General features: G+C 43.1%; 4 protein-coding genes across 5 annotated transcripts; 3 read left to right on the top strand and 1 right to left on the bottom strand.

The window, feature by feature from the left end:
• The first annotated feature begins 12,194 nt into the window (after window positions 1-12,194).
• Window positions 12,195-14,940, top strand: LOC308115405 (glutamine synthetase-like). Its single transcript, XM_080472878.1, has 7 exons — window positions 12,195-12,500; window positions 12,875-13,062; window positions 13,149-13,310; window positions 13,393-13,539; window positions 13,632-13,759; window positions 13,903-14,102; window positions 14,185-14,940. Exons 2-7 carry the CDS (start codon window positions 12,897-12,899, stop codon window positions 14,501-14,503), a joined length of 1,122 nt encoding a protein of 373 aa, XP_080329004.1. The 5' UTR covers window positions 12,195-12,500; window positions 12,875-12,896; the 3' UTR covers window positions 14,504-14,940.
• A 12,753-nt stretch (window positions 14,941-27,693) lies between these two features.
• Window positions 27,694-29,635, top strand: znf648 (zinc finger protein 648). 2 transcript variants are annotated; one of them, XM_080474097.1, is made up of 2 exons: window positions 27,694-27,754; window positions 28,049-29,635. In XM_080474097.1, exon 2 carries the CDS (start codon window positions 28,121-28,123, stop codon window positions 29,603-29,605), a length of 1,485 nt encoding a protein of 494 aa, XP_080330223.1. In that variant the 5' UTR covers window positions 27,694-27,754; window positions 28,049-28,120; the 3' UTR covers window positions 29,606-29,635. The 2 variants fall into 2 exon arrangements, with proteins under 2 accessions (XP_080330223.1, XP_080330222.1); XM_080474096.1 differs by having other exon boundaries at window positions 27,694-27,926.
• Window positions 29,636-32,585: 2,950 nt separating this feature from the next.
• Window positions 32,586-47,866, bottom strand: sec16b (SEC16 homolog B, endoplasmic reticulum export factor; the record flags this gene model as incomplete). Its single annotated transcript, XM_080473060.1, has 24 exons — window positions 32,586-35,072; window positions 35,162-35,211; window positions 35,595-35,712; window positions 36,586-36,666; window positions 36,752-36,847; window positions 38,356-38,384; window positions 38,454-38,611; window positions 38,694-38,853; window positions 38,937-39,021; window positions 39,358-39,468; window positions 39,553-39,690; window positions 39,782-39,887; window positions 40,211-40,322; window positions 40,404-40,521; window positions 40,610-40,691; window positions 42,182-42,279; window positions 42,523-42,750; window positions 42,846-42,984; window positions 44,988-45,049; window positions 45,446-45,591; window positions 45,695-45,888; window positions 47,279-47,378; window positions 47,456-47,532; window positions 47,622-47,866. 23 exons carry the CDS (start codon window positions 47,864-47,866, stop codon window positions 35,195-35,197), a joined length of 2,700 nt encoding a protein of 899 aa, XP_080329186.1. The 3' UTR covers window positions 32,586-35,072; window positions 35,162-35,194.
• A 2,083-nt stretch (window positions 47,867-49,949) lies between these two features.
• Window positions 49,950-51,681, top strand: gadd45ab (growth arrest and DNA-damage-inducible, alpha, b). Its single transcript, XM_080472703.1, has 4 exons — window positions 49,950-50,095; window positions 50,357-50,458; window positions 50,617-50,827; window positions 50,915-51,681. The coding sequence occupies exons 1-4, from the start codon at window positions 50,055-50,057 to the stop codon at window positions 51,026-51,028; spliced, it is 468 nt and encodes a 155-aa protein (XP_080328829.1). The 5' UTR covers window positions 49,950-50,054; the 3' UTR covers window positions 51,029-51,681.
• Window positions 51,682-71,684: the final 20,003 nt, after the last annotated feature.

Here is a 71,684-nt window from a genome sequence, read left to right as displayed (position 1 = left end):
GGTCTACTTTCCCTGTCAATTAGGAGGCGAGCTGCGAGATGACTACAAAGGCACCAACGAGCCGCCAGTGTGGAACACCAGTCCAACTTGCCCAGCGGTTTTCTTTGATATCAAAGTCAGGTTTTACTGCGGAGCTTTTCAAAAAAAGCTGCATCGAGGCCCAGAGGAGGCCAAAATAAACACTTATCAAATATCTTCCTCAGCATTCGAAATGGCAGCGTTATTTTTGAGTAACCTTCCCCAGACGTTTTCACCCCCATTAAAACAAACAAAAAATAACTTTGTCTGCACACAACACACAAATATGAACATGCTGACCTTTGTGAACTTAACAACAGAGCCTCCAAAGAGCACGAAGTGAACGCCACACGTACGTTACAGAACATCTGTTTCATTTGGGAATGTGTTTGGAAAACGTGATAAAAGAAAAGCTAAATTAAACATATGCATGCCGTATGAATGGAGTATGAGATATTTAATGTAAAGGGCTTTGAATAGACAGGGTCTCTGGAGAAACTGTAGTAATCCAACATTTCCTACAAAACTCAATGATTCTGAAACAAAAACATTTTCCAAATCAATTTTCCAACATTTCTGGTTATCAGCAAATGAAACTGGACCAAGATTATCAAAGTTCTCTAGTTTCATTCAATAAACTAGGTACTGCTTTAGACTGGTTTTAAATTAACACTGTATTTTGGAGATTAGTTTGAGAATGTGTTCGGACCTAGTTTTAGACTGTTGAGACTGCTTTTAAACTTGGTTTGTATTTCGACCTGGTTTAGACTGTGTTTAGATTAGTTTGAGATTTTGTTTGGACGTGGTTTTAATTTGTATTTAGACCTACTTTTGGACTGTATTTAGACTGGTTTTAAGCTGTTTTCAGACTAGTTTCAGAATATGTATAGACCTTTTTTTTTAAGCAATCTACAATATAAAATCAGTCCAGTATTTAGAATGGGTTTAGACTGTGCTTAGAACTTGTTTTAGACCCGGTTTTAGATCATATTCAGACCTGGATTAAAACTGTATTTAGACCTGGTTTCAGATTGTATTTAGACCTGGATCTAAAGTGTATTTAAACTTGGGTTTAGATTGTATTTAGACCTAGTTTCAGATTGTTTTAAAACAAGTTTCAAACTGTATTTAGAAATTGTTTTCCATTGTAATTAGACCTGGTTTTAGATTTTATTTAGACCTGGTTTTAGATGGTATTTAGACCTGGTTTTAGATGCTATTTAGACCTGGTTTTAGATGATATTTAGACCTGGTTTTCGATTGTATCTCGGTCTGGTTTCAGACTGTGTTTATAGTCGAATAAGGTTGCCAGGTTGTAAGTTTTCAAACCCTTCCGACCCTGTCTGCGGTATTTTCTTGTTTTGAGAAGGTGATGCATGAGGAGATCATCTGAGGAAGGTCAGTCGGGATAGGAAAATATTTGTAGTGGATTTGCCTTTGATTAAAGCTTGGAACAGGAACTGTTTCTATCCTCGGTCCACCACAGTGATGAACTTTTGATGGACACATAAAGCCATCAGACAGATATTCATCGAGTCGTATATTATGTCTAAACTGTAAACAATCAACCTCCTCCGTCCACTACCATATGATTTACAACACAGCACGGATTGTATTATATATTCATTGTTGAACAACAGTTGTTAGGATCTGACACACTCATTTCCAAAAGAGTCGTTTTTGTTCATTCATCTGCAGCTGCGAAGCATATTTAAAATAAGGACACGTAAACCTCTATATGGGGATATGCTACAAAAACTGTATTTCATGCTGCTTCGTTTAAATGTTTTGATATTTGCTTGTTTGTTTGTTTGTTTGTTTTAGTAGATTAAAGCCCCATTTACACAATGTTTTCGTTTCAGAAAAGTTATGCACTTTGGAAAAGATGTCCGTTTACACCAGGGCGGTCAAAACTACAAACTGCAGGCCAACTGCAGTCTGCCATCCATTTTTATTTGGCAAGCAGCAAATTTCGATAAATTAAGGAAATGAAATATGAAATAAATGAAATATGGCCCAAACATGAAACTTGCACTGTTTCAGGCAGCGAGCCGTCCAGTCGTCACTTGGAAAGTTGATTTTTGAAAAAGGCGACTGGAAAAACGGCACACGGCTTGCTCAAAGCCTTAAATGCGTCTTAAATGTGTGTATAGTCGAACATGTTCAGATGAACATGTGCAGCAGAACTATTTACCACGGCCGTGGTGCGCACGGCCAGAAGCAGCGTTTCTTCAGTCTGCATCGAGAGTCCAGCGTTTTCAGAAAGTTGAATTTTCATTTGTTTTCTAAGAAGTTGTGTTTTCTGACCATGATCGTCATGTAAACAGACACAAAACACAATGAAAGTTCATCGTTTTCACTAAGAAAAGTCGTGTTAACGGGGTTTTTTTCAGCTCTTTTTATCTTAGATATTCCGGCTATTTAGGTGTTTTAATTCTTTTAAATGATTTGACTGTTTTGTTTTGCTTTGTATTGCAATTTTTTTTGTAGTTGTTTTTTTTTTTTTTTTTTACCTTTTCTAAGAGTTTAAGTTGATTTTTTAGAAGTTTTGTACCATTGATTGTTAAACACGGATTATTTGGGCGTAATGAAGCACGTTGCACTCAAATGCTCCTGACCTGAGGTCAGCCTTTGACACAGTCGATCGTACCTCCCGGGGGAAAAGCCTCCAGACTCTTGGCGCTCCACCCAAAACAACATCCCTCTTCCAGCAGACGTAGGCGGCTTCAGAAAGCTGTGTCCCGGTCGATTGGAAGGACTCCTTCACAGGGGTGAGTGTGGCAGCCCCTGACCTTTTCAACTGTGTCTTCGACGACCTGATGAGTGTGTGGAAAATTCCCCGGAGTGAAGTTTGGCGACTACAATCTAGCCGACTTAGAGTTTGGAGACGACGCTGTCCTTACATGTACCTCACTGTCTCGCCTCACGCCAGCCACTGATTCCTTCTCAGAAGAGACGAACAAGCTTGGCCTCCAGGTTTTTTTTTTTTTAAATATCTTGGATCCATTATGAGCAGAAATGAAAACCTTAATACAAACACTGACCCTGGAACAAGCCCACCAGCTGGACCAGGACAGATCCCCTTGGAGAAGACAACGTGCGAGAGGATTTAGTAGTGAGTAAACACATTGAATAGAAATGCATCAATACCCGTATCAGGTACCGATACTTCACGCTGTACTCGTTAAAGCTGAGTATTACTCAACGTAAAATGTCTGCAGTGTCACATGCAGGTAGACAAGAGAGCACAAGGGATGTCCACAGTTTGGAGATTCTTTAATATTAATGACAAACATAAGACTGTAAATGATGTTCTGCCAAAATATGAAGAGGAGGAGAAAGATAACTGGTACAACAGCAGCAACTTCATCACCAGAGACATTTAGACCAGCAGAATTTAGCCCGACGTCGCTCATTAGTTTAACTGCTCAGCACGTAACTCTGAGTCATGCTACATGCTACATGCTAAAGAGTTTCTGAGCTCACACACCAGCGATATTACATGCTAAACATGATTAAAGTATGACCGGTACACACCTGAACAGCGAGCCGGAGCGCGTAGCGGCACACAGCGAGCTCCGTCTCCGGTACTCATAGCGCAGCGTGTGGACAGCCGCTACGCTTTGCTGAGGCTGTTAGCGTAGCATCGACGCAGACGCTCTGCGGAGGTAGTTCATGGCAACACATAGCCTCTGCATGTCTTTTGCTTATGGAGGATGAAATAGCCTTTAAAGGATTAAATGAAGTGCTTGTATCGGAATTTGGTATTGGCTAAAAGTTCATACTCATATTTGTCTTTTGAAAAAGTGGCGTCAGTACATCCCTAATGGTAAGCAATCTCAGACAAACTCTGAATTTGTGCTTTTAGTTAAAGAGACATATTTACTTATAAAACAGAATTTTCGATCCATACAGAGGATGCACACTTGGGATGTATTAAAATCAGAAAACATAAATGAGGGTTATTTAGGTATCTGCAGGTTGGGGCCAAGTGTGAATTGGAAATCCAAAAATAGTCAGTCACCTTACTGAAAGTTCATCTTTTAGAAGATAAATGGACCTTTATGAAGATTTTAGTGAGTGTGTCTCTATTTTCACTTGTTTGTATTTGTCTGCATACAACATTAAATATTTTTATTTGTTACCCATTACAATTGTTCAGAACATACAGGTTTGTTTTAAGGACTATTTTCAATCGTCTTCTTCCGTTTTTTGTTTTCCACTTTATATGGATTCGTTACAAATCATATATGATATATATAGACGTCAGATATTTCATGTGATACTTTAGGTTAGGCGCAGCAGAGATAATGGAATTTTGATTCAGACATATAATAAGATTTAGAGGCATTAAACAAACAAACAAACAAACAAACAAAAGGTAAATACAGTCAGTGAATTTAAATTGTTTCATTGAGTCTGTTCAGTAAATTATGGTCCAGAAGTGAAAATTCATGGCGCAACATTTCTACTTGCACATTATCTGGTTAAGTGTATTTTTAATTGTCTATTTATGGCAAAGTCGGTGCCCCTGAAACTCATCCTGCCCTGGACAGATGGTCTTAATGTTATGGCTGATCACATTTGAAAGATGAAGGCCATAAAGTGCACATGTAACAAAACAGTGTTTAATAATAAAAAGCAAGCATTAAAACCCATGTACTTTTTAACGAGGGGGCGAAGCTGTAAACCACTCACAGAACAACTGGAGGATGAGCAGATGATGATGATGATGATGATGAGGATGATGATGATGAGGATGAGGATGATGTGTGGATAGGACTGCCATGAAAACACGGCCCCGGGCCGCTTTTAAATTCAAGCCGTGCAGTCCTTCATCTTTAATAAAAGCGAGGTATCAGATCGGCTCATCTCTCCCAGAACAATAACAGGAGTAAACATTGGAGATCCTCCACTCTGCGTTACAGCTCCAATTTCAGCGCACTTTATCCTCCCACAATCCAATTCTCTGCGTAAATGAGTCTCCAAATAGATAGCAAGGCCCGCAGCTTTCTCCTTTTTTCCAGTCATTTATTTATTCATTTAAAATTTTTCTTTTTTACATCCAACATACAACGGTGACAGGTTTGTGGAGAACACCCTCCAATCCCGGTTTTAATTGCTTTTCAACAGCGGTAACAAAGGAGTAATTTAGACCGCATACAATAGCATTCTCAGCTGGCCTGCCCCAGTTCTTCTGGAGAGAAACTTTTAATTCAAAGTGCCGTGTAGATTAATTTTCTGATATGTTAAACATTGTTCCGCATACTAATTGACACGGGTTTTTATTGTGCAAAGCGAGTCCTTTCACGGAGGCGTAATTAAAAGGGCTGTGGAGGCTTTTATGGCGTGCGTTAGAACAGAAATGAGCCAATTATCATTTCTGTTTGAGGGGTGAAATGACCATCACTGCGCCTGGCACTCTTTTATGTGTCCCACTTAATGGGTTTTAACCGCCACCGCCCCCACCCACCCAAATATTTAGTATTCCGAACCCAAAAAAATAAAGACCGAGTGGAGGGGAAATCACTGCCGCATAATTCACTGTGAACATTGAAAGTCTGTATGAGAGAGAGTTTCCCGCCCATATTATTATCATTCATTTAGAGGGTTTGTTTAACCATTTTCACACTGGGACTGATGACCTTGACAACATTTTAAAAATGAAATGAAATTGACCACAGGGGCCAAACATAAATGGCGTCATTGTGGATTTCAGTCTTTCAGTACAATCTTACACAACACGGAGACGCGAGCTGATACGTCACTGATGCAGCATCAAAACCATCCTGTACAGGTGAATTTATAAACGCATGCCTGCTGATGACTAAAGACACCCCAGTGATTGAATAGTTCTTATTACTTTTAAAGTTGGACCGAGAAGGTTATGTTTTCCTCCGCCCGTATTTATTCAGTTATTTATTTATTTATTGGTTTGTAAGTATGTATGTATTTTACCAACTTCTGGCAAAAACTACTCACCTTAATTCCATGAAATTTTCAGGGATGATTTGTCATCATCCAAGGACCAATCGATTGGATTTCGGGACATTAGCGCCTAATTGTTTCTGAACAAACCCCGACAAAGAATGGTGAAAAAATGTCCCATACTAAGCAGATGGGAGAAGCACCTCAAGGAGAAGGTCAAAGGAGATCAGCGTCTGTTGCCATGGAGACGCTCCCTGCTCAGTGTTTCACAGTGATGTTTCTACCTGACCTACTTAGTTAGCGTCCATATGAGCTAACGGCTATCATGCTAGCGATGCTAACTGGCGTTGGTGGCGTTGGTGAAGGTTTTCGCTCTACCGAGTGTAGCTCTAGTTTATTACCTTATTACCTGTTATTATGTCATAGGTAGATTATCATACCTATTACCCTTTGTTATTATTTTTGATTTCAACTAGTTTGTTCTTTTAAAGAACACGCTGCATTTAATATAAACTTCGGCAGCACGGTGGAGCAGTGGTTCAATTCCCAGCCCGGGCCTCTCGGTGTGGAGGTTGCATGTTCTCCCCGTGCTCATGTGGGATTCCTCTGGGTAACTCCAGATTCCTCCTAAAAACATGCCTGTGAGGTTAACCCCTTAATGCCGACTGTCACAAGTTCACATCAGTTTGCATTCAGAGTGCAGCCGAGATGGAGTGTGTGTCCCTCCAATGCTGGTCTGTGCAAATTCAATACGAACCCAGGAACCTTTTGAAAGCACTGGTTTCTCATATGATCGGTCGTTGCGGGATCTACATGCAAATCATGGACCCTCACCCTGACCGTGTCCCTAAACTAAACCATAACTCGTAATATATATATATTATTCTAGAAAGTTATAGGTAAATTCAGGCATCAAAGGGTTAAATGGTGATTTAAATTGCCCCTGGGTGTAAACTGGCGCGTGTTTAGTTGCCCCTCTCTCGCTCTCTTATTCCTGTGATAGAGACTGGCAACCCGTCCAGGTGTATCCTGCCCTGGTCCATAGGAAACTGGGATCACCTCCAGAGACCAGCAACCCTGAACAGGTTTCTCATCATGTATCTGTTCATCTCTACATTACAACAAAGGAAAACAATAGGAAATATATACGATGTATACGATTATACAATTTTACTGGATCCAACAACAAATCAGGCTGGATCCATGGATAAAAACTAGTTTGAAACCCTTGTTTGGAAAAAAAAAACTAAGACAGTAAAAAGAAATGATGTTTTGTTGCTGTTGTTGTTGTTTTTTTTATACCATAAAATCGAAAAGAAAAAACCCCGGATGGTTTCACTTCCGCTGGTCTTCAATAAGAGCTGCATGCACAAGGTAGATTGAGGGTGTCATCTAGTGGTCAGAGCCAGTATTGCAGGGATTTTCTTTCCTTAGTTGTCATTGACACTGACGACCTGATCAAGAGGCAGCGAGGAGACACAAAGAAAACACACAAACAAAATATCAACATACAGAGAATAATTCAGTGACACACAACCTTAAACCACAGAAAGCGGAATTTACACTGTTTACAGTGATACATATCAAGAAACAAATCAATAGAAGCTACGAACAAGTGCAGTGATCCTTCATTAGTTATATGGTGTTTGTGGAATGTAGAAAGTTTGAAGGTCTGTTGCAGAAGATTTACTGCAGAAATCAGAAACGAATATCGACCTATAGGAAATAAAGGCTTTTTGTATGAATCTACTAGAATGGAGGTCTAAAATCATTTTGAGCAAATTAGGAAAAAATGTTTTTGCCAATTTTCCACCAAATCAAATTTAACTGGAGCTTCAAAACATGTTTAAGCTCTCAAATGAGGCCAATATGGCTTTTAAAGTTTCATGTGTGGTTTTAATATATAAACTGTATCTTGCATTGCAGTTATGAAGTTTCAATAAACCATTTAGGATGCTGAACATTCCATTACATGTTCAGCTGTTTGAACAGTTTCACTCTTCTGTTTCTGCAATTTTTATACAAGTTTGACATTTTAGCATTCTTAACTATTTGGACTGTTTAAAAGCAGTTTAGCACATTTTCCCACCCCATTTTTCCCATTTTAGTTATTTTGCCTCTGTTCAAGTCGTTTACAGATGAGTTCTTTTGACTTTGAGGACTCTAGATTAATATTTATTGTATTGATGATATTTATTATGTGGCTTGTGTGCACTTTGTCCTATGCTATGGTTTTTAAGTTCTTATGTCTGTGCTTACATGTCTACTCAGCGTGGGCGGTTCTAAATTACTCCTCGGGGATAAATAAAGTATTTTGAATGTTGAATCCTGAAAATTGCTGTGATAGTGTCAGTTTTCTGCGTCTGCGCCGTGTATCTCACCTCACGTCTCCAGTTATCCTGTCGTCTTCTCTCGCTGCACCAATCTGTGTTAAGAGTTTCACCCGTGTCCTTCCCTCCCCAGTGTATTTAAACCCCTCTGTTGTCTGGGTCACTTTGCCTCGTCTTAGTTTATGAACTCTAGTTAAAGGTCTTTTGGGTTTTTTGATTTTTTCTTTGTTCTTTTTGTATCTCTGCTCTCTTTTGAATTTCTATTGGCCTTGATTTAGTCAGGAGAACCACGTTGAGATGAACAATCTCGTTTACAATGTGTCCTGGCAGCAAACCCTGTGCAATTCTGTAGATAAACTCAGTTTTTATGGAACTTTATGAGTCTGCTTTTGGGGTCCACCTGCACTCCGTGACAGATATGTAAAACATTAAAAGAGGATAAGATGTTGATTTGGGTATAATCTTGAGAAAGCTCCGTGGAGCTGCTCCGGAGGAGTTAATGAGCCACAGGTTGAAGACCCCTGGACTAAGACCACGGCTGTGGTTTGTGTTGAGAATACTGAGAAGGGTCTGCCTGTCTGGTTTATCAGGGAATACAGGCAGCAGATGGCAGTGTTGAAAATAATACAATAAAGATACACCAAGTGAGTCGGTAAACCATTTAAAGCTGTTGAAGATCAACAAAAATTGACCTCAAAGCAAAGATGGAGTCAATGCTGCTGTTGGTTTGTGGTGTTTTGGTTATTTTCCGAAAGCAATACAGAATCTCAAATACACTCCCTCGTCCGAAACTTCTCATATGATCTCAATGTATCGTTAAATCTAGTAAATGATCGGTTGACTGCACAAAACAAAAAAATCTTTTCTGCTTTCACTTTTGGGAATAACAAAGAGCTGAGAGGCATGCAAGAGCATCCGATCCATGACGGTGTGTAGAGTTCAGCCACAAGCCAGAGCGACTGAAGCAAAGGCCCAGAAAGGGAACATCGCTCAGATGTTCTTAAGCCACCACTTTCATTCTGGTTCACCAAATGAATCCCAGAAGGTAAAGTCCAGTTTACATATAATCCCCATTTCCACTGCACAAAATGTGCTGGGACGGAACAGGATGGTTCGGTACGGTTTGGGCTTTCGGGAGTTTCCACCACCAGACTTTGCGGATGGTACCGAAATAAAAGCTCCAAAGGTTGATGCTTTTTCGTCGCCCCTTCCGTCGGGGTACCCAGCACAACTGAACTGGTCTGAGTTTGAGGAGCCGCCTGCTGATTGGTCAGCGATTTATGACATGCCCGCGATATTTGACTATGTCGGCTGCATGAATCCTCTGTTGTTGTTAACATATTCAGCTTTGCACTGGTTCTGCAGAACATGGTGGAGGCACCATCATGTCCTAGGCTGCCGTGCTGCCTGTGGCGATGGCGACAATGAAACCTGCAGACAGTTGAGATAGAAATGTCTCCAGCGGTGCCAGAAAACTGTGTTTGAGGAGAACTTCTAAAGCAAAAAAATGTGAAGTTAGTCTTGATTTAAATCCAAAGAACTATTCACTATGGCCGCTTTGCACATGTGCAGAGTCAGCATTTCCACAAATTTGCATTCTCCCAGTTTCCAATGAGATGGAGGGTTTTCAAAAAGTTCCACATTGGGACTGGTTTTCTAAAAAGTTGTGTTTTCCGTATCTTCGAGCACTGTTGTCGTGCAAATGGACCCAAAATCGCAGCGAAAGATTTGCATTTTCACTTGAAAACGTTGTGTAACAGGTCCTTTAGTCTGTTTTTTTATTGCACAATCACCAAAAAGCTCTATGGAGGGTTAAATTGTAAACGTCAATGTTTACATATGAGGGAGTATAGTCCTCAGAGATTACAATGTTGGAACTTTGATAATTTTAGAGCAAAAAGACTGGAGTGTAAATGAGTTTCAGAAAGGCCTGTAATGACAGTAACTACAGGAAACTGCTCCTCAAACTTCATCCAAAGTAAAATAATACTTTAAATCGACTTGCTAAAATGTTTAGAGCTTTGGGTTAAAGTCCAGGCTTGGAGTGAGCGGGACCTTTCTAACATCCTGTTGTGGTAGTAAGGCCATTGAGGGTAAAGAAATCAAACATTAACGAGCCACTTAGCAAAAAGTTCAATAGTGTCTCTCTTTTCTTCATTAAATGAAAACCGACTGCTGCTTAACTTAAACACAGGAACCTGTTTTCCATGGTAAGAATAAACCATGAAAACCTTTTATTTAGCAAGGTGGACAAAAAAAAAAGCAGAAATACTGGCGACTGTTTATGTGTCACGGAGAGAATCTCACATTTTAACGACGGTTTTCGGGGTTTGCGTACAGCTGGGCACGTGAGGGCAAGCAGAATACAAACGGTAAATAATGTGCTGCAAGGTAAATATTTAACGTCAGAGACAGGAAACAGACTCGAGAAGATCGACTACTAGAAGTTAAACCAAGAGGACCACCGACTGCCCACTTTTTGTCTCCCGGGGGTCACGAACCAGAGCCGGGACCCAAGAGCCGACTGTCACAGGGGGAATCAAAAGTGAGCTTTATTTTGAAAGTTTTACTGGTACAACTGAAGCTGTCCGGGTTGTGAGCCGAGAGTCCAAAACACAAAAGTAGACACACGAGGGCGACGCTGAGCACACGATGATAATCCAGCACAGACACATGGGGAGAGGGAAATAATGTGGGATAGAGGAAGACCTGAAGGAAAAACACATTTGATGGTCAGACAGCGAGGCGACCCCAACGCCACCGGGACGGAACGGGGAGAGTCGTCACCGTCGTGGACGTAGTCATCACTGAAAGAGAGACTGAATGGACGGGGACTACTGGAGCTGGGGACACTGTGTTTTGGTTAACTCCATCACTTCCATGCTTATATCAGTCCCTGTTATGCCATGTACATATTACTTATTTCCTTCTTATTAATGGGACCACTTTATCACGAACAATGAAGTGTTGGCTGGTGCCTATCCCACAGGCATTGAGACCTTTTATTATCAGGAACCGTTTACGTTGGCTGGGCCATGTTGCAGGCGTGCCATCCGGGCCACCAGTAAAGTCTTTCCTATACAGTGAATTGACGGAGGGCTCCAGAAAAGTTGGTTGCCCTCTTTTTGTGACATAAAAACACCATCGGGGACACATTCAAGCATGGGGGTAGTGTTGTATGTTGTGGAAATACAGGACAGCATGGTGAGACTTAACAGCACGTGTCTGTCGGAAAATAGACGGGGACGAGAGACGTCATGCAAGAAGGGGAAATAGAGAATGACAATGAACTTTGACATAGTTTCAGTCATCTTGCAATCATATATATGTCTTATTTAAATTCTAACCTGTTGTATTTGCTATTTTAACTTTCAATTCTGTTTTTATTCTGTGTGGTGCAAAGAGTTTCCCTCTGGGATTCTTTTTAATTCTATTCAAAAAAGATGCACTGTACACACACACACACACACACACACGACTTTAACTAAGGCGACTTCCAGTACTTTGTCGTTATCTTTGCATTAGTCCAGGTCTACCAGTACATAGACTGACTGTTTTCAGAGATAATAGTTGTGTGTCGCCTCAGTTTTAGGACGCAGGGGAATATCTGTTTATCTCTGACGCCGATCGTCAACGCGCGAGAACAATTTGTTCTGTATACCTGCCAGCCAGCAGAGGGCGCTGGCTTGTTTACAACTTCCTTCTTCCCGGACGTGCGCTCAAAGAGAGTCTTTATATTGTTTTCTTTTACCCTTATACGTTTGTCCAAACCCTTTTAAGTTTGTATTATCATTCATTTATTTATTTTACCTTAATGCTGAGAAATGGCGTGTGTGTTGGTCGTCCTGATGTTGTTAAAGGCTCTCACTATGTCTCGGTTCTTTAAACACACACACACACACACACACACACACACACACACACACACACACACACACACACACACACACACACACACACACACACACACACACACACACACACACACACACACACACACACACACACACACACACACACACACACACAGAGACGGAGTCTGCTGCATCTCCGCATCACGCCTCCGTCGGACCAATGAGCGCCTCCGCTGCTCCTCCGCTGCGCTATAAATCCAAGGTAGACGCGCGCAGGGCAGCAGGAATGAACAACAATAGACACCGACACAGCGAGCTCGCGTTCACGGACTCTGTTCATCGTTTGAGATTCTTCTACACTTAACATCAGGTAAGACGCTCCGCGCGTGTCTCCTCCCATCCACAGCTTCTTGGTGTATGACGATAGATGCTTCTGTGCCTCCAAAGAAATGCGCCCCCCCCCCCCCCCCCCCCATCCCCACTCCCCCTCTTCTCACCCCATCAACCCCCCACCCGCACGTTGTTTATTGTCTTGTAGTTATGGGATAATTTTTCTCCAGGGTTTTTTTTTTTTAATTTATTTTGATGAGAGTTAGGAAGAATTAAGAGCAGCACTGACTTTGTTGGTGTCTTTTCTGATGTTGCATAACGAGTCATGATGTGAGATTTTCCCCGGCAGTACTAGTTTGCCCTGTTTGTCTCTCCTGACTTCAGTGGAATAATCTGACGTCCTCTCCACTGTAGGTGACGGGTCAGGGGGAAAAAAATGGCCACCTCAGCCAGTTCAAAGCTGAACAAAGCTGTGAAGCAGCAGTACATGAGTCTCCCACAGGGAGACAAGGTCCAGGCCATGTACATTTGGATCGACGGGTCCGGAGAAGGAGTGCGGTGCAAGACCAGAACACTGGATAGCGAACCCAAAACGGTTGAGGGTAAGCTCTTTAGGTATTTAAGCCTTAAGGTACGGGTGTTGGGTTTCGATGAACTTTGTTTGACGTCAGCCGTTTTGATCTACCAGAGCTCCCCGAGTGGAACTTCGACGGCTCCAGTACGTACCAGTCCGAGGGTTCCAACAGCGACATGTTCCTGATCCCCGTGGCCATGTTCAGGGACCCGTTCAGGAAAGACCCCAACAAGCTGGTGCTCTGCGAGGTGCTCAAGTATAACCGGAAGCCAGCAGGTGAGCAGCAGCACGGCGCGCCGCCACGCTGCCGAGCTCGTCTTAGGTTTCGTCTCATCCCCTTGATTTGCCGCTCCGCCAGAAACCAACCGACGCTACACCTGTAAGCAGATGATGGGCATGGTGGAGAACAACCACCCCTGGTTTGGCATGGAGCAGGAGTACACCCTGCTGGGAACAGATGGACACCCCTTCGGTTGGCCCGCTAACGGTTTCCCGGGTCCACAAGGTGCATCTCGAGCTTCACGTGTTGCTCATTTGAAATATAGGAGTTATCCTACAAGCTCGGTGTCCATGCTCACCGCCCCTCTGTCCACTCAGGGCCTTATTACTGTGGCGTGGGAGCAGATAACGCATATGGACGAGACGTCGTAGAAGCACACTACCGAGCCTGTCTGTACGCCGGGGTTCAGATCTGTGGAACCAACGCTGAAGTCATGCCAGCACAGGTACATTTCCAGGACGAACACACCGTAATAACACCTCAGTGACGTGTAAGACTAAGAATAACTATCGTGACAAAACCCAACATAAACAGAATCGTGTGTCGATACAGCAAGACATTCATTGTGGTCATTCTGTCGTGTTTCAGTGGGAGTTCCAGGTCGGGCCGTGCGAAGGAATCAGCATGGGGGACCATCTGTGGATCGCTCGCTTCATCCTGCACAGAATCTGTGAGGACTTTGGCGTTCTTGTTTCCTTCGACCCCAAACCAATCTCAGGGAACTGGAATGGCGCTGGCTGCCATACCAACTTCAGCACAAAGGAGACGCGAGAGGACGGAGGGCTCAAGTACGGATGAGTTCAACTTGTTCAATCCTGAAAGAGAAAAAACCACCAAGAGATTAAGTTTTGACCTGACGTTTGTCTGCAGGGTCATCGAGGACTCCATCGACAGGCTGGCCAGGAGACACAGGTATCACATCCGGGCCTACGATCCCAAAGGAGGGCTGGACAACGCCAGGCGCCTCACCGGGCACCACGAAACCTCCAGCATCGACCTGTTCTCAGCCGGCGTGGCGAACCGCGGGGCCAGCATCCGCATCCCGCGCATGGTGGCTCAAGACAAGAAGGGCTACTTCGAGGACCGCCGTCCGTCCGCCAACTGCGACCCGTACATCGTCACGGAGGCTCTGGTTCGCACGTGCGTGCTGAAAGAAGAGGGCGACGAGCCCACCGACTACAGCACATGAACAGTCCTGGGGCGTTGGTAGCGGTGCTACACTCGTCGTGGGACCACACTCCTTCACTTTTACACTTAAAAATGAAGACAATGATTCCACATTCAGTCCTCCACAGTGACTGATACAACCACTGCCCTTTGTGTTTTTGGTCATGGGGTCACAGTAAGCTGATGATTTGTTTAAATAAATACAAACATTTAAACATTTTACAGAAGGCTGTTTTTGCCACAGCTCTTCTTACTCTCATCCAAAGGATCCCCGAAGGCATCTGAATGTAGTCTGTCCGTCTGTCACAAATCATTTTCCACCATGATTGTGATTAGGTCAAATCTTTAAGGAAGCTAATAGACATTTTCTTTTGTTTTTTAATGATACATGTCTTTTATGTCTTTTTCAAATGTAATAATCCAACTTTAATAAACTTCTAACATTTTTACATCCATGTCAGTGTTATGTTTAGTCCATGTGTTTACACTCTGATGGGTTCTTGGCTCATGGATAATGTGCCACAATGATCAACAAACAACAATCGTAAACAAACTGAATGCTACGTGACAACAGGGCTGCACGTGAGCGACGGTTTAAAAAACTTAACGGATGTGCATTTCGGCACCGGTCAGGCTAAAAATAGATTGCGTAACTGTATGGTGTGTTGTTTTAACGTAAGCTGTGAAAATGTGTGTGTGTGTCGGCTCTCAGGCCAGTGAGGTGGAGGGAGGACGGGAGGACGAACTGTACAAAGTCGTGTAAATCCAGCTTCGTTGCAAATACCAAACTGGCTACTCGGCTTGTTTAAACTGGCTACAGTGTGGCTGCGGTTGCACAACGAGACTGAGCCTCTATAATAATTATAATAAAAATAAAACAGTTGCATTATTTCAGCTGAACTGCTTCACTGTGAAGCCTGTGGTTTCACACAATTCCCCAAATGTATTACGAGTCTCTCTTCAAACACCCGACGCAACAAACTTGATTCGAAACAGGTCGTCGACTAAAATAACACACAAGGATGAGTCAGTCGCCGTATACAGAGCCATTGTTTTATCGTTTTCTTGCAGAGGAGTTCAGTGTTTCCTCAATAAATAAATAAATAAATAAAGCATGTAAACATGCAGTTTATTTATCTTTAGTGCGGCCCCTGAGCTTCCCATGCAGCTGTCGCTCACTAGGTTGATAAGTTCATTTTGAGCACAAACATGCTTCTTTCTGTTGTTTACGACGCTGAAGGTTTCCTGGAAGCAGATTTACTTTCCTGTCACAGGAACAGATCCATTTGAAAAGTCAACCTCTGAATAATTTCTCTTTATTTGTGATAAACGTGTAAACACAAGTTGTGCTCACAACAATGTGAAAATGTTAGATGTGTTTTATTTCTTCGATTATCAAATACTTCACAAGTTTCCAAATGGAGGCAAAATACAGGCGTCGTCTGAAAATCTAATCCTCACATGATTTTGGTTTGAAATATAAAAGTGAATACAGAAATAGAACTATTTATTTGCTTCAGGGTCCTACATGATCATAGATAGATAATTACAAATAGATTAAACCAAGCAGTGTATCTAATGTAAACATTATACTGTATATTAATTGTTTACCTTTATTGACATAGCTGAGCACACTCAATAAGACAAGTTATTGACTCTCTTTTACTTTTTTTTCCCTTTAATTGATTAACATCATGTCATAGATACTGCACCAAACTTAAAGTATTACATAAATAATTTCTCCTGGATAAATATCTAATATTGAACAAAAGAAGAAAAAAAGGATATTTATTGTCTGAATTATAATTTGTGACAAGCTGAGATAAGTGAGAAAACAGCTTAAATTCTGAAAATAATCATGAAGACAAAACTTAAAGCTGCTTCACCTTGTTTCTTCTGACTCTGGGTCGCTGAGTGAACCTCTTCCTGAGGACCTCAGCCATCCAGATGTTTCATTTTCTAATAAATGTGAGATTTATTCAGGCCAGAAAGCCCGCAAAGCTTTACAGGCCAGAAGTTGGAATTTAAAGTCAATCCTGTGACACACAGGCAGCCAGTGCAGAGATTTTGAAGCTCAGGTGTATTAAGCTCCACCCTCTTCGTGATGTGGACGACTGGATGAGCTGCAACTGTCTGACTGATTTTCTACTAAGACCTGTGAACACACCGTCACAATAACCCAGCCTGCTGAAAGTAAATATACGAACAAGCTTCTTGGAATCTTGTTGGGTCAGAAATCATTTTCTTCTTGCAGTTGGTAGTAAGCTTATTGTCTTGATGTGATTGTTGAATTTCAGGTCTGAGTCGATAATTACGCCCAAATTTCTGCCTTTTCTTTGCTGGCGTTAACTGGAAAAACACGGAATATCTTGTAATTAGGTCAGTTTTGCCCACATATGTGTGTTTGTGAACTTTATTGTTATCCTGCGGGCAACAATAATCCATATCAGTACAGTCACTCGTCACTCGGCTATGTATTAAATTAATCTCCATACAAATTAAATATAGACAAAAAAAAGTAATTCTATCCTTCTCAGTGGCCTGTCTTGTGTTCAGGTTCATAAAAGCTTCATAAATACAAAGTAGGGTGTGTAATAACATATCTGTTATTTGTAGAATAAAACAGGAAGATCTACAAAGACCTTATATCATCAAAATAATAATATCAACTTCAAGCCGGAAGTACAAAAATGTGACGGTATCTCTCCTGGGTCTGAGTCTCATTCCGACAGCACTGCACTCAGTTTGACTCCAAGTAGTTTTTTCTTTGTTGTTCTCAAAAACACGTCCACCGTTCAAAACGTTTGGAAACCCTTCGGTGCAAAAGTTTAGGTAACAGATGGTAAATGTTGGAAATCCAGTTCAACTTTACAATGCATATTTATTGTTTTGAAACTACGTTTCCGCTTTATTTTCCTCTCAAGTGTTATTTGATGTCGCTCATCTGTCTGCAGAGGGTCTGAAGTGCCTCTCTCTCATCCATATGAATCTAAAACTTGAGGTTAAACGGAATAAAAACGGAAAAAAAAAAAGAAGAAAAAGCATAACGCCTTGAGCCGTGTTTCCATGGCAGCCCTTGCGGTCTGAGCTCCAGCAATCTGGCATGTGTGGAAGAAGACGGAGGCGGGGGTGGGGCTCCTCACCGAGCGGTTACATAAGTGTGGGCAGGTCAACAGTGTAGCGCGCAGCACAAAGCGCATTGTTCGACAAACCACCGCTGCCTTCGCAAAAAGTCAGACTGGTACAGCCGGGCACGCTACATATAGACACGCTCATCTTGGGTTTTTCACTAAACAGCCGGTAAATGTCGACTTAATCAGATAGCTGGAGTCCCAACAGCAAATGAAACGCCGTCCTCGGCTGCATTAAGGCTAATCTCGTCACATGAGTGCAGTCGCTTCTGGTTCTGAGGCCCTTTAAGCGCGGCCATCGCTGCTATCACTGGAGATAACAAACCTCCTGTGACTGCTGCCGCCCCCCCCCCCCCCCCCCCTCAACCATCTTGCCCCCTAACCGGGCTTTCTCCCCTCCCGCGGTTTGACGACACGCAGTGAAAACTGTCACCCAGTGTTCGGAAACTCGTGCAGCTGTGAAAGCAGACCACGCACCGGGAGACGGAGCGGTCAGCAAGCCGTCAGACCACCGACGACTGCATTTAGGACAAACAACCTGCACGATGAGAACCCGTCCCGATAAAATGTGACTTCAAGCAAAAGTTGCTATCTGGCCTGACCACAGGCTGCCGGATAATTGGACACAACGTGCTTATTCCTCCCAAAACGCAGCACAAAACAGTCAGTGATGGCGGGACAGGAGAGGCTTTGTGTGAAGTTTGGCTGCACGTGCACCGCAGCTGACACGCTGATAAGAACCATGAGAGACTTGGAAAGTTAGTGACATGCCTGAGAATAAGGTCATTGGAAAATTAGAAGCGGGAGCATAATCTTCAGTGCTTGATGAAAATGTGTCGCTTTATTTAGCTCGGCATAAAAAAAAAAAACCCATCAGCTTCTTGTGGATGAATCATAAAATCAACATTTAACAAGTTAATTAAAACACGAAAGGACGAGTACAAGTACGAGGGCTAACTCTTGGCTACTTGTGACGAGTACCTAACGAGTGGCTCACTCTACTGGTGATCAAGTTGCTGGTGTCGTACAAACTATCTTTTCCCTCTTGATATTTCGGCAGAACATAATTTAGGGCCTGTTCACGTTCCCCTGTTTGATCCGGACCAGAGTCTCTTCGGGGAAGAACCGTTTCGTTTGGGCGACGTGAACACGACCACCCACTCTGTACCGGATCTAACAAGAGATCTCTGGTCTCCTTGAACACTTTTGTCTGAGTTCACTTGCAAAGGGGTGAGAGGACGTGACCCAGACCGCAATGCATTCTGGGTCGTAAAATATCAACACGAACCACGTGAATCAGAGGAAGCAGACGCAGAAAGAAAAAGTTGGAAAATACCTGGCGGCCAGACGTGGAGCAGTGAGGAAGAAGAAGAGAGGAAGACTCTCATTGATATCTGGTCTGAAGACTAAATATGGTGGCTGCCCATTAGCCACGAGCTAATTAGCCTAGCCACCACGGGCTAAAGCAGCGGAACTTCTGGACCAATCAATGGGCCCCTCACAGTCTGTCGGAGATTTGTCATTCTCATTATTACTAAAGAATCTGCAAAAATCCACCGACATTGCTGATGCTCTCTTGAGTACCTGCGGGCAACGTTGTGTTACGAGTACGAGTACTGCGTAGTATTGGACCCGATCCCCTATACTGGCATCTGTGTCAACGCAGTCCAAGTTCCTCTCATACAAAACTGCTGAGAAGCCTCTGTAGTGAAGTATAAACGGCCCATCAGTTTTATGTGCGACTGTATTTTAACATATGGAAACAATGAGATTACCCGGCTGAGGTTGAGGATTTACTTCCAGGTTCTTCTACATGAAAAAGTGACGTTTTGTGCTTTTTGGATTGGTAATGTGATGCTCACTGGTATTACTATAAGATGCTGTCATATATAATTTTGGGTACTTCCTGAGTCCAGCATGAGTAAAACCGCCCTAATGAGGAAAAGAGAGACACTATTTAACTTGTTGTCCAGTGGCCAGTTAATTTTTTATTTTTTTACCCCCCATGTCCTTAATGCCACAACCAGGATCTGAGAAAGGTCCCCCTCACTCCAGGTCTGGACTTCAACCCAAAGCTCTAGATATTTTACCACAAGAAAGCAAGTTGATAAACATCCTTCACACGATATGCAGCAACTGTGTTATTTTACTTTAAATGTAATTTAAATAGTAGTGTCCTGTAATTACTTTTAAAGTCTGCCATCAACTGTCATTACAGTCGGTTCTGAATCTCGTTTAGGCTCCACTCACTTTGAACTAAAATGATTAAAGTTACAACATTGTAATCTCTGACAGCTATGCTCCTCCTGATGTAAACATGGACATTTACTTCAATGAAAAATTTGTAATTAGTTCCCTTGAAAACAACGATGCATTACAGGCCGCTACACCCTGTGTGATCCTCGGCCGTCCCGGACATGGTCCATCACTATGAGATCGGCTCGTATGTATGTATGTATGTATGTATGTATGTATGTATGTATGTATGTATGTATGTATGTATGTATGTATGTATGTATGTATGTATGTATGTATGTATGTATGTATGTATGTATGTATGTATGTATCTATCTACACTATTATTATTGATTATTAATTATTGATATTATTATTGTTGCTGTGATTATTTTGTTGATAATTTATATAATTTTTTTATATTTACGTTTTTCTTTTCTCATATTACTAGTACGAGCATTATTGTTTCATTGCTTTTTAATTTTAAAAAAATGTTTGAAGTGAAGATATACCATACCAAAGTTCAGAACACACACACACACACACACACACACACACACACACACACACACACACACACACACACACACACACACACACACACACACACACACACACACACACACACACACACACACACACACACACACACACACACACACACACACACGCGCGTTTCAGATGTTGTTTGGTTGTTATTCCGTACTGAAGTGATGGAGTGTTATAGTGCATCATGTCACAGGAAGCCGAGCTGCAAAGACTCACCTGTTTCTTCAGGTTTGGTTCTGGAACAGGAACAAAGACTTTTCTTCCTGCTTTGGTGAGCTCATTGTTATTAAGCTGCTCATTACTGACGGGAACAAAATGTCCTGGCTCCCTTTTTTATTCGGTCTGTTTCTTCCAGGTGGTGGATATACCTGTTTCTGCAAGGATATAAAAAAAAAAAAAAAAAACATGTACAATAAAGAAAGAAAGAAAGACTTGACTTGATAAACACCTTCATTCAAAACACACAAACATGAATATCAAATGCCATGTTTATCCATCCTCACATTGAACAATAATATAAACAGTGTGACACCAGAATCAGGTCCCACACTGTGATTGGCTATAAGATCAACACACGCTCACATACAGCGTTAGAAATTCATGATGAGACAAGGGAGAGAAGGACCTGCTTGATTTCCTCACCGAAATAAAACCATTCAAAGTTTCTCGTGAGTTAATCAAAATTGTGTTTCACCCTCAGACCCTCCCTGCAGGGGATCAGTAAGAAGGTCTCCTGAAACCCGATTCTTCCTGCTTCTCCTAATGACAAGCTTTGTGCATGCGAAGGTAAAAGTCCAGGAAGAAAGAAACAACGAAAGTTTCTATGACGATTTTCAAGCAAGCAGTAAACTTTGATGTTTCTGCTGTTTACACAGCAGCAATACACAGAATGGTACTGCATATATATATATATATATATATATATATATACATCATCCAGTCTTCATCCAATCTTATTTTATGTTCACTTGTTTTGATTCTAAAAGTGTTTCCAAGTGTTTCCAGGCATCAATAATGTTTTTCTGGTAAAAACTTTGGAGCAGAAACTGTTTATATAATAAAGTACCATGGTGATTACTACTATGAACCTGATAATGCAGTTACAATTACTGTTGAATCGAATGGAATAGAACAGAATCTGTAAAACTTTCTTCACTTTCGCAGGGGTCCGTTTACTGTACCCACCGCGTTTTTATACCGGCTCCCAAGGTGGAACGTCTTTCACGCTCACGATTTCCCCTCCTGCAGAAAGTGCCAGAGGCTACGTAGCGCTGCTACTGCGGATGCACATATACCCCCCCACCCCTCTCTGCTCATGCGCAAGTAAACAAACATGGCGGCCCCCGTAGTGGTAGGACTTTTTTGGTATTCTAGTTTTATCGTCCATATCGGTAGTTTTACAGTTGAGACTGTATTGTTCTCTGCACACGTCTGCGTGGTTTCATTACAAAAACAACCAATAGCGCCCTCCCGTGGCCAGGCATACTAACTACATCGTTGTCTTTGTGTCCGCTGCAGCCGTGTAAACGCAACACTTTTTAATGGGTTAGGTGTTAATGGGTTAGGTGTTAATGGGTTAGGTGTTCATGGGTTAGGTGTTCATGGGTTAGGTGTTAATGGGTTAGGTGTTCATGGGTTAGGTGTTGGCACGTGAAACGTTGTCGTGTGGCCATGTCCACAAGAGCCAAAAACGCATTTTTTTCTGCCGTCGTTCATCCCCACAGCATCAAGAGAAATTACTCAACATCTACTTTTTTTGTTTAGGATTTATTAATGTCAATCTCCAAAAGTAAGACAACTAAATGTTTTTTTTTTTTTTATGTAATAGAAACCTGGTGGAAAGTGTAACTAAAACAATTGTTTTTGTTCAAAGAATCTTTAAATCTCCCTGCATATCGTCAAAAAGCATTCATAAAAATCACTTTAATTGAACAAATTGTATTATTGATCTGCAGAAAATGAGTTTTGATTTTTGACAGGTTGTGTTATTGTTATTAAGAGGTTAGTTTTAAAGAAACAACAAAAAAGTGAAGTGAACCTATATATATATATATTGGGTTAATACAGCTTTTTTTTTTTTTTTGACAATGTAGACATTTGAATTGAGTTTAAGGACATATATTATTACTCTGGGTCGTGGACAAGCTGCTGAAACAAGAGGAAGGTGGTCTTGTTTCAGAAAATAGATTATCAATGATTACTGGGGGGTTGTGATTGAGGCGGTCGTCTCTCAACGGGTGAATACGTTCAGAGAATGCTTGTTTACTGAAAAAGTTAACGTGTTACTTATTATGTGTGCCTTACATTTTTATCATTTTAACTTTAAAAGTGGGGGAAGCTCTGTGACGAAAGACACGTGAGGCTGCTGAAACTCAAACACAGATTTAGACTGAATGAGCCTCTGTATTGAGACGACTTTGGCGTGTGCATGAGTATATATTTACACATATTTATACTCCATAAGCCAACGATATGCGAAGGCTGTGCGCCACCTGAAGGCTCAACTACGCGTAGCTCATCTGTCTGCGCACTGGCCCTCGCCATGTGCCGCCACACACTCCGGCTCTCGCTGTTAATGAGTGTATCAGTCACACATTAATCACGTGTAGCATGCAGCTTCGCTGCCGTGTGAACCCTGAAACCTTTTAGCATGTAGCCTGTAGCATGTAGCACGGCACGGAGCGAAGTGACATTAAAGCCCGGTTTCCACAGTGCCCCTTGGTGCCGGTACGGGTCAGGTTGGAACCGGTTGTTGTGCGTTTCCACTGACTCAGAACCGTTACCAACCGGTACCATTGGTAACCATTTCTCGCTACCCCTCCACTTGGGGTACCAGGCACAATGTGCCGGATATGAGGGGGAGGAGCTTCAACACTGCCGTCTGCTCATTGGTCCGTGACGACCGCTGTTCTCCCAGCAAGCAGCCATTTCCAATCAGTTCTTCTGCAGCAATCAGGTAAACTTTTTTGAAAATGTCCTCCCGTTATGGCGTCACATCCTGCATGATTACGCAACCGTTCATAACCCCGCCTACATTTCAAACCGTTCCCCGTGTAATGGAAACGCGGCACTGATACGGGTCTGGTTACGGATAGTCAACCCCCACCTGACCGGCACCGGTACCAAGGGGCACTGTGGAAACGGGGCTTAAGGTAACTGTTGATACAAATTGTATTGAGGATCTTTTTCTGAGTACGAGCACCACGCGCAGTATCGGACCCCTACCATATCTATGTATTATTACCTATGGGCTGGCTGCGGGTCAGTCAGGTAAAGCGGTGTCGGTCAATAGGAAGGTTGCAGGTTCGATTCCCGTCTCCACCAGTCCAGGACAGAACGCCTTAGAGAAACAGAGCGATGGGAAACAATGTAGAGAGATAGAACCAACAGATGGCGGTAATGCAACTTTATGGATGCAAACTGCCGTTAAATCAAAAAGAAGAAGAAGAAGGCAGCCGCCTCCATTGGTGCATGAATGAGTGAATGTGATTAACAGTAGATGGATAGAATGGAAACTCCACAAGCCAGGGGAAAGCACAATATAAGTGAAATCCATTTACTTATTCTTGAATTACACTGACACAGAAAACATGTGTGTCACCAGACAGGGAGGTAACAAGTAAACCTCTTTTAATCTCCTCATATCTGCTCTGACACGAAGCTACAACACAGATCTGTGGAGCTCTGCCCTGCAGGCTCTTATTTAAAGTTCCATACTATGCTGTGCATGCAGCGTTCATTTAAATGCACATGGATATGAACCAAAACCAAAGTCGTAAGCAATCAGGTGTCTCTTATAGTGATCGTCAAAGCTCCTCACTCTGGTAATTAAACTGAAAACAAAGCTGTCGAGTGGCACGCGCACTTCAAGAAGAAGTAATGGCAGTGTGAAATCAGACGAGTTGGCTCTTGCTTTCAGTTCGGCTGGGATTAAGAAAAGGCGCAGTCGCATCGGAGAGGATAAAAATGTGTGTACACTGAGTTCCAGGCTTGATAACATGGGTGTTGGTACAACCTGTCCAACAGCCCCGTCCTAATACGCAAAAGGATAAACATTGCACTTCGGAGTACTCCTCATGCACAATTAGGACGTTTGTATTCACATGATACTTTTCAAGCCTTCATAAACAAGTGTTACACAACCCCATGTTGGACTTGTTAGTTCTGCAAGTTTAGTTATATCAGACGAAGTAGCCACATCAGTAATAAAGTTATTATTATTATTTTTTTTTTAAAGAAAACAACAGTCTGGGGCTTATGTAAGTATTTACATTAAAAAAAAGAAAACTTCTTCACGTTCATGTCACAGAAATGCTAATCGAACCCTGCAGTCGCTGCCGGATCAGATTTCAGTCCGTTGCAACACGTCTTTGTTGTTTCCTGTACATTCAGTTCCTCTGAACGAAGTCAAGGTTTAAGAAATAAAAAAATCCAACATGTAATTTTGAATTTGCGTCGCGACGGCGAGCGAGCTAAAGGCTTCTGCGTCGTGAGGAAACAGTTTGTCAGGAACAGAGGAGTCGGCGACGGCAGAAGTTATGCCACAGGGTTGACATTGAGTGGTGCAACTTATGTAACGTGCTGAAAAAGCGAGGCGAATGCACTGATTTCCACGGCCGGGCAGCGGAGGCCTGTGGAAAATTCCCAGCTGGGGCATGTTCTCAATTAAGGCGGCCCTCTCCACCATGAAACTGAAGAACCACCCCCACCCCAGAATGACTCGGCACTTTTTTCCTGTGCAGCACTCCGCTTGCTGCAATGAATTCAATCAAACATTCATTCATTCGTTTTCAAAGGTACGTTTCATGTCCGTCTGCTGGGTGAGCTCAGTGAAGATGGGACAGGAAATGGAAAATAAATAAATAAATGAACTAAACTGATTGAGAGTCATGCTTTTTAAATTTAGCCTGCGTGCATATGCCCCCCCCCCCCCCCCCCATTTCTCTGAAGTGGTCACGAAACACAAACAGTTTGTTGACGGGGGGTCCAGAAGACACACAAACACAAAGAAAGCCAACAAACTTCTCGTCTTCTCCGTCCCTCCGGGGACGCGCTCCTGAAGCCGGTTGTTAGTTCAGCTTCGGCATCCGGGTTCGCGCATGACGTCACGTCGCCAGAGTGCGCCGCTGTTACAACAGCTTTTCGTTCATAAACACGAACCTGCTGAGTCATCGGTTTGTTTTGTTTTGTTTAAGGTTTTTTTTTTTTTTTCATTCAAATACACAGAAATATGCTTGTTTTACATCTTAGACATATTATAGTTCCTCACGTGAAAGATTGCGGAATTGGGGCGACGCATCTACCATTTATACCCAGCAGGGCAACAAAGGCCTTATTATTCCATCTTCCGGAAAGCGTACAGAAGGAAATCTGACAGTGGTGTGTGTGTGTGTGTGTGTGTGTGTGTGTGTGTGTGTGTGTGTGTGTGTGTGTGTGTGTGTGTGTGTGTGTGTGTGTGTGTGTGTGTGTGTGTGTGTGTGTGTGTGTGTGTGTGTGTGTGTGCGCACAAACAAGAAACTCCAGAGAGACTGAAAATCTGATATGTGTGTGGGACTAAGCGAGTACAAGCGAGTTTTAAACGAGGCTTTGTAAAGGTGATTTGCTGTGGGTCCAATTTCAATCTGCTGCTCTCTCCTGGGAATTTAAAAAAAACAAAAAAAAACAGCACTGTCCATTTCATTAACCTTTTAATTTCCTCTCAGAGGCCCAAGTTAAGTAGATTAAACCCGAGCTGCTTGTCTTCGTTCAGTTCTTGTTGAATGAGTCCCACACTAGTGACAGCGAGGAGCTACGAGGTCATCTACCGACTGAACAACCTAACAGCAACTTATTTACCGTCCCAGAGAGCGAGACAAGAAGTACACAATGTTCAGAAACACGGAAACCACCCCTGGCTTCACTTCTCCAGGCTTGGCACGTTGAACTGTTCTTCAAGATTTCAGTAATTCAAACCAAACCTGTCTCCTCTGTTTAGGCAGATGAGGGGGTGGGTCCGGGGGGAATGGGGGGTGAGGGTGGGGGCGGAAGGGGGGTGTGAAGGGTGGGGGGGGGTCCCTTTTGTCGACGTCCTGTGAATTTCCACAGCCACTGCTTCAGCAGCTGCTTGGAGGTGGACGGATGAACAGCGGCCTCTCGTGGCCGCTACTGAGAAATGCACGTCCCTTAAAATAGAAGCGAGAATCCCTCGGTATGTTTTGGACCTGAAATGAATTATTAGGTTTCGTAATTGGTGTAAACAAGCTCCGCTCACTCAGATCTGATTTCAAAGAGATTTGAATTATATGGTTGACTTAATGTAATAACTGCGGCATTCATCCTTTAACATTTATTAATCAATTTATTTATGATCGGCGTCAGTTACAGGACATTTGTCACAGCTAATCTGTCTGAGAAAAAGAATAATTATAAATGTTTTTATTTCTTTATTCTCCCTGTAAATAGATAGATAGATAGATTTTAATCTATATTCCTACACCAGTCACAATTTAGCCCTGAATTCCATTCTATTCTATTCTATTGTATTCTATTGTATTCTATTCTATTCTCGTATGTTGTGCTCGGTTCTATTCAGTTCAGGTAAGGTCAGTTTTAACACCAACAGTTGTGTTTTACTTAATTTGATTTGATTTGATTTGATTAAACTTTATTTAATTTAATTTTGTTTTATTTTGTTTTATTCTGTTCTGTTATATATTCTATTCAGTTATATTAGATTCTATTCCATTTTAATTGGTTCTATTCTATTCTATTAAGTAATAATGTAAGGTTACCATATAATAATGTCTATATTTCTGACCACTAAACAAAATTTAAACTCGGTTTCTTTCACTTCAGCTCAGCTGGATGTGTTGGATTCATGTCAATTTAACATGTTCATATTACAATAATAATCATAACAACAACAATAATAACCAATGCTTTCTTCTAATAAGATAATTTCTTTTAAAGAAATATTTGTGCTTAACCAACATGGTGGAAAATATAAAGATAACCTATGTGATTCCACACAACCGACACTGATCGTTAAGTCAGCAGGAATATTTCAAGGTCAAACAACTGTCTCCCTTCGTTTTAATGAGAATTTGGGGTGTCGAGTCTCTGATACTCGCAGTGTAAATGACCCTACGGTCTATATGTTGCTTGCTGGTAAGCCAAGTCCGGTGGAGGTAAGCTGAGCCCTGCTGTGAAGATATCACTGCTGCTGCTGCTGACTTGCAGGATAGATGCTGACCCAGAGAAGGTTGCTGCCAAAACTCCGCCTGTGAACACCAATGAACATCTCCAGTAGAATTCTAACAGACCCAGTTCATCTCTGAGGCATCTCCTGGATCTGATCAGCTCGGGAGGAAACCACAGCGGTAAGCCGGCCGCAGAAAATAGATTCTGAAGTCATGAATGGAAATTTTCATGTGTCTTGAAAGATTGACAAACAAACCTCGAGGGCAGTATGTAGAAGGAATTCAGGAGTCATGTGGAGTGACTGCAGCATTCGGGTAATGCATGCAACGGCAAAGAAGTGGCATGAAGAAGGTGTGTGACAGAAACAAAACACATGTTTTAACATGTCTTTTGTGGCGTAATCATTCAGAAAGAATTTAAATGCGTGTGTGTTCTCACAAGGTATGAAAATGTGTGCTTCATTTCTCTTTCAGTGTGGGTGATTTGTCTGGAAAGCCCCGAGAGAACTTCAAACACATGCAGATGATTCCATCACTAAAGTGCTAATGGCCGAAAAAATGTCTCAGCACATATCAAACCGGACAGCCTCTGAAAAACGAAGTAAAAGGAAGCCCCGAGGAAGAGCTTGTTCCACTCTTTACTCGCCAGACGGACAGATGATAAATTACTCTGATAATGTGCAGACAGACTCTTTGCTGGGTGGAATTTGTTTGGGGATGGACTCGCTCGCAGAGAGCAGTGAGACCGGAGTCCTTTACCTCAACCCTCAAACGCCAAACTGGTCTCTGGTGGAGAAGTTTGCCGAGCTCTCACCCGGCGACCACACGGAAACGAGTGGCGGCCAGGACCGCGGCACGGAACCGTCACGACGCACTGACCATCCCGAGACCAATAAAAGACAAGAATCTAACGGAGCGCTCTTGGATGAGACGCAAAATAAGCAAGAGAACTGCGTGAAACACTTCAAGAGCCAGAGCGACGTCCCGGCCAAACAGAGGACGTTCAAACTGAAAGAGTTAAATGGTGAGAAGTACCCCGTGAGCGCAGGCGGCCGCGGTGCCAAGGAGAAGACCATGAACAGCCCCGTCGTGAAGAAGCTCCTGGAAAACTGTGAAGACGGCAAGCTCCCCAGACTTTTAGTGGCAATGAAAAAACGCAGTGAGGTCGACACGGAGGACCGTCCCTTCAAGTGCCCCCACTGCCACTGGGCCTTCAAGAAGATCTGTAACCTGCAGAGTCACCTGCAAACGCACAGCGGCCTGAAGCCCCACGTGTGCGACATCTGCGGGAAAGCTTACTCTCACCAGGGAACGCTGCAGCAGCACAAACGCCTCCACACCGGGGAGCGCCCCTACCACTGCCCCTTCTGTGTCAAGACCTACATCTGGTCCTCGGATTACCGCAAGCACATCCGCACGCACACGGGCGAAAAGCCCTACATCTGCGACGCCTGCGGCAAGGACTTCATCCGCTCCTCCGACCTGCGCAAGCACGAGCGCAACATGCACACCAACGACAAGCCCTTCCCGTGCGAGCACTGCGGCAAGACCTTCAACAAGCCGCTTTCCCTGAAGCGCCACGAGAGGAAGCACCTGGGGGAGCGGCCGTTCTCCTGCCCCGACTGCGGGAAGGCGTTCACGCTGGCGAGCCGCATGGCGGAGCACCAGAAGATCCACAAGGGGGTGCGTCCGTACTCGTGCTCCGTGTGCTCCAAGCGCTTCACCAAGTCCTCCAACCTGGCCGAGCACGAGGCCATCCACAGCGGCGTGCGGCCCCACAAGTGCGCCGAGTGCGGCGTGGCCTTCGCCATGGCCTCCCGCCTCGTCCGTCACCAGTTCGTCCACAACAAGGAGAAGCCCCACAGCTGCCCGGGCTGCAGCAAGAACTTCAGCCACCTGGCGAAACTGAAGCTTCACCAGGAGCACAACTGCGCGGGCAGAATCTTTGTCTGCGTGGAGTGTGACAAGTCCTTTGTGTGCGCCTCGAAGCTCGCCGAGCACGTGCTCAAACACAAGGACGACAGTATCTGAGAAACTCTAAAGGAATGTCACCGCACACGTAAAAAAAAAAAAAAAAAAAACAGCTCCAGCGATCTGCAGCCAAATCCGATTCTCAAACGAGCGCTGTCAGATCTTTCCTCACACAATGTGGCGGGGCACCAGTTTATACACGTAAACATATTGCATTTATACTTATTCTGCTTTGCCGGTTGTAAACTCCCCCCCCCTCACCCGTCTCCCACCTCCCCCCACGGTGCCGGGTTACTGTGTGAATGCCGTGGGATAAAAATGACCACGAGCCCAGCATTGACACTGGAGCTGACAGTTTAATGGTGTGATATGAAACCAGTTTCAGACCCCGTTAAAAGTGGGCGTACAAATGCAGTTAATACCAAGCACAATATGGTGTCTTTTACTTAAGGGCATAGCTTCAATGATAAGGAATCCACACTACAAATTGTTGAGCAATAAGTGAGAGTCATATTGAACCTTTTGGCCACGGTGGGACCTGCTCACTTACCTAAAATATGGTATCTGAGTCTGTTAGTTTATTTACTGTTGGGCTACATGAGACGCAAACTTTTAGACATCTTGTGCTTTCCTTGTCGGGACCCTTCACTTCATCCTCGGTCTTAAAGACATTTTATTTTTTGGAAGTTTCGGTCATAAATCCCAACGTCTTTTCTCAATGGCTTTGAAACTGTGGATATTATTTTGACCAAAAATAAGGCACAATTTTATTAAATTTTTTTACATATTTTCAAAATGATGATAATGAAGTTAGAATGTGAGGCTTATTTTATTTAAAATAATTTTCACATTTTTGGACGTAGATTTGATCATCTCTTTCTATAACTAATCAACCAAAACATTCAGATCATTAACAGATGAAGTGAGGATCGCCGATTGTTTACAGTTCAATTCAGTTTTATTTAGCTACCTCATGCCGCTTTAACATCAACAAAAACATGCGGAGGAAAAAAACAAGTTTTCGACATTAGCAAGCATTGGCGATAGTGAAAAGCAAACAGGTTGAAATCTCAAACAGAACCGGAGGGAGGGAGGGAGGGAGGGAGGGAGGGAGAGAGAGAGAGAGAGAGAGAGAGAGAGAGAGAGAGAGAGAGAGAGAGAGAGAGAGAGAGAGAGAGAGAGAGAGGGAGGGAGGGAGGGAGGGAGGGAGGGAGGGAGGGAGGGAGAGAGAGAGAGAGAGAGAGAGAGAGAGAGAGAGAGAGAGAGAGAGAGGGAAAGAAGTAGAGGGTGGCATGTGATTGTCTGGAGAGCGAGAAAAGTAGAGACACTTAATCTTGGGCCGACATTAGGGATGCACCGATACCGATACCGATACCGATATCAGGTCTGATACTGCACGGAGCGCTCATACTTACAGGTGATACAACAGTTGCCTCACACAAGTGAAAGAATATTACATGACTTTATTCGTCAGCAATGCTGGCAAGATATCAGCGGTTTGGAGATTCTTTAAAATGAATGAGAATGACCAACGTAAGAGAGATGTGAATTATGTTCTGCTAAAATATCAAGAGGAGGAGAAAGATAGTTTGTTCAACCACAGCAACTTAATCACCAGAGACATTTGGACCAGCAGAGTTTAGCCCGATGTCGCTCAGTAGTCTTTACTGCTCCTCCAAGATGTGCTACATGCTACATGCTAAAGAGTTTCAAATCTCCCACACCAGCAATGCTACATGCTAACCATGACTAAAGTATGTTGGAATGAGTGTGTGTGGTGGCATACAGCAAGCTCGGTCTACAGTCTACAGTATACGTAAAGCAGTACACACCTTGGCGCTACTGTAGAATGTGTAGCGTCGCCGCAAAGCTAGCTTGAAGCTACGCATAGCCTTCGCATATTGTTTGCATGCGTAGTATGAATTAGGCTTTATGGTATTCAATAAGTACTCGTATACGCTACAGGTTAGTACTTGTCCTTTGAAAAAGTGGTATCGGTGCATCACCAGTCACATGATGGTAAAGTGGGCGGGACGTATTAGACAGCAAGTATACGTTTTGCCGTCAAGGTAGAAAAGTACTCCGAGGATTTGAGTTAGACGTTTAGTGGAGTTTAAACAGCCGAGTTAGAGGATCGCCAACGCCGCAGCTCTTGTGTGTCGAGTGGCGAGTTCGTGTCATAAAGTTGGTCCAAGCGAGGAAAAGCAGTGACGAGACAGAGCTCGCCCATGTTCATCAGGAGTGAAGGCCTGAGCAGTCCGACACAACAGACACTCAAACCGCTGCTCATGTTAATGCTGGTATCAATGGAAGTATACCAGAACACCACAGCTCACTATTAATGGGGGACCTGCGCATTATTAGACATGTTATGGCTGATTGGTGTGAGTTTCCTTTTATTCAGTATGCCTGCTTTGGTTCTGGGTGTAAGGATGAATGTCATGGTGGAGAAACCCAGTGCTGGAAGCAAGCCGCGTGAATAACTTAATGTGAATGTGACTGAGAATAAAGGTTTCCCACCACCAACTCTGTGTGTGTGTGTGTGTGTGTGTGTGTGTGTGTGTGTGTGTGTGTGTGTGTGTGTGTGTGTGTGTGTGTGTGTGTGTGTGTGTGTGTGTGTGTGTGTGTGTGTGGGTGTGTGTGTGTGTGTGCTCACACAGTTGGCTACTGCAGACTAATCGTAAAAGGAGATGGCACCTGCCATGTTGTCACATACTCCACATTAAGTGAGAGGCGACCGCTTATAATCCTGGCTATTTCAGGGCCCAAAGTATTTTGTGACCATTAATTTTATTTTTTTTCCAGCATGTATGCAAAAAAAAAAAAAAAAAAGCTACATGAAAGGAAGTACAAACAGCTTTTGGTATTTCATAACACTTTAATTCAAAGTCAAAAAAGCACTGATCAGCTGGTCAATACATTTCATGAGCTGGTTTAAAAAAAAAAAAAAAAACAACCCAAGAAAAACAGTGATAATATTACGAAGCCATGTGACTTCAGCAAAACATCTCCATTACACTTAGTCATGTTCATAAGGTGACAGAGCCATAAAATATGGTTTTAAAGAGTTTATATTACTGTGATCCATATATATATATATATATATAAGTATATATTTATATATGCCTGTAAGAAGCTGTGTGGACAGAACTTACTTTATATGCTCGTGTTATTATTAAAGCTCTATGATGACGGTGCTACCTGGCAGAGGTTTCTTCTTTTGCCGTGTGGGTTCATCAGTCCAGTCCTCATGAATATATATATATTTAAAGCTCAGCTTTTTAAAGATGTACAGTCTTATTGAGCAGTGTCTATTTAATACAGAACAGCTTGGATGGATGGAAACCCCCCCCCACGGTGAACAAAACCACTACAAACTTTAAGCACAATGGTGCAAAATCCAAAAACCCCCAATCACATGGACACAGTGTGAAATATGAATGATGGCATAAGCTTTACATTTCAATGAAATACAACATTAAATATTGGGAATGATAAATTGTGCTTAATCAGAATAATAGATTCTCATTTCTGAACGATGTATGAACAACGCACTGATAATCATCAACAGTTCATTTACCCAAATGAATAGACGACAAGGGAACAAGAGAGTGAAGTCCAAGAGAATTTCATAATTCTGTTATAGCCTACACAACTCAACGATTAAATAGAAAAGGATTTCATTTTTCACAGCAAATAATATATTATTGGCTTCATTTTGTGTGTTCTCTGACTTTCTTTAACCTCAAACATTAATTATTATATTTTTTTCCTGAGAGATTGTTGGACTTTCAATAACCTGTCTCAGACATAATAATTACAATTGTATTTTGCTTAGTTTTACACTTAATTGTGATACACTAGTGGTCAATAACAGCATTTATACTCACTTTAAGTGTGCTCTTACTCTGTTATGCTCTTACTCCGTTATGCTCTTACTCCATTATGCTCTTACTTTGTGACTGTACTTTTTATTGTTTTTCATGTACTTGTCTTCCCTGTTATTTATTTGTTTTAAGAACATTTTAGTATTATTTTGACACTGTAAACGTGTTTTATGTACTGCTGCCAGGACACACTTGTAAAAGAGATTATTAATCTCAATGTGGCTCTCCTGAGTGAATAAAAGCTAATGAAATGTAAACAAACTAAATTCTGCTTCCACTATATAAAAATGTTTTAAAGATTACAAACCCCACAGAATCAGAATAAAAACAGACACTCGTATATAGTGGATATTAATACAGTAACGTGGGAGCACTGCTGCAGTTCGTCTCCAAATTCATCGTTGATGTACGGGTAAGCTGAACAACTGAAGACCAGAGTAATACTGACAATATTTACAATTATTTTTAGAGCAACACATCAGACGAACGTCAGACGAAACAGAACAGATCGACAGTAAAAAAGTAAAAAAATACTGATAAAAAGAGGCAGCTTTTGATTTTTGAACATTTGAACAAAAGCTGTAGGGAAGCTCTGTCGTACGTTGTTTTATTTCAAGCAGTCTATTTATTTAATTATTTGTATTTTATTTTCAGCACAAGCTTGCACCTTCTATCTGTATTTATAATTCTACGTGTAGAATCCCGTCAAATGGATATTTCTGAGCTAGCACCATGCATGTTCTCCTGCCGCCATTTTGACGTTCTGCTCTGCTTGGTTCCTTTAGATGTTGTTGTTTTTCTTTGTTATAAAGAAAAATTATGAAGTATTACATTCAATGTGCACATCGCAATAAAGAGAATATGTAAAAAAATAAAAACATTGCATCAATACTGAAATGATCATTGGTCTGATGGTTAATCCAGTTTGGACCCCCGGATTGTGAACGCTCTTCCTGGGGCTGTGGTGATTTTTCTCCAGCTTCTTTCCACAATCCAAAGAGCAGCTTGTTAGTTTAATCAGTGCCTCTAAATACGACGTGTCCAAACCACGGATCGCGATCCAGCCGCTGCCGATATTCTTTTCTCATTGAAACCAAAACAACGGAAAATATCACTTGTGAAACCTGCACTTCCTGGTTTTTACACGAGACAGCGCTGGAACAAGACTGCTCAGGGGTCGTCAACCTATTTGGAACTAATCACTTCAAAGCCAATGAGTAAAATCAGGGATTACTTGATTACAAACTACCTGAATAATTATAATCATTAGTGTCTGATCCTCAAGTATTTTCTTCATATTGTACATGAGTACGAAGTTATACTTAGCTTCAGTGGTCACTTTCTACAGCCACAGTAGAACTGGCCTCAGTGTTGCTGGTATCATTGGTTCCAGTTATCCGGGTCAGTGAAGATATCCCTTTCCTGAAAATATGTCCTGAGTTCCCACGTCAGCTTTCAGGAAACACACCTCAGCTGTTTCAGCCACTGCAATTCGAGTCTATCCCGAGTATTTCTGTATCTGACCGGCAGCACGATGGTGGGGAAGGTGTGCTGATCGCTGTGGTGTGCTGATGGCTGTGGTGTTCTGCCGCGCTCAGACGAGGCGCATGGCTACAGGTGCAAGGTCTAGAGGGGCAATCCTGCAAGCACGAGGAGGTTGATTAATGCAAATATTCAAAGTATATCTAAGGTTATACCCGTTTATTTTTAGACCTTTAACGTAATTTACCTGCAGACGGTTGAAGCTTCCAGGCCCGAGTCTCTACCCGAGTTGCAGGCCTGTACCAAGAGGACACAGATACTCATACACGCCACATCATATTTGCATAGCATGAAAATATCACAGGTGGCGGCCAAACCAACGCTATGCTTTACATCTCAGAGCTGAAAAAACACAAGCGGTACATCCTGCCTGTGCTGCAGCCAGCATGTGAAACCGGAGCGGCGGGTCCACAGACGTGTTAATAGCAGAAACATAGCAGCAGCAGCAGCAGCAACAATGTGATCTGCAGCGCCAGAATATTTATTTTAATTTTTATTTCATTTAGTTTTTTTAGCCTTTATTTATTCAGGAGAAAACACATTGAGATTAACAATCTCTTTTGCAAGTGTGTCCTGGTGATTCAGAGCAGCGCTCACTGAAAACAGTCGACGTCACTCACCTGCCTTCCTTGAAAAAGGGTTGATGCCACCAGACGAGGACTGCGGTGGAAACATGCCGGGAGGGCCTGCAGCGGCAGGCGGAGGAGGAGGAGAGAAGGCAGGTGTGGGCAATTGTTCCTTAAAAATGCACAAAAACAATGCACATTACTCAATAGGATCAAGGTATATATAAACAATGCTGAAGATGTTACTTTAACACAGTATTTGTTCTGCTCACGGAGCCTCCGTTTACACATTTCCAAGTAAAAATCTAAAACTTTTCTTGCATTTTGGCTGTTTGTTTACACAACAACCGCATTCGGAGGCCCCGTATACAAGGCAAGGCTTCAAGTGAAAACATATCGTTTTTGCATTTTCATTTCAGATAATATTTTGTGTTTACACAGCAACATTTTGAAAACGATGCCAGTTTAGACCAAAACAACAGGAATGATGTAGTAAGCAGGTTGGGCCACTAGTGGGTGCTGTTCTTTGTTTTCATGATGAAACCACACACACAGTCGCATTTTTATCATGGTGACTGTCAAAATAAAACTATCAAGTCCCAGGAGAATATGGACTTGGAGTCACGACACGACGGAGGAAACATTATTCTTATTATCCAGCTACTGAGCATGTGCAGAAGAACTATTTACTACGACCATAGTGCACATGCATAGTAGCAGCGTTTCCATAGAGATGGATTCAAAACTCTTTTTTAAAGTTACACACTGGGAGCAGTTTTTAAAAAAGATTGCATTTTCAGTGGCTTTGAGCACAGTCATGTGAACAGACCCTCAAAACAAAACAAAAGTTAAGCATTTTCACTTGAAAACGTTGCGTAAACGTGGCCTGATTCATATATCATGATAAAAGTTTATGCCAAGTGAGTGAGCGAGTCTTGTAAATGGGACCGTCAGATTAGGTAAGTAATTGTATAGAAAACAAAAAAACAAAAAGCTGTGAGAGGCAGTGGTAATAGACCAACTACTACATAAATCCCAATTTTACCATCTGAGGGTCAGAAGTCTCCCTTTGGACATCTTTGGGTTTGGACTTGAACCAGCCACTGAACCATCCCGTCTTTGTGCTCTACGTGGAACAGAAGCACAGGTGTGACAGATACGTACAACGTTGTGCTCCTGTGGACGGACGTATCGTCCGTGTGAACACTCACTTGTTTCGGGTCGTCGGCGGTTTGCTTGGAATCCTCGAACCCCTGAGAAATGATCTGCTGGCTTTGGACATGCTGCCTGGGCGCTGAGGGGCTCGCCTTTAAGGGGTAATACAGATACTTAAATGTGTAATCTCTATTCCATAGAAACCGGGACAATGTGTAAAACGCAATAAAAACTAGAGCTACACTCGGTAGAGCGCAGGCCTTCGCCAACGCCACATTTGTTTGCAGAACTGGGTTAGCATCGCTAGCATGATAGCCGTTAGCTCATATTGATGCTAACTCGCCTGTCAGGTAGCTACATCACTGTGTGAAACACTGAGCAGGGAGCGTCTCCATGGCAACAGACGCTGATCTCCTTCAATCTCCTCCATGAGGTGCCTCTATCATCTGCTTTGTATGGAACATTTTTTCACGGTTTTTGGGATCTATTCATAAACGGTTAGCCGTTGACGTCTCAAAATCTAATCAATTGGTTCTTGGATGATGAGAAATCATCCCTGAAACTGTCATGCAATTTGGGTGAGTAATTTTTGCAAAAAGTTAGTAAATTCCATACATACAAACCAATAAATAAATAAATACATGCAAACAAAAGAATAACCTTCTTGGCCAACTTCGCTAGTCACCCAACTTTGAATAAATAAATAAATAAATAAACGTACACGAAAACGTAACCTTCTCAGCCAACTTTGTTGGCAAAGATGAAAAAAAGCAATAATTTGCTAAATATTGAGAACGTCATGTTGCAAACACACACGGTGTGTTTTTTTTGGGGGGAAATGTGATCAGATCTGATTCACTGTTGTTGCTGCTGTTTTCGTTGTATCTGTCATTGTTGTCCCAGCGCTCTCCGTCTCTTTCTGCCTGCTCTTGTGGCCTCGCCAATAAATCAATGATAAATTAATAAAGTCTGCAGCAGAAACAGCTCATCAGTTTCTTCGTTTGCAAAGAGAAAATCCTTTCTGGCACCATAATTCACTCAGATCCACCTCACTGGAGGCCTGAAGTGGGAGTGAAGTATCGTATCTGAAAAGCATTGTTATCGCCTACGATTGAGAATAAAGTGCTTTGAGATGTTTCTGGTTCACACTTGCTGGCGAACAAGATCTTTCTGATCCGTGTTTTGGAAACTTGGATTTTGTTACAATTCTTTTCAAAAAAATGATGGCGGGAGAAGGATGTTCTGGTTTAGGCTCCCCGTTTACTCGACAACATTCCAAATGAAAATGCGTCGACTTTGCATTTTATCGATTAGATTTGAACTGTTTACCATTTCTGAATAAATCCCACAAAACTGTCCCTTACAATGTCCCGTGGGAGGCACCTCATGGAGGAGATCAATGGAGATCAGCGTCTGTTGCCATGGCGACGCACTGCAGGGCTGCAGCTGCCGTTAGCCGTCTGCGCCGGTGCAAATAACACAAAAGAATGGAAACCAACGGAACATAACTTTAACGTTAACACCGCAAGGTGGCGTAGGTGAAGGTCTGCACTCTACCCAGAGCCCGTTCTAGTTTCTATTATTTTACACAGAATTCCAGAGTTATTTGATTATTTTGATCTTTAAAACGTTTTAATAAGCAGATTATTAGATTCCTCACCATTCCTGCCCCAGAGGACCCCTCGATGCCTGTGGGGGCAAGTCAAAATCAAACATGACACAGAAATCACGGGGGGGGGGGGTGATTTAGGTTCTCACCTTCCACCGCAGACGGCAGGTTGCTTTGAGGACAATGTGATTTAATATTGTTGACGCCAGTGCTATGATAACCGAGGTGCTGGCCTGTAGCCACCGATGGAGCAGGTGGGGGGAGGAAGGCCATCGGCGCTGGCACACAGGGAGCACTGACCTGCTTCCTAGACGGAGACAGGGTGGGGTGACGTGGGTCTGACTGGAGTTCACATGTGACAGAAATGACAAGAGAGGACGGCGCCATACCAGTCCTGAGCTTCTGCGGCGTCCCGCGGTGTTGCTGTCATTAGGCCTGAGTTCCCGTCGCTCTGATGTAAGAGGCTTTCCGATTCTCTTGTGCTGTCGTAATAAAGGAACTCTGGCTCTGGACTCCGAACGTCAAAGATCTGTTCGTTCAAATCTGATTCTGTGGAGAGAAAAAGTCTAATATTTTAACGTTTTGCCTCGAGGGAACATAATCTTCTCTGATGGTACAGGTATTACAATCACCTGAATACTCTTTATGATCTTCATGAGTCCAAACGCCGGTGGCAGGACCGGGCAGATGTGTCTCAGCGTAGTCGTAAGTCCCGCTCTGAGGACAAATGTGGCAAAGACATTAGAGTTCTGAATGCTAATGTTAGCCTGCTAACACTCTGATAGGCTGTAAATGGATTCTGATCAAAGGAAGAACCAACAACAATGGTGGTGATCCAGATCATTGTCTTGTGTGTTTTGAAATCATGAAATAAAGTCACATAATGACCAAATTAAATAAAAGAATAAAGGCACTTGATCTGGATGTGTCATTCCTCTGTGTCCATGTCGACCCTTGGCGGAGGTCAGAGATCTCTGATTGCTCTTGTTTAGTTTTAAATCCCTCACCCAGGTGCTGGTGATGTGGAACTAGGATCCTCGTGGAGCTGAATACCTGTAAGCTGTGGTATCGAGCCCGCAGGTGTTTGAGCCAGTCTGGTTCCGGCGCCGCTCCACCCGGACCGTCACTAAACTGCCCCTCCGAGGACATCAGTCTGTCCGAGAGCTGCGGGAACAACAACACGCATTCATGTAGTGCTCGTCTGACAGATCTCTCCGATACCTGGTCTGACAGTTGAACGTAATCGACCTTGATGACCTCTCCAGTGAGAACAAGGAACGACTCCTTCTGCCGCAGGATGGCCAGTCCCACCACCTCACAGTAATGGAAGGCCTGAGACGACAGGCCGCAGTCCAGCAGCCGGCTGGCATACAGCAATTTATACACCTGAAAGCAACAACAACAAATGTGCATCATGCATGTTGTATGAACTGAAATCACTCAAGTCTGTGTTGAAGCATGAGAAGGCGAGAAGCACCTGAAAGCACGGGATGGAGGACGATTTGTCCAAAAGCGTGAGGCAGTACTCGTACAGCTCGGTGCATCGGATCGAGTCGTTCGTGGCAAAGCGTCCAAAGTATTGTCTAGAGGAGAGAAAAGATACTTTAAATAAGAACAGATAAAGAGCCTCTACATGTCTGGACTATGGATTAAACATCACAAGGCAGGAAAAGTGAAAAAAAAAAAAAATAAATACAATTTTTGTAAATTGTCCATGCGGTGCTTTTTTCTAGTTTAACAACGTAATCATGCAACTTTTCCTCAATCTCATCCTCAATCGCATTGACAAGTTGAGCTCTGGAAAAACGTGGAGTCGAATAACAGGCAGGACGTCACAGGTATGTGAGTTCTGTGAAAACTGTCAGTACGAACACACGTCGGGCTGACCAATAGCAGCGCGGCTCACCTATGGCTGCTTCCCAGAAGCACCAGCCTCCCGGCTCTGGACGTAAACACCCCGAAGGGGGCGCCAGCTGCCAGGTAGCACACATGGGCGGCATGCACGAGGCCCCTGGAGGCTGCGAGGAGAAGAGCAACGCAAAAACGTCAGCTTGTTCATTGTGCTTGGCAGCCGGACCGTCAAACGGTGGGCGTCATACCGAGTGTGTCCCCCATGGTGGTGACGGCCTTCCGCTGGACGGCTGGATCCCCGGCCTCGTTGGAGAGCATGACGGCCAGGTGGGGCTTCCAGTCGCCCCATTTCTCATTTCCACAGCACTGAGCAACAGAACATCACTGTCAAACACACGCCAGCGGGATGCAGAGCCGACGTGTGCTTGAAGTGTATTCACGTGAGGTGTTTTACCGTGGCGACGGAAGGGATTCTCCCCGACAGGAGCTGGAAAAGCGTCTGAAGGGGGTCACTGGCCGACAGCTGGCTTGTAAACCTGCCAGCAGAGCGGTTTGCGTGATTGTGAGTCTCAAACTGAACAGAGGCAGCGGCACTGAAACGGTTAACCATCCAAATTTAAGGAGGATTCCCGCCGCCGGAGCTCCTCTACTGTGACGGCTCAAATTCTGCTCCTCTCGACAATCCCGAGTCAAAACCCAGTCCAGCTATCCGTCAGTCGTCCCCATGGGCATTCCTCCTCTGACGACCTGACACATGTTACCGAGCGACACACAGCCAATCCAAAATAGCCTGTAAAACCTGGTTTGGGTTTCATGATGGATGGTCCACAGAAACTACAAACACTCTCTTATAATCAACACTCCTTCAATAAAAGTGCTCGATCACTGACGTGTAGGACGTCTGCGACCGGTGGGGAGACAGACAAAAAAAATCGTCCTCGCTGAACTTATTACAAATTATTTACACTCTGCAGGACAGGGTTGACGGCGTACGGCATGTGCTGCCATACTTTCTGCAAAGTATAAATAACTCTGAACATCTCGACCAACTCTAAAAGTCAAGCTGGACATTAGCCTGCAGGGAAAAAGACATTAACATGTGTCCAACGTATTCAAAGTACAAACGTTAGATGGTGGGAGTCTGGTTGGATTCCTACACGTGTGCAGATTTAGGACACGAGAAACCTCAAATCCAAATGAATCCAAAAGCTCTCGAACGCTTAATTTGTATTGATCGCGTAATTTTCTTGGTCTACAGTAGTGAATACTCTGAAAACACAAAAGTACTTCAACTCTAATGGAGGTTTCTTTGTGAGACTTCATCAATATTATTGTCCCAGTGAGCCGCGACTCGGCCAGTTAATAGGTTTTGTTGCTGATTCTCCACAAGCAGCTCGTCTATAGTCCAATAATAAGAAATCATCATTTCCTTGTTTTATTAATGAATTTCAATTGTATTTTTCAGAACTGCAGAAATTGACGGATTTGAAAAAGTCCAGAAAAATGTATCATCAGCTTTCCAAGTTCTTATTGTTTTAAGATGTTTTATTTTTCTTTTGAATACAGTGACTAGTTTTATGGATGCTCCTTTTGTTGTTTTTTTGTATTCTTCCTCTTGAGCTTTGATTTCAATGTGTTAGTGATGATTAATTTATTATTGAGGATGAGTTTGTTAATCCAGCATGTTCTTCAAAAATGTTCAAGAGTTTGTTTTATTTGTTGTTTCTTAAAACTCAGACTATTGTCTGCTAATGCATTCTGGGTAAAAAAAAACAATTTCTGCTCTTTCCACGAAGCACAGCGTCTGATCATCTAAACTCCTAAAAAGCAGAAGATGAAATATGATTTTTTTTTTTATCAGAAATCTCGTGAAATTAAACAAAATCAGGGGACTGGATTAAAAAAATCGAATTGTTCCTTCCTTAATACTTCACACACTTGTGTGTGCATGTTTAGTCCGAAATTTCACAAATCACCACTCGTGCTGAGGGTTGTATCCCGGCTTCAAGCAGCTGTTGCGGCTCACCTGTTCAGCACCGTGGTGTACGACCTGTTGTCCATTTTGCCCGCCAGGAAAAGAGCGTGACCCCACAGTCCGCCGGTCATGGCCTCCTCCAGGGCCTCCTGGGACGCACACGGAAAAAACCCAGCGGGGAGAGTTAATCTGCCACGGTGACAAATGCTCATAGCTCATCACGCTACGACTGCAACCTAAATGTCCTGGGAAGTTGGTTAATTTATAGCCTGCCATGAAGACGAGGGCTGGAGGAGAACTGAAGCTGGCGATTCTAATCGGTATTTCTTAAATCAAACTTGTTTCACGCAGTTGGGAGATAATCAAGCAAAGGGAGGCACAGGAGCAGAAACCTTCTTTCTTCCAGCCAGCAGCAGGCGGGTGTAGCTCCGCAGGGCCTCCGAACTCTCCGAGCCAAAGCTTCTGGCGTTCCCAGTGAGCAGGTCGTCACCTGTCTGGGGGGGGGCCTCGGTGGCGGCGTCCTCACTGAAGTCGATGAGCGTGCGAGCGCTGGACTCCAGGCTGCCGTCTGTCCGTGAGCCGTGCATCAGCAGCTCTGCAATGTCTGACCCCACGATTTGCTGAAACATTGGAGACGTGGGGAGAACTGTGAGAAACGAAATAGATCATTTATTCTCTGCATGCTGGTGTTCAGAGTGAGACAGGTTTCACTCACTCCGTTCTGCCTGCACAGCAGTATTAAGAGATTCCACAAGAGGGCGGCAGAGCTCCTGTCCAGCAGCTTCTCATCTCTCATGCAGGCTTCTGCCCTCTGCTGGGCAAATTCAATAGCATCCACCTTGTGCAGGTCCTCCCTTCAAACACAGGAAAAGAATGCAAAATAATAATAATAATAATAATAATAACAACAATAATAACTATGATGATGATGATAATAATAATAATAATAATAATGTATTTTATTTATTGGTTTGAATGTGTGCATATATTATTTTACAAACTTTCTGCAAAAACAATTAACCCAAATTGCATGAAATTTTCATCCAAGGACCAATTGATAATATTTGGTACGGAAGAGTTTTAGGGCCACTGAAGAAAAAAAAAATTTGGAGGCTAAAAAAAAAAAAAACCTCCGTGGCACACAGAAAAAGTCGAAAATCAAAGTCGAGGTTTTTTTTTTTTCACGGTGGAAAAAAAGTCCGTCCATCCACATGCCAGCGCGTGTGACTGCTTCCTCAAAATGCATATCAGACGGCTTAATGAAGTGATGAAAAGATGCTTCAGGACAGAATGTAGCTCATAAAGAAGGTGCCGTTATCAGGACCAGAAGAGACAGAGCAGCCTGCTGCCTGGTTCTGTAGAGGAAGTTCGTCGAGTACGAAGGACAAAGACACGGATCCCGGGCTGCTTATTTAAATGTTCTTATTAATCAAGGAAATCCTGTGTAAACTCACACGTCCATAAGCAGTAAGCAACCCGATACAGTCACAATTAAGTGATTTAATGTGAATTCACATCTACGGGCAAATGATGAGGGATGGATAGACGTCTCTCCGTGAAAAAAAAAAATCTCGACTTTGATTTTCGACTTTTTCTGAAGCCACGAAGGTTTTTTTTTTTTTTTTTAGCCTCCGAATTTTTTTTTCTTCAGTGGCCCTAAAACTCTTCCGTAATTTGGGGATGTTAAAGAATAACCTTTTCTAAATAAATCAATAAAATACTCTGGTTTCCTCCCATAGTCCAAAAGAAAACATGCATGTGAGGTTAATTTGTGACTCTAATATTCCTCTCGGTGTGAATGTGAGTTGTCTGTTTGCCCTGGCGACCTGTCCAGGTGTACCCTCCCCTCTGTGCCCAGAAATATGCTCAGGAATAACCACAGTGTGTTGCCATGGCAGCCACATAAAGATGGAAGTATGGCCATGAAAACAGGAAGTGATGTGTAACTCTGCTCTACATGCTGCAATCTGCAGTCATCACAGTCCTGCCCTGATTACATCCATATGCTCATGTCCATTTGCAATAGCGCCACCTTGTGCTCTCGGGAATTTGTAAGTTTTGACACTTCGACATATTATCGCTACCCAACATTTCCGTCGCTTTATCCGGGGCCGGGTCGCGGGGGCAGCAGTCTAAGCAAGGAAGCCCAGACTTCCCTCGCCCCAGACACTTCCTCCAGCTCTTCCGGTGGGACCCCAAGGCGTTCCCAGGCCAGCCGAAAGACATAGTCCCTCCAGCGTGTCCTAGGTCTGCCCCGAGGCCTCCTACCGGAGGGACATGCCCGGAACACCTCCCGAGGGAGGCGTCCGGGGGGCATCCGAAACAGATGCCCGAGCCACCTCAGCTGGCTCCTCTGGATGCGGAGGAGCAGCGGCTCTACTCCGAGCTCCTCCCTGGTGACTGAGCTCCTCACCCTATCTCTAAGGGTGCGCCCAGCCACCCTACGGAGGAAACTCATTTCAGCCGCTTGTATCCGGGATCTCGTTCTTTCGGTCATGACCCAAAGCTCATGACCATAGGTGAGGGTAGGAACAAAGATCGACTGGTAAATCGAGAGCCTCGCCTTTTGGCTAAGCTCCTTCTTCACCACGACGGACCGATACAGCGACCGCATAACTGCAGACACTGCACCGATCCGCCTGTCGATCTCACGCTCCATCTTCCCCCGACTCCTGAACAAGACCCCGGGATACTTGAACTCCTCCACTTGGGACAAGGGCTCTCCACCGACCTGAAGGGGGCAAGCCACCTTTTTCCATCGCTTTAATTTAACTTAATCTCAGCTTTAATTTCTTTTCAGATTTCAAAAAACAAGAGCAATCCATGTGGCTCTGATGATGTTGAGAAGTATTGCTACCTGGTTAAAGGTCCAGGGAAGTTTCTCATCTCATGTTGCTCCTGCGTCTCACTCAAAATGACCTGAGCAGAAAAAAGGATCCAAGTGAAAACCATCAGCTTCACTGATAGAAGAAGAAAACACATTTCATTCATCATGAATATATTTTTTTCTCAGAATGAGCTCATGAAAATAATTCTGCTCGGTGATACTGAGTAAGTACAGTAAAGACTTTAGTTACTGCAGTCAAAACATTTCAAACACTGTCTTTAATGTTGTCTTTACAGTTATTGCTTTTAGACCTGAAATGTCATATAAATATATATATGAATATTTTATTCATTCGTTGCAGTACATATATAGCCACCACTCTGGATGTATAATGTAAACGAGGAGTACATTGTGATGAATGAATCTAATTCATATCGCTCTTCTCCAGCCCCCCAAAAACACTGAACACATTAATATCATGAACCTACTTCCAGACTGTGGATTTCCAGGTGACTGATGTTCTCCTGCGTCGACGCGGCCGGGGAAACCCGCACCAGCTGGCCGGCCGGCCCAAAGCTGACCACAGCGTGGGGGATGGAGTACTTCAGCGGGGCCGACGCCTGATGCAGGCGCTCTGAGGAGACGCGACGAGTAAAGGGCGTGGAAAAAGACGGGACGGAATCAACTCGTGGGAGAGTAACGCGAAAACAAAAAAAGAGCTTTAACGTGCTGCTCACCCGCAGGCTGCTGGTGACTGGGTTCTGCTCCGTTCATGTACTGACTCAGCTCGCAGCTGCTGGAGGACAGACCCGAGTTCTTGGAGCTCTCCAATGTCCCGAGGTAAAAAGAAGAAACGTCCTCGCGGTCTCTGGAGGGATTGTCCTCATAGTCGGTGAGGTGGTGCTGGGAGTTTTCTTTTCCCGGGTCATACCTGAAAGCAAAGCAACACCAAACAATAAAAGGACGAATCAAAGGAAACCGTGCAGGAAACTTTTAAATCCTGATGCTGTAGAAATAAACCGGATTACATGGAGGAGCAGCTGTTGTGTGTCCGACAAATACACACTATCGTTATCATCGTTATTGTTCTCAACCTGACAAACTTTATTATTTTGAGCAATGCATCGATACCAAGGCACAGTGCAATGATGTACCGGCGAGTACTACGTGATGTCCAGTGTTGCCACAGTTACCTTAAAAAAAGTAATCCGATTACTGATTACTAGTTTCTCCTTTAAAAAGCAACTTAGTTACTTTACTGATTACTTGGTTTAGAAAATAACTAAGTTAAAATACAAGTAACTTTTTAGTTACTTTCAGCAGCTGCCGATAACAGCCCCACACCGTCTCAACATAAAAAAGGAAACCAGTTTTGCTAAAAACTCGGAAGAAAGGGGCGGGGCTTCCTGCCACTATATCTTCTTACTCAGGAAAATTATAAAAGTAGTGTTACATCTCTACTGTTGTGTTCTTGTTGCAATGATATGGTTTGGAGATGATGTTTGTTAGTTCCTATTCTTTTATGTCACCTGAACACACCATTAGAGCGAGCTGGTCTGTGATTGGCTTAGAGTGGAGAAGAGGGCGGGTCTAGTGATTCTGACACTGCTTGTGTTGGTTTGGAGGAGACCGGAGGAGCAGCCCGGTTCAGCTTAATAATAAAAAATCGGCTTTGCAGACAAGAAACTCCTCCTGTTGGACGTTACAACAGTAAAGCACGGTGACTTGGAGAAGTAACGTTAATCTGATGGTTATATGAGAGTAACGCGGTAGTAATTAACACACAGAGCGCAGTGCGTACACAGACGCTACGTACTGCGCTCTGTACTGTAAATGTAGAAGTACACTGGAGGCTGTTGGAGTTGCGCACTGCGTTGATGCAGAGGCCGTGCAGAGGTGGTTTGTACTTGTATTCGTCCTGTAAATAAGTGGAATTGGTGCATCCCCAGTTATTTTCTATATCAACAACATTCCATCAACATTTGATTTGCTTCTTTTTGTACCTTTGAATTTCTGTTGTCAAATGTCAAATATTAGTGTCTCTTTTTGTTTTAACTCTAGCTGGTAAAATAGAAAACAACAAAACTTTAGTTAACAGTGGGGAGTACTTTGTTATTCTCTGGAAGAAATTCCAGACAACACATTACAACAGTGCCACCCAGTGGTCGACATTAATTACACCTCTGCTTTCTTTTGAGTTGCACAAAACGTGTTAGCCATTAGAGATTTGACACGGACTGTGAAACGTCACTGATCTGAATAAGTATACAAGTATAAGTGGTATTTTCCCAGATGAACGTGAAGCCAGCTGCTGTTCTCACCTGTACTCGTCTGTTTGGAGGCTCCTGGGAAGCTCCTGCTTGTGCGTCCTTTCGTGGTACTGATCTGCTCTCCAGTCCTGTGGACCCCACTGGAGGGGATCTTATGAAACAGAGATGAATATTCATTTAACTATCCAGAGCTGAGGAGATGAGCCGTGTCACAGTGTGGTCCTGTACCTGGCCGTCCCCTGTAGTAGTCATAATACCCATAGCTGTCCGTGTAGTCCCAGTTATAATGGGGTGCGTAGTCGTGCCTGGAAAATTAAAATGATTTCTGATCAATGCTGGGAAATAGACATTCCTGATCCACGTTTTGAGTTTTCGTAACAGTAAGTATACACACCTGGACGGGGGTCTTTGGTATTCCGGTCGCCCGTAGCCATGTTGAGGGTTATAAGGATACTGTTCAGGTCTGACGCTCGCCCTGTGGTACGCCTCAGGATGACCCCAGTGCCGGTCCTGCTCTCTGGGCCTGGGCTGTGGATAGTTGGGGTCGTTCGGCTGCGTCCTGGAGTGACCCTCTCTGTCCTGTCCGCTGTGGGGGTGACGGCCCGGGTCGGCCCAGGGGTGACCCCCTCTGTAATCCATGACGAGCGACACCTCCCCCCCCTCCCCACTCCCACCCTCCGCTCAGTGGGAAACAAGACCTGAACGCATAAACCAAAACAGCACAAGAAAAAAAATTAAATATCGACTTACAAAGCAAAACCCAGACCAAGAACTGAGCCGAGGTTGTGTTAGGTACTCACAGCCTGCAAAGCACAACCAAAGTGCATCCATCGACTGCCACATCATTCCTCTGGAAAGTCACAACACTGGCTGATAACGACTCATGATAGCAGGAGGGCAAGGTTCACGGAATATTCTGGCCTGTATAATAACTGCCGGGTGGGGAAAAAAAGTAAACACTGACAGCTCTTCCAAAATCCACCGTATGCAGAAGGTGTAGAGCCCAGCTCGGAATGCACGCCTCCTCTGTCCTTCTCCCAGTGGTTACTGTCACTGAGCTGAACACGCCTTAACCAGGTTGGCAGCTGGAAAAACAGGAAGAAATCACGTCCATCCTCTTGTCAAACACACAGAAAAAAAACTGATCTCTGTCAGCTTCACGTCACAAACAAAGTCCTCGGCCCGTTGGAAGCTGCACGGTGGAAAGGAAACAACTTGGAAATGTTGAGCGCTGCCACGTTGCCGGCAGGAAGGATGCAGATGACGTTTCTTCAAGTTCAAGGGATCTTTCGCCACCAGGGGGCGATGAAACACACCAAACAATTTCCTGAGTTGTGTCTGATCAACACTGCCTGATGGGCTGCGGGTCACCTTCTGAGATGATGGACAGCCTAATGGCAAAACTCCCCCTAATTATTCTTGATGCATTTGAAAAAAAAATACTGTTTTAAGTTCATTCTCTTTTTGGATGGATGGATGGATGGATGGATGGATGGATGGATGGATGGATGGATGGATGGATGTTCTTAACCCTCATATTTTCTTTCATCATCTGTCTTCTCGAGTCAAATTGGTCAAAATCATGAAATATAAAATGATTACCAAATCTTTACCTTCAGTCTGCGTGTATTCACTGATTAATTAATTCATTAATTAATGAATTAATGAATTCATTCATTCATTCATTCATTTAAAAATAAAATCACACCTGTTTCAATATATAATGAACTTAATTCAAATCCTATTACCCATACTCCCACATACATAGCTAACCGTTAAAAAGTTAATGAAAAGCCAAAAGTCAGAATCACACTTAATTTACACTGATTCCATAAACATTCACTGAATGAGGTGATGGTGATGAAATACTTTAAAATAAAGAATATATTAAAAATAGAGAGAAAGGGGAAAAAATAGGGGGTGTTTCGATCTATATTGTTTGTATTATTGATTTACACCATTTCTCAAATTCCATTACTTTCTGATTAAAATTTTTGTTGTTGATTTCAAAGATTCAATTAAAGGGCTCATATTATGCAAAATTCACTTTCTAAAGGTTTTCCAACAGTAATAACCGTCCCCATAACTGGAACAACACCCCACAAGTGAAGACAGTCTGTCCTCTCTCTCCATGGCTTGTTTCAGGTTTTAAAAAGTGTGTTGCTCCAACCAGCCAATCAGAAATCCAACCCTATATAGTGTCATTGGAGGTTCAGTCCAGCTCACACAGACACAGCAGATCCTGAATAGAGCTCCTATGATCCTATATTTAAATGGAGGAAAATCAAGGAAAGCTGAATTTGGGGCAATAAACTTTGAATATGACGAGTATTGTTTGGGGACCGACGAGACCATGTGAAAGTGTTGAAAAGCTGAATAATATGACTCCTTTAAAAGTGAATTTATTGTTTTCAGTGTGTTAATTTTAATCTGCCTGTTTTTGTCTTCTTGTTGTTTTATGATGTTTCACCGTCCATCCATCCATCCATCCATCCATCCATCCATCCATCCATCCATCCATCCATCCATCCATCCATCCATCCATCCATCCATCCATCCATCCATCCATCCAGCGCTCCATCAGTTTTCTCCAGGTCAGTGTGAGTGATGGCCACAGGGTGTCGCTGTGCGCAGGCGCAGCACCAGAGGGCGGAGTGACGCTCCGCCGGGTGGGCGGGCTGTATGCAGATGAGTTCCGCGGAAAGGGGCTCCTACCAGTGGAAACCCGGCAGGCAGGCAGAGGACACACACACACACGGAGAGACTGTCCACGGGAGAGCTCAGGGACTTCGCTCTGGATATTATCGGACACTCGCGGCTGTGCAATATGACTTTGGAGGAAACCACCGGGGACAGTTCAACAGAAAGGTGAGCGCTGGTTCGACCTGCTGTCACGTGATCGTTTGGAGGAGAAATGGGTCAAAGGTGGGCTCCTGTTTGCACCTCCATGGGTGCACAGACGTCCAGGTCACATCAGATGTTATTTTTTTGTTGCTTTTTTTTCCCGCAGCATTTACACTGAACATGCAACGTTGCATCATGAATATTTTGCATTAGTTAGAATGAAGAAATAAGCCAAATTTTCATTGATCATGTGTTTTTATTTTTGCTGTTTTTTCTCCCCTCCAGGATGGACTTGGTGGCTGAAGCTTTGGAAGAGGTGCTGAGCTCTGCGTTGCCTCAGGGTTGCATCACTGTGGGAGTTTACGAGGCTGCAAAGTCCCTCAATGTGTAAGTTTCATTTAATAAGAAGAAGAAAAAGAAAAAGGACCACCACTGCACACTATGATACAACCCAGCCTGGAGAGATGTTTGTTCCCCCCCTTCTCATTTGTTTCTTTGCCTCCTCCCTCCCTCCCTCCCTTACTCTCTCCTCCTGTCGCACTCAGGGATCCAGACAATGTGGTGTTGTGTCTGCTGGCCGCAAACGAGGATGAGGAGGATGTGGCGCTGCAGATCCACTTCACCTTGATCCAGGCCTTCTGCTGCGAGAACGACATCAACATCCTGCGCGTGAGCAACACGCAGCGTCTGGCCGAGATCCTGGGCGGGGTGAAGCCCGGGGCCGAGCCCATGGACCTGCACTGCGTTCTCGTTACTGTAAGTCTTCTTAGTCACGCCAGTGTTTGCTCAGAGTTCCCAGCAGATACGCTGATTGACCCTTTTTCTTTTCCCGCCCTCCTTCAGAACCCTCAGTCGTGCCTGCTGAAGGACCAGGCCCTCAGCCAGCTGAACCGGTTCTGCAGAGACAGTCGCTGCCTGGACCAGTGGGTGCCGGTCGTGAACCTCCCCGACCGATGAGGAAGCCTGCCCCGGGATGCTCACCTGTCGTGTGCGGAGTCTTTTATTTTGGCGGCAAAAGAAAAAAAGTGATTGCACAGGGATTGTGTTGATGTCAAGTGTTGGAACTCGTTTGGAAAGCTTTCCCACGGAGGGAGAGATGGGAAAACAACACGGAGGAAACAAGAACGGAAGGGAAGCGCCCTGACAGCTTCACCAGGTCAGGACGGACTTGTGTTCCGAGGAGGAGGAGGAGGAGGAAGAAAAGGAGTGACTCAGCAGTCTGAGGATTTCCAGCGTGTGACTGCGTCTTGCTCTGCCGAGAAAGGAATCCGTTCAGGGGAAATTTGGATCATGTGACGGCCGCACGCTGGGGGCCGGTCGGTGGGAGGGAGGGGAAGGGGAGGACGGTGTCAGCCGAGAGCTGGACCAACAACCAGCTCCCACAACTCGTCCGCTAACAATTGACCAAAATCCCAGCACCTTTATTTAACATTATTTAAGAAAGTTAATAACTTCATGAAAGGGGAAAGGCCAATGTGACGTTCAGACTTTTTCTACCAACTGAAGCGTTTATGTATTACCAAGTTAATGGAGTTTATTTATTGTTGTATATTTGTCAGATTTCCCATCTTGTTAAGTTGAATTAAAGAAAAATCAATAGCTTTCATGCTACTTTTGCCTCCATGGTTTTCTCTCACTGTGCGGATTTGATTTCTGTAGCTCCAAACACAACATTTCAGACGAGTGAGGCTGTTGAAACACAAACTTAACGACCGTCAAACAAAAGATATGAACCAAAACAAGCATCTATATGTTTGTTTTTATCCATATATATCATTCAAACAACTTTCATATAACCCATTCAATGTAATGAATGACCTTTTGTTTTTTTTAATATACCTATGTAAAAAATATTCTTTAAAAGTCAGCTTCACTGGAAAGGAAAACGAAATGTACCAGGTAAATCCTAAATTTACCCTCTGTGTTTCCGTATTTCAAATATAAATGACAATCCTGTTTTGGTATAATCACTTTTTTTTTTTTTATTCCCAGAAGTCTATATATGTTTACTTTATTATCCTACGACGTCTCATTATTTCGACTTATCGCCCCACAAACTGATAACTTCATTCTCAAGATCTCATTTCGAATTTTTTTTCACTACTTTTGTTTGGGTTTGACACATTTGCATGTTATTTATCCAATTATTCTCTGAAAAAGTTGATTTTTCTATTGATTCCTCAACCTTTTGTTCTTTTCCTGTAAAAACCTTTGACATCCTCAATATTGAAATGTGATTGTCCAAAACTTACAAGGGACTAGAATTAAGCTAATACTACCTTTAGGTACTTACTGATACCGAGTACCGATAAGAGTACTTATTAAATGCCATTAAGCCTGATTTTAACTCCGTACACACTAGGTCCAGCTCGCTGTTAATGAGTGTATCAGTCATATTTTAATCATGTTTAGCATGTAGCATCGCTGGTGTGTGAGCCCCGTAGCTCTTTAGCATGTAGCATGTAGCACTACTTAGCGCTACTGGGTCCACTGAGCAGTTAAACTGAGCGACATCGAACGAACTCTGCTGGTCCTAATGTCTCTGGCGATTAAGTTGCTGCTGTTGTCCCAACTATCTTTGTCCTCATTTGACATTTTTGGCAAAACATCGTTTGCAGTCTGTCTTAATTTGGTCTCCAGAATCTCCAAACCGCTGACATTGCTCGGTTGTATCAGGGATCTATACTTTGAGTAATTATCAGAGTAATGGTATCGGTATATCCTCAACTAATATGCTTCCTTGTTGTTGTTGAGGCCTCTTTCACATGTGCTCACTTCTCTTCAGAGCATATGAATTAGTAAAACGTTACTGCAAAAAAAAACCAATTACATTTATTTTGTAATTCGATTTTCTTGGACAAAGAGTCTGAATATTGCGATTTATAACTGCAGATTGCAGCTCTGCTTAAAGTGCTGCATGTATTCCCGATATTCATGAATTTTCCTGCATGGGAAGTCGGGTAAGGTCCAAACTTGTGCATATTCAGGCGATCCTGTTACGCTGGGCTGCAATGGGAAACCTCCTCCCCTCGGCGTGGGTGAGAGCGGTGCTCAGCAGCGTCACAGTCCCGTTCTTCAACAGCCTCCTGCATGTACGCAATCGGAGCTAAATTTACTGCTGAGTGGATTAAAAATAGCAAAAGGGAGTTGAAGACCCATTTCAGGCTGCAAAAAGAGAAAACCAGAACTTATTGGTGGCTTGCGCAAAATGGGGAGGGACAAAGCTTTCCACACAGAGGGTCACGAGACAATAGCTGCATGAGTCAGGGCTATTCAGGTCTCTATTGCTGGAGCTGTACAGTACTCTGGCTCCGCAGCCAAAAATAGCTCAGTGAATAGAGGCGTTCCCCTCTGACCACTGACACGACGACAATAGCGGTGCTTGTAATTAACAGGCAACGTACGCACAGAGGCCGACCTGCTTCAGGCTCGTCAGTTCGAAGCTGGGAACAGAAGTCTCAAAGAGGATATGCCACATGAAGGTGGAAGAAAATGGGTCAAAACGCAAGAATCAAGAGGAATGTGGCGTCACGCCAAACCAGCTGGAGCTGGGAGTACAGCGTGTGACATGACGAAGATGACCCACCGGCAGTCACACATGCAGCCCTTTAGTCTTTTATTCATCTTTATTGTGAAGGAAGATCATTATCACACAAACGTTCACAGAAATACAAAAAAACTTCACTGTTTGAGAGCAGAAAGATCCATTGTAATATGTTGTAATTGTGTTTGTTTAAGAGATGTATTCATACTGAGTAGTGGCCCCCTTTCTTTAGACTAAGTGCAATATCTACCACGGCTTTAATCATAGTCCACAACTGTCATAACTGTTACGCTAATGGTTTTACGGCTCCAAAATATATCACATATTCACCGTTATCACAATGACGGCATATATAAAACACATGACAAAAGACATAAAATTGTGTTTCCATGCACTGCACATTCAATACTAGAAAGTACGCTCGGTAGAGCGCAGACCTTCGCCAACGCCACATTTCTTCACGGGGCCGAGTTAGCATGTTAGCCGTTACGTCATGTCGATGCTAACTAGCCTGTCAGATAGCAACATGACGGTGACACAGATAAACCACTACCCGACTCAATGCGCTCACACCGGTGTTTCTGGATACTTGCCGAACCGAGATATTCGCTGCGAGTTAATCGTTTCTGTGAAAAGTTGGTAAAATACACACCAATGGAGTAAATAAATAAATACACACGGCCAAAAACATAAATGTCGCCACCAACTTTCGTTGGCGAAGGTAATGGCAGAATTACCATTAATGGCAATTGATTCCCTCGAATGTTTAGAATTAATGAAAAAATTTTATTAAATCAACCAATAGAACTCATTATTTCACGTGGCGACAGGACAGAACCCAGGAGCACAAAAATCAAGGAAAAACAACCACAAACAACAAAGTCAATGAACTGCTCATCTTCTGAAAAGCTGCTGGGAACTGGGATGTTTGGGACGTTAGCGGCTAACCGTTTCTGAATAAATACCCTCAAAAACCTGAAAACGTGTCCCACACAAAGATGAGAGGGGCAAAGGAGATCAGCGTCTGTTGCCATGGAGACGCTCCCTGTATAGTGTTTCACACAGTGATGTTGCAACCTGACAGGCTAGTTAGCATCGTTATCTTATGGCTATCATGCTAGCGATGCTAAGGTCTGCGCTCTACCGAGTGTAGGTCTAGTTTCAATTATTTTGTTGAACTATTCTGGCTTAAATATAACTTTTGTAGTGTAAATATTAATTAAACAACCCAAATGCCTTCAACCTAAAGAATGACAACCGTGAGAAAATGGCCCTGGAGTCCCCCTTGAGGAGAGGAGGATAACTGCGGGGCAAGGAGTCCTCCACTGTGATTGGCTGGGAGAGGACCGGAAGTGGGTCACAGGAAGTATCCGGCTCGGCGGACGTCCGCGGATTAAGACTCTATGTACACATTGAATATCTCTCTTTCCTGCACCTTAAGTGAAGGGGGGAGGAACGACTGGACCCGTACGAACCGCCTGGTGGTGAGGATGTTTCTTGTAAATAAATACTTGTGTAAACTATAACAATCTCAGGTCTGTTGTCCTTCGCCCGCCACAGTTTCGGAACATGCAGGTGAAAAGCCATGGTGGCAGATATGATGGGGTGGTTTGTTGGTTTCTGCTGAAAGTAGGTGAGATACTGGATCATCTGCTTTTCCTCGGGCTTCTTTACTGTACTGACAGGGAACACAATCAGCAGTTGAACCTGCTACAAAGCCCGCATCATTCATCATCCGACGACAGTGACGATTACATCAACATGGGCCAACATGTGTAACCTGACCTGAATGCGGGTGAAACATCACACCCGGGGAAAGTGAGAAAGGATAGAAGGAGCCCCTCACCGAACCAGCAGGATCATTGCATAACAAGCTCCGTCGTGACACAAACACCTTTCGTCCAGAAATGAGAGCAAAAAACAAGCATATTTGTGTGCTTTAACCTCGTTTGTTGGAACACTGCGACCCCAAGCAGCAATATTCATGTGGGCTGGGAATAACACACAACTCAAACCAGAACATCAACAAGTGAACACACATGTATGAGATTAATACTGAAAACAAGCCTGTCAGCAAAGAACCTGGAAATGTCTGACTTTCTTCATAAAAGTGAACCCAAGTAGCACGTGGACACTCAGTGTTTTAATTAATCACACTTTGGGTTGCTGCAGTGTTTCGGCAGTAAAAGTCACACTTGAGTTCCAGCTGGGTCATTATCTCTGTTGTAGCTGAAAACAGATGGAAAGAGACAGACTGTGAGCGTTAATATCACCCAAAGCAAACAACAACAAACATGAAGGATGGTCCACTTTAAGACAACGTTTCCATTAGTGTAGATCTGAAGATTCTGTAAGGCCAGACCTTGAAACGTGCACTCTAATACATTCTGCACTGCTAAACACCAAACATGTTATGGATTATTTACTGAACCAACATAAAGAACATACTATATACATGCATACAAATGTATATAACATATTCAAAGATGTATACAAAATACATTTCTTCAGGGGCCACATACAGTCCAGTTTCATCTTGAGTGAGTCGGACCAGCAAAATATTGCTATAATAACCTTTAAAGCTACATATGAAAGTTTTTCTTTGTTGTGACACACAGTGAACCTAAAGAAATTGTCTATAATTTTGCAAGATCGAACAATTAGTACTGAAAATGACTACAATCTAAACATAAAGTTAATTTTAATGAAGCATTCTGGTGCAAAATAGAGTGACATGTCAAGAAGAAAAACCTCTTATAAAGCCTTTATTGTGTCACAAAAACTTTTGTTACAAAAACCGAAGGCGGCGCCCACTAGTGGCCCCAACATGAAAACCACATCGTAAAAACTCAAAACTTTAAACGGGCACAAAAGACGCGACGCAAAATTTTCTGTTTTCACTGGAAAACGTTGTCGTGTAAACGGAGCCTAAAAAAAACCATTTGACCCATTTCTGTATTGAGAGAGAGAGAGAGAGAGAGAGAGAGAGAGAGAGAGAGAGAGAGAGAGAGAGGGGGGGGTGATTGTATTATCTTTATTTTCTTACTGATTGGTTAAAAACAGTAGCTGGATATGTCCTTGGCTCCGTGTGAATAAAAGTTATTGCATTTCTACTTTAGATCCTGAGCAACGTTTATAAAAGAGAGAGACCGACAAGAAAATACAGCTTCACATTCAGAGGAAGAGAAAATCACATTAAAAGGTGGAGTTGTGGTCGCATGAAGGCATGAACTATTGATATGACGTGTTTTTGTCCCAGTAACATGCTGACAACCCCCCCCCCCCCCCCCCCCCTCCATGGGGCCTCCCTCTGACCTCCCTCTGTTTCTTGCCACTTCAGCGCTCCTCCTGCTGAATTTCAACAGGATCTCCTCACTCCTCAGTGGCGGCCATGTTTTTATTGACGACGGTCGCACTCGCCCTACGGTGACCTTTTTGTGGTCAATTAACCTGTTGAAAAAAGAAGGTGGGGGGGGGGGGGGGGGGAGGGGAGGGGGGGGGTCGAATAGCATCTTGCTGTGAACTTTCAGACACAGCACATTGTGGATGTAGCAAGGAGATGATGCTGGTGTCAAATTACAGCTGCTCAATGCAGCTGTTGAAAAAGAGTATCCCATTGAGTGAATGATGATAATGATAAAATAAATAAAAGTAATAAAAAAATGTATAAAATAAAAGTAAATAAAAGCAAAATAAAAGTTAATAAAATGAAATACATAAAGTAAAAGTAATAAAATAAAAGCAAAGAAAAAGAAAAGAAAAGTCAAGAAAAGTAAAATAGAGTAAAAGTAAAATAAAAATCAATAAAAGTGGTGTCAAAAAGCGGTCCTTACAAAATCACGCGTCTGCAGACGGTGCAACAAGTAAAAAAAAAGAAATGAAAAAATTCACGAAAATTAATCAATCTGAGGAATGTTAAAATGAAAACGCAAAACTATTAGTGCGTTTTGAGGATCCATTTACATCAGTTACAACGGTGGTTAGAGACATTGAAAGTTTTTGAAACTTTTTTAAAACCGCTCCGACTCCGTATCCATGTATACGGTGGAAATGCTGTAGAGTGTAGCTCTAGTTTAGTATAAGTATAAGATAAATAAGGGTAATAATAATAACAATAATAATAATAATGATAATGATAATGATAATGATAATGATAATGATAATGATAATAATAATAATAATAATAATAATAATAATAATAATAATAATAATAATAATAATAATAATGATAATGATAATAATAATGATAATAATAATAATAATAATAATAATAATAATAATAATAATAATAATAATAATCCAACCAAGTAAAGTTCTACTTTAAACGAGTAATGACAATGAGCACATCAGGTTGCCACTAAATGTGTTACAAATCAGCCCTTTTTCTGTGCTACACAGAAAGTTGTGAACTATTCTATTCATCATTTCTGGTTGTGGCAGAGAATTTTCAAACCCGGAGTAGTTTGATCATCCAACAACAGAATGCCATTATCTTGGGAGCCGCTTATCAGCAGAACTTCTTCCTCCACCAAAGTGAAATTTGCTCAGAGACTCGATCTGATCGCGTCAACATTTGAGTTTGCTGAGATAGGAGGCGGTGATCACAGAGCCGTCAGCTCCTGTCAGGGTGAGGTCTGCAGCCTCCACCATCATCTGAAACAATCAATCCACACTTTTTTTTTTTTTTTTTTTAACAATCTCTGAAGCTTTGATCCACGGCTGCAGCTTCAGACGACTGCCACTTCTTCACTGTCGCCACTATCTCTGCAGGAGGGAGCGCGCTCCTTATCAAACCGCAGCAGGCGTGTGAACAAGTGAAGCTGGGTGTGTTTGCATTGGAGCCGTGAGCGGTGAAGTCTGGGCGCCCCCCTTCACAAAAGGGTGCAAGACTTCTTGTCCCTGAAAGGGTTTTCTGAGGCGGGGATTCCCATCAGTAGCGGGTCGTGTTTGGCGTGCTTCCTGCAGTAGAGCATCAGATCCAGTGAAGCCTTGGACACCTGCAAAACAAACCCACCATCATCTACCTGAACGTGGAGAAAAATACAGAACACAGTGGGATCGACTGTGGTTCTGCTTGTACCTTCACCCGCTCGATGCTGGCCTCCATCCTCAGCTGCTGCACCGCCCGCCGGGCCTGAGCCACGCTGCGTGAGCTCGGCTTCTTCGATGGCATAGCAGTTCTCAGCGAGCTTTGGTTTTAAAGAAAACAAAAACATCGCTCGCATTAATTAGTGCAGAGATGATCAACATTCAACAATGTGATTAATCTCTGAGCCAAATTGTTCCTGGGGGAGCAAAGACACAAAGGTGGTGGCCACCAAGCCCCATAGAAGACCAGAAGCTTCATGACTGCTTTGATCGTAACGCAAAGTCTCCAGAAACTTTCTCACATATTGTTGAACATGTTAGTTCTTTTTACAGCCTAGAAATGGACAGTCTGGATTTTAATGCAGTTTCTTTACTTTAGAATGATATTTATCCCAGGATTGACCCTTGGGTTACGTCGTTTCCATAATTGGGGTTGTAACTCAAAAACCTTATAGCATTGTAATTTAAAATTCGGTTTTTTCATCCCTCACTGTGGGTTTAATAGAAACCTGTTAAATTACTTTGAGCCACCCGCGAATGACTGATAACAATATTAAGTTCAATTAGGTGCATCAGGCTTTGTTGGTTTGGCTGTAGGTTTTGACTTGTTTCACCGGAGGAAAATAACAACAAACCTACTCAAAAAGACATCATACTGCAGGTTGTGTGCGCTCTCAAATAACACCACAACAGTGACTGAAAAACTGTTAAAAACAGCCCAGAGTACCCCAGCGACAGCCGAGCTGCCTGCACATTTCATACTTCACTGTCACATTCTTGTAATTCAACGTATCGATAGTCACAGACCAAATATCCAAAATTTGTTTGTGGTTTGCCACAGGGCTCTTCATCAGATAGGTCTTCTTCTAAGAAAGCTTGTTTTATCAGTAACTATAAAGATCTTCTAAGAAGTAATGCAACATAAATCTGGAGCATTCTTAATGGGTAAATTTAGCGTGGCGAATCCGCATCAGAAATGAATTCAATGTAATGAGATTACAGAGACATGGCACTTTGTAGTATTGCTCTCACAGGAGCCTATCAACAATCCACACCCTGGGCCATGTGACCCGTCAGAAAAAGGAACCTGGGGCCATTATTAGCCCACGGAATCTCAGGTGGCACATTCAAAGAGCTCCCCAGCATTTAGTTAAAGAGGACGAGTCACGGGACCGGCAGGAAGTGAGGAAGAGGCCGCCAGGCTGAGGAGAGAAACGTGTGACCGAGCTCAGGTCACATGATTCAGGATGAGAAGCCCATCGTCCTTCCTTACGAATCCCACCCGGGTCATGGCCCAAACTCACCCTCAACCACGGCATTGTTGTTTTTTTTAATCAGTAATTTTTTATTATTTCATAATACAGCATCACAAAGTGAACACATACAAGCTAAAAAAAAACCAACACAAATAAAAATAAATAAAAATAATATAAAAAGTAAAATAACACAAAATTATAAATAAAAAACGCAGCATTGTATTATTTAAAAAAAAAAAAAATCTGCCCAGGTAAATATACATTTTTATACAACACTTGACAGAAAAGTAAATCTTTGGATGCACCAATCTGTCAGGTATTGTCATCATCAAGTCCGTCTTCATTTTTGTTTCTTGTGCAATTTGTTCAGGAAAACAACAACAGTGACACATTTCACTGCGTCTGATTTGACAATGTCCTGCCACAAAGTTCTTTTTAAACTACAAAAAAAAACTAACACTTTAAACCCAAAAAGCTCAAAAACAATGTTTGTTGTTGAGCTGGATTAGTCAGACCTGCATGAATGTTGTTGACAACAAAAAGAAGTTTAAACTGAAATGTCACTTTGCAGAGTTAACTAGAATCAAAACTTTAAAACTGATGCAGAATCAACACTTGAATTTTATGAAGACGCTGGACACGTCACATCATCAAACCTCATGTTTACGCTGATAATATCAATGTGAATGTGAATCAAACTGGAATATACTCGGATACACTTAATCCAAAGTTTTCAAGTGAAAACACAAAACTTTCATTGGGTTGTGTTTGGTTTGTTTACACAGCAACGGTGCCCAGAGCCACTGAAAACCATTTTTTAGATTGAAACTTTTGAAAACGTGCCAACTCCGTGGAAACAGGGAAAAACTCCACTTTTCTGAAATGCTGCTGCTGCTGCGCACTCACCCCAGCATTTTTTCCTAACATTTCAAGAGTATCGATTTACCGGTGTATAAACTGAATTTGTTTTAAACTCATTCCTTTTTGTCATTTTTACTTGTATGAAAATGAGAGGAAATTTGGCGGGAAAATGAATGACAATGACTCCTTGTCCAAAAAAGCATTTCTATTCTTTTCTTTATCTATATATAAATGATGAATATTAGAAAGGGATGAAAATATTCAGTAGGAGACGATGTCCAGACGATGTACCAGGCACAAAATGTTGTTTTGACATTTTGTGCCTGGTACCAAGTAAATGTTGAGAATTTTTTAACAGAAATGCAAAAGAGGAAATGTTATTGAATGAAGGATGGGAGGTCACTAGGAAGATGTGCACAAAATAAATAAATAAAAAGTGTGCAGCGCTTGCCATGTGCAGCTCGGGGGAGTTCTGATCTGGAAGCAGAAACATTTCATCACTGCAGCCTCTGGGCGACTTCTCATCAGTGACGGTTGTTTTATCTTGGAATCGAGTCAATGTGCGTAAAAAGGCCGTGACCCAACCCAACGTCTCAATTCCTGCTTCCAAGATACGACGGGCTGCTTTCACTGGCCCGCTACGTCACTCTGTGAACTCCTCCAGGAGGATCTTTCACAGCTGCTGCATCAACCCCACCCCCCCACCACCCCTACCCCCCCCCCGCTGCTGCTGCAGCCCAACCAATTTGGAGAAATGCTCATTTCTTAGAAAAACCCTCTTAATGCAAGGCACGAGCAGGGAAACGCCACCGACAGGAGTTCATAGTGGGATACTGAACACAGACCCTGTCGGGACGCAGATGAAGATTTTTTTCCGTGTACCCGACGGTTCCATGATTCTGATAATTGCTGCTCTAGTTCCCGGAACAGAGCGAGGGGAACAGAGCGAGGGAAACACAGCGGAGAAAGGCTCCACGGGGCCCGACCAAAATAAGCTCTGGCATGCGGCGCAGTAAATGTTTGCTCTGTGCTGTGGCGCGGTCACGTTACGGAGGAGGGGAGCCCGCTGGAACGGAAACGGGAGATGAAACATGGGCCGCTGGCTACAGAGAGGAGACAGGACCATGCATCCTTCTCCAACCACCCCCCCACCCCACCCCCCACCCCCTCCCAGCCGCTCCTTCACCCACCCACTCCCTTCCGCTTCCTCCACAGGAAACACCATCGCCAGTCACCCTACCAAGTATAAACGATTAAATGTGGGGTGGAGGCGGTAAAAATAGAAGCTCCACACACAAGCCGGTAGTCAAGGAAGCCGAGCGCAGCGGCGACAGGCCAGTGCAGCCATGATTTCAAGTTACTTGAAACTGCACGCTATCAGCTTCCAGAAGTTATTTTTTTAATTTGACCAACGCACCCACTGTTCTGGGGGGGTTTTGCCACCTCACGTCTGGCCTCTCCCGTCAACACAGCTGTAGTTTCTACGTAGACAGACGCAGCAGTCAGGCGTGAGTGGACGCTGAACAAGAGAGGGCTACGTCACGCGGCCGCTGTGTGACGCCGGCCGCCACACATCCCTGAATGTAAGCGGTACTTACGCAGACGAGCACACCGCAGCGGCTGACGGTGTCACCAGGTTTAGTAGTACGACGAGATGCAAAGCCCCGTTTACACCACAACGTTTCCAAATAAAAACTTTGGTTGCATTTTGTGTCTGTTTGCTGAGGATGCAAAGATACAATCAACATTTTATTAAATTTGAATACTGATTTTCAAGAAATATAAATTTATGTCAAAATATAGATGATTATTGTTTCATTTCAAAACATATTTTCCTATAATGATCTATTGTTATAAACAAAGAACTCCCACTCAATTTTAGAGGTTGTTTAATAACAAATTATTATTAGTAGTAGTAGTAGTAGTAGTAGTACTGGTAGCGGTAGTAGTAGTAGTAGTAGTAGTAGTAGTAGTAGTTGTGACAGTGTTTTTCAGTTCACGTAGTTCATTATCTTTTATTGTTGGTGTGATAGTAAACTAAATATCTCAATAAATCCTCATATAACCCAACTGAGTGAGTATATTGTTGTAGATGCAGTCTTCATTTCTGCTGGTTGGACTAATCATAACAGGAAAACAGAAGGAAGCCAGAACATCAACTAAAAGCAGCCGCAACGTGTTTGGAGGAGGATGAATAGATGAGTTATCCCCGAGTGCTTCAGCCATTAGTCTGACGATGGAGAGAAATCTGGAAGCAGTAATCAACTTTAATAGGATTTCATTTCAGTAAGTTTTATTTTAAAAGAGCAGATGTGTGGTGATTCAACCAATCTTTTGCTTTGAATATTAAAAACTGGTTTAAATTTATTTAGATTAAAACCAAGAGTGTTTCAAGCGCTGTCCAGGAGTGTCCAGAAGGTTTTTATTTTTCCAAACAGCTTTACATTTATTGTAATTACTTTCTTTCTTCAGACTATTAATCTACATATTCAATCAAAGTCAATACAGAACGAGGTAAGAATCAAAGAAGAAATCATAAATAATAATCAACAACTAAACATGGCAAAAAGCCAACAAATTATGTAAAACAATAGAAAAGGAAAAATATCTACATTTTAGTTTCAATTTTAATGGACTATTTTTTATTTAAGAATATCATCTGATAACATGTTTTGTAAAATACTTTCTCACTTGTATAACACAAAACATCATACAATTTTGAGTACTTTAATCTTGAGTAGTAAAAAGAAAATATCCATTTTGTATGCAATCCTCCAAAATTCAAGCCTTCAAGACAACGATCCACCAGCAGCAGTGGGACTGTGGAGCCTGTCGGGGGGGGGGGGGGGGGGGGGGTCACATGGCAGACAGCGTGAGGCAATCTGTCAAACAGAAGCGACAAATCGACAAACAACGACTCCGCTGTTTGTTTCAACCATGCAGAATTGTTAATAATCAATTCGCTAAATAGCCCAGATGAGCTGCTTCAAAAGGATTTAACTGTTTTCTAAACGTCTTGCATCTCAAATATATGACTTCTCTATCATGTAAACGGGAGATTTGACTAATGTTAAGTCATTAAAGTTGAATGATGATTTATGGTGTGGTAGGTTTGCCCTGATCTGATTTACAAGTGTTGAATGTGAATCGTAACTCAAGGGTTTGTATATCAGCCTGCACTGAATGATGGCTCCTGACTCCAGTCTCATGACTCACCCACTTTTTAAAAGTGGCACAATTAGCTTGTCACCTCTAAGAGTGCAACTCCAGTTCTTTTTAAAATGTTGTGAATAGTTGCACATGAAGAGCACGGGTTCATTTGGGTGAAATTATGTGTAAACCTACTGCTAAACTTGCACATAGGGTTTTTCACAAATTGCACCCAGTGTTGGGATTTCTATGACACGCAGAGGAGGTAGTGAGAAGAATGGGTGTAAGTAGCACAATTCCTTTAATGTAGGACAGATTAAATCTCACGTTATGTGGATTTTAATAAATACCGTCTCAACATGAAAATTGATCCTCAGAGAGGCACTTTTGATATTGGTACTATTTTATACTTTCATATTGATTCACAATACAGATCAGCTTTGGTTGCTCGTTGACAATCTGCTGATTTCATTCGGGGTCATTTTGTTTTAATATCTAAAATACAAACTATACAAAGCAAGTGTGGTTTAGTGTAGCACTGTGGACTTACAGGACATTGTCATCTGCATAAAGAAAATCAATTAGAAAGTAGAATGCTATCCATTGCAGAACATCAGTAAATCAGGCCTCTTTTACAAGGCAAAGTTTTCAAATTAAAAAGCATCAGGATTTCTTTTTTTAGGCTATTATTAAGTCATTAAACTAAAAATATTGCATGTACATTTGAAGATGCGGATGTAGGCTGCCGCATTTAAACGTATATTTCTGAAGCGAGACCTCGGGCAAACAACTGCATGTGTAAAGTTCATAAACACAAACAGGAGGAAGCATGCATCACTGCAGGGTGTGTGACTCCGAGCCTCTAAAGTCCAACCAGCCAAAAGAATGTCTGCAGTCCTTTCAGCTGCGCCTGTCTGCCTGTGTGCGGTAAATGTGTACATGTGGCACACTGAAAGCATTGAAGAAAAGAAAAAAAGGAATACATTTCAAGTCGTAGAGGAGATGGGTCTTTGATGTGGCTGCACGGCTTTGCACAGGTGGGCTCTCACAGTGCCGGCACAGAGGCCCTGGAGCGTTTACAACAGCAACTTATTGCCCCGCGGCGTGGAGCCCCTGTGCACGGCTCAGATCTGCTGCCTAAACAAACACTGGAATGACTTACTGACACTGGAATGAAATCACAGGGGTTTATCCAATCATTACCTGAGAAGCATTCAGACTTTCAAGATAATGATGAATCTTTGAGGCACAAAGGTGTTCGGGGCCACTGAAAGTACAACTTCGTGCAATTGACTCCCGAGGTGGAACTGCAACGGTGTCTCCGTGGAACCCGGGGAGAAACGCCATTTTTTGACAACGCGAGCAACTCCACCTCCGCGGAAATAAATGGGGAAAAAAATGCAGTTTTCTGGCTGCGTCTGCGTGTAGATGGTGGAAACGCTGCTGATGCGTATGCTGCTGTAGTGAATAGTTCTTCTGCACATGCTCAGTCGATAGAAATCTCGAACAATGCTTCAGAACAGGCTTTAGCTCATGAACACGGTGCAGTTATCATCAGTATCAGGACTGTAAGAGACGGTGAAACCTGCAGCGTTGTTCCATTGCCTCAGTCGAGTATGAAGGACAAAGGTACGGATCCCGGAGCGCTTATAACATGTGTTATTATTAATCAAAGAAATCCTGTGTAAACGCACATGTCCATAAGCAGTAAGCAACCCTATCGAGTCAGAATTAAGTGATTTAATGGGATTTCACATCCACAGGCAAATGATGAAGGAAGGACAGCCGTCTCTCCATGAAATAAAAACAACTCGATGTGTAGCGTCAGCTCGTGTCGTGTAAATGGGTTGGGGTTAGGGTTGGGGTTAGGGTTAGGGTTAGGGTTGGGGTTAGGGTTGGGGTTAGGGTTGGGGTTGGGGTTGGGGTTGGGGTTAGGGTTGGGGTTGGGGTTGGGGTTGGGGTTGGGGTTGGGGTTGGGGTTGGGGTTGGGGTTGGGGTTGGGGTTAGGGTTAGGGTTAGGGCTCTCACCGCACCACAAATGCATTGCAGCCTCATCAGCTGTTCAGAAAATTGTGAGCTGCTCTAGTTTTTGTTAAACTGTTTAAACTGCCAAGCAATAACAACAACAACAACAACTGTAGGTGTCTGCTTTCTGCTCCTGGACGGGGATCAGCTGCTGCCTTGGCAGAATAACCTCCGAGGGTTACTCACGTTAGCAGAGGCATTGCGACAATGCAGACATGCTATCAGCATTGTGCCACACTCACAACAAGCCGCTTGTGCATTGTTTAGAGCAGAGGCGAGGTGGGTCGGCCAGTCTGGTGCTTTTTATTTTTTTCCTAAGTTTAGCTGCGCCCTCATGAGTGCTAATCCCAGACAAGCCCGATGTTATCTGGGAGCCAGGCTGTCCAGTCAGGCGTGCAGAGTTAAGAGACAGCGGCCTCCCAAAGACAAACGAATGCGCCGTCTCCTCCGACGTCGGCCGGTGACAAACTAAAGTGACTCACGCTGTAGAATTTCAATCCGAGCAGAAGTATCATCGATTACAAACTTTGATGTTGACAGATTTGAACAAAAAAAGAAAGAATTTTTAAGGCGTCAAGGTGTCGTCTAAAAAAAGCTTTGAAGTTCTAATTGCACAAAGTTGGCCAACATGAAAAGAAGGGCAGAAAGCGTAGGATGCCTGCAGACTAAACCGGGATATGAAAAATCCAAGCCTCTGAATCACGGCGTGGGGGGGCGGGGGGCGGGGGGCACTTTTTTTTTTTCTGCTTGCCAACACCTTTGCAGAAGGTGAGGTCGGCCGCGGGACAAAAACGATTCTCACTTCATAATTTCTGTCATCTGTGCCCTTTTCCTTCCCACCTGGGCCCCATGTGTGGAAAAACAGGTTCCTTGGAGGGCGAGCGTCCGCTCACACGGCCTACAGACAGTCAGGGCTGTTTGGAAAGTTCAAAGCTTGGAGCAATGTGCTTTTGATCCCATGTGAAATAGGTTCATCTGCAGCAGCCGCTCATCGACACCCTGCAGAGCGATACAATGAGTACAATCCAGCAGTTAGGGCTCCAAATGAAGCTGTGGTGACTTTTCTTTCATGTGCGTGGAACTCAGTGTCGGACAAGCAGCTGAATGAAAAAAGAAAAAGGAAAAAAAAAAACAGGTGCTGCAAGACGCACATGCTCGCTTTTCCGGGAAAAAAAACACTTTCATCTGACAAATATGGAAAAAGAGTGACACAAAGAAACGGTTCCACCAGGAACTTTGTTTTTTGGGTTTTGTTTTGCAAACCTGTTGGTGCAGAAGTGACTGCAATCAAAACCAAGGTGCATTGAAAGCTGTTAAAGTGTTTTGTTCACTTTTGTTAAACTCTTCCACAGCTTTGACAGAAATATCCCAACAGTTAAAGGAATTGTTGTAAAATATTGGCAATATTATATGATCAAATCTTTTTTTTGTTTTTATGGTGGTTTTAGCTATTTCAGCTGTTTTGATTGGAGTCTTTTCCGAGTTTTCGTATTTATTTATTTATTTATTTATTTATTTATTTATTTATTTATTTATTTATTTATTTATTTATTTATTGATTTATTGATTTATTTGTTTATTTATTATAGTTTAGCCTGGCCTTTTTTGTTATCATATTGGCATTTTTGTTGTTGTTGTTGTTGTTGTTGTTGTTGTTGTTGTTGTTGTTGTTGTTGTTAGTTTTTTGAGGTATAGTACTTTGAGGACATTTTTAGCCTTTGAAAAACAATTTTAATCCTTTCAGGCCTTTTGCCTGTTTGTCCTATGTAGTTGCAGATTTGTAGTCTTAAGATTTAGTGACTGATCACAGGAAAGTGTACTGCCCCCTATAGAGCAAACTGCCTTATGTGATGTTTTGCAAAAAGACAGGACAGTGAGATAATTTGTTTAAAATGTACAGAATTACATGTATTATGAAGGTTAAAGTGGGGGTGGGGGTGTGCGGGATTATTTATTTTTCCTGACTTTTTTTTATCTGCACTTAGATATTGGAAAAGTTGAGCTACTCCAACTGTCATCACTGCAAATCCTCTGGGAGCCACGGTGGAGCAGAGCACGAGGCTCCATGAAGGAGCCCTCCAGGCCACGCCTGATTGGAACAGCTAATGATGCTTTAGTCAGGACTGTGAGCCGTCGGGCCACCTTGTCCCTGCTTTATATCGCTGTACTGTCACCCACAGGCAAAGAAGCCACACGAGCTGCAGATCTGCGGGCACGCTGTCAGGAGGTGAGAAATTACTGCCATTGTTCATGTTCTGCATACAAGGTTTGGCCCACGTTCCCATTTCCTGTCGAGTGGGAGGCATGAAAGCAGAGAGATTTTTTTTATGCTGTTGATATCACCGCACATGTGCATTGAGCTGTCTCCACCCTGTCATGGGAGAAAAACTCCCACAGCCAACCGAAAAACACACACACACACACACACACACACACACACACACACACACACACACACACACACACACACACACACACACACACACACACACACACACACACACACACACACACACACACACACACACACACATCCTCAGCAATAGGCCACATTCGTTGAAATCCCCCAAGGTGGGAAAAGTGATGGCAAGGAAAAAAAAAAGGAAGAAAGAAAGAGAAAGAAAGAAAGCTCCACTCTCACTCCCGCCAATGCTTCCTGGAGCCCGGGGCAGTCCTGGATCTGCCCGGGTCTCCCCGACAACTGAGCTTTGTCTAGACAGAAACCAACACTCCGCTCACCGGAAAGGAATTCTGCAAACCCACAGCCCTTCATGCTCACACCACCTTCAGCGCACCGCTGTCACCAGCAGCGAAACAAACACAAGTCACAGCTCCCATTGTTACAAGGGGACCCGTGCGCTACCCTGTCATTCACCAATCCAACTTAAAATTGGTGCATTTGTATGAACAGGGTGAGGTTTTGTGTTTTTTTTTGTTTTTTTTTTCCCTATGAAGAGGTTTGGGGAAATTCCTTCTGTGTTCCTGCAGTCCACCATCGGCTTACTGCCTGATTGTGCTTCGAAAGCAATATAATGGTTTGCAAACAATGCAGAGAGGAGAGTATAGAGAACTGAGTGACATTTCACTCCTGGACCCCTACGCGCTCACTCTCTTATTTTTATTTTTTTTTCCTGGAACAGTCCATGGCTTGAACATAAACACCGGCCGCTGTTCCTCCACAGCCTTACACATACAGTTGACTTTTTCATGCCATTCCTGTGAGGGTATTACTAGTGACCGCTCTCACCTTTACCCCACACTACCAAAACACACACTACACACATGCTCGGTTTCAATGCTTTCTTGCTACTGATTCAGTTTCAAAGGAACGGTTGACTCACTTATGGCTGAGTGTAAATGTTTCCTGGAAATCCCACTAGTTTTCACGTGATTCTGTTGATTGCCCTTCCTACAACACTGTTACCATGGAGAAGTGGTTCTTAAGACCCCCCCCCACCCCCACCCACCCCCCAGGGCCTTGCCAGAGGTCACCTTAGGGGCTTTGCCTCCTCTAAGGTGGTAAAAGTCACATTTGCACATATCAGAGGATTTAAAAACAAACATAAAAACATAATTAGACACCTTCTAGTATCTACCAAACCCATTTTTATAAAGTATGGAAATAACATCCGATTAGAAAAAGATGTTTACATGATGTTTCAAGGGGAAAACGCATGAAAATTATGTAGTTTTCACGTTGGGCCACTAGTGGGTGCTGTTGTTTGATTTTGTAATGAAACCACCCAAGCATTCATAGAGAGAACAATTCACTATAAACAGTAATGACGGGAGAACACAGACATTCTAGTGGACAGACGACCAAGTTGGATTGTTATGACGGTGACTGTCAAAATAAAACTATCAAGTCCCAGGCGAATCTGGACTGGGGGTCATGACACTGTGGAGGAAAAGGTTGTTCTTATTATTCATCTATTGAGCATATGCAGATGAACTATTTACTACCGCCGTGGTGACCCGTTCTCAAAACGCTCCGAGATCCGTCGTCATATAAAAAGACAGTTTTGCATTGTCTTGCACTCGTATAGCACGTTTCCACCACTTGAGCCCTCCCCAACCTGCTTTGCATTATTAATTGCATTCAGCCATTCACACTCATTCCAATCCATCCATTGGGAGCAGTCTGGGCTTCAGTGCTTTGCTCAAGGACACTTCGACATGTGGTCAGCAAATGGAACCGGCAACCTGCCGATAGCTAGACGGCCGCTCTACCAACCCAGTCTAAGAATGACTGACTAATTCACTTTGGACTTAGTGAACTTATTATCTCACAGTGTGAAGCTTTCTGTCTCATTTCACTGCAGGAGTTGTGTTGACACGTCCACTCATTGACAGTTGTAGTAAACCGCTCGTGTTGCAAAAGTTTCTGTTTGAGACATTTTATCCGTCTCAGGAATGTTAAACTTGCGAAACATTGTCTGGAGGCACTTAGATACCTTTTGCTGCAAAACTTCTGCCAACCAAAAAAAGAGAAAAAGAACGACGGTTCCTTGCAAACTATGATTGTATTTCATGTACGATCATGGTCACAAGCAGCATCGACAATAACATTAATATAGATCATGATGCAACAGGAAACCAATCAGATCACATCGTTGGTCTTCAGAATCTACATGCGTTGGGTTTTGATTGTTTGATGAATTTCATGGATTTGTTGGGTTTCTCCCTGTTAAAAGCAACTAGAAATTCCAATTCTGCCCGTTTCCAAGGAGACGGAGTCTGAGGGTTTTCGAAAAATTGTGTTTTCCTTAATTTACATGGGAACTAAGCGTTTTCAGAAAGTTGCATTTAGCCCCCGTTCCCACGGAGACGGAGTAGGAGTGTTTTCAAAAAGTTTCCGAGCATCGTTCTCGTGTAAACAGACACCCAAAATGATAGAATTGAGCATTTTCTATCGAAAAAGTTGTCACGTTAACGAAGCCTAAGTAACATCTGGAAAGTAGTTTCTCTTGTGTAAATACTAATTTATGCCTTTTCTTTACTGTACATCATATTTACTCCACAAATAAACACTATAAATGAATATATTTTCACAGTCGCATTTGTAGTTCTGAACTAAATTATATCTTGTAAATTATTCATTTTCTTCTTCTTTTTTTTTGTTCATTAACGTTGCCGACATCTTTTCTAACAGACATTTAACCCGAGCACACCTGGGATATTCACCTGCACCTGCCTCCATCCACAAGCCATTTCATTTAAAAAAAAACACAGTGCTGAGCTCTGACGTCTCACACCGAGTACGTCTCGACCCAAACAATCAGGTGTATGGAGCTTTTCTCTGTTTGTTTACCCTTTGACTTACCAGTCTAATTCAGTTAAGTCGGCTTCCTTTGTTGGTCTGAAGACATAATTAACTGGTGACTGCACATTAGGTGTGACAGCTTAAGTGATTATGTCGCTCCGTGTTTCTTCTCTGATGGACCTGGGGGTCAGTTGGCGTCGGCTTCGGCTTCCAATCACTGACATGGGTAAAGGCAGCGTTGGATATATGCATGAAAGGATGGTCATTTGAGTCCTTTTCTTTTAAAGGTTAAAGATATCCAATTCACTCAACATAATAAATATGAAAATGAGCCTCCTTTACTCACTCCTGAAGAATGAATATGAGTAGGGCCGCGTGAGATCAGGTGAACCTGCAATAATGGTGTTTATTATTGCCAGGATGAGG

This window comes from Lipophrys pholis, assembly GCF_963383615.2.
Source record: "Lipophrys pholis genome assembly, chromosome: 10".
NCBI classification, from domain to species: domain Eukaryota; kingdom Metazoa; phylum Chordata; class Actinopteri; order Blenniiformes; family Blenniidae; genus Lipophrys; species Lipophrys pholis.
This window is presented reverse-complemented; position numbering and strand designations above follow the sequence as displayed.

Bases quoted from the DNA above. Each gene is read 5' to 3' on its own strand.
- LOC308115405 (XM_080472878.1), top strand. From the start codon at position 12,897: ATGGCCACCTCAGCCAGTTCAAAGCTGAACAAAGCTGTGAAGCAGCAG. The intron at 13,540-13,631 runs GTGCATCTCGAG...CTGTCCACTCAG, and splicing joins CGGTTTCCCGGGTCCACAAG to GGCCTTATTACTGTGGCGTG. The intron at 13,760-13,902 runs GTACATTTCCAG...GTCGTGTTTCAG, and splicing joins CTGAAGTCATGCCAGCACAG to TGGGAGTTCCAGGTCGGGCC.
- znf648 (XM_080474097.1), top strand. From the start codon at position 28,121: ATGGCCGAAAAAATGTCTCAGCACATATCAAACCGGACAGCCTCTGAA.
- gadd45ab (XM_080472703.1), top strand. From the start codon at position 50,055: ATGACTTTGGAGGAAACCACCGGGGACAGTTCAACAGAAAG. The intron at 50,459-50,616 runs GTAAGTTTCATT...TGTCGCACTCAG, and splicing joins GCTGCAAAGTCCCTCAATGT to GGATCCAGACAATGTGGTGT. The intron at 50,828-50,914 runs GTAAGTCTTCTT...GCCCTCCTTCAG, and splicing joins TGCACTGCGTTCTCGTTACT to AACCCTCAGTCGTGCCTGCT.